General features: G+C 41.8%; 1 protein-coding gene across 2 annotated transcripts; it reads right to left on the bottom strand.

The window, feature by feature from the left end:
• Positions 1-28,301: 28,301 nt before the first annotated feature.
• On the bottom strand, positions 28,302-47,653 carry LOC132870531 (uncharacterized). Of its 2 annotated transcripts, XM_060904204.1 has the most exons (7): positions 47,629-47,653; positions 43,004-43,054; positions 42,038-42,655; positions 37,064-37,672; positions 33,305-34,051; positions 31,735-32,376; positions 28,302-31,432 (listed from the first exon to the last, which is right to left on the bottom strand). In XM_060904204.1, the coding sequence occupies exons 1-7, from the start codon at positions 47,642-47,644 to the stop codon at positions 29,565-29,567; spliced, it is 4,551 nt and encodes a 1,516-aa protein (XP_060760187.1). In that variant the 5' UTR covers positions 47,645-47,653; the 3' UTR covers positions 28,302-29,564. The 2 variants fall into 2 exon arrangements, with proteins under 2 accessions (XP_060760187.1, XP_060760188.1); XM_060904205.1 differs by lacking the exon at positions 33,305-34,051.
• Positions 47,654-72,089: the final 24,436 nt, after the last annotated feature.

Below are 72,089 nucleotides of genomic sequence, written 5' to 3'. Positions count from 1 at the left end.
AGATTTACTGTTTAAGAGCGAGATTCCTCCATCTGTCCTGGATGAGCATTTACTTCTGAACGCTAAATTCATGGTTATTACACTCATTATGGCCATGTTATTTTTGTATTCATGTAAAATGACCTCCTGATGGTATCATCCATCAACTATAGAAAACATGGACGGTGTGGCTCTATTGCCTCCCATTCGATAGAATTGAAGTGAAAGTTCCTCCGCCATGTCGTCACGTTTGGAGCCAGAGTCTGCGCAGTAGAAACGAGAATCAAAGTCAGTGTAACAGTTTCTGATGTGGGTGGAGCACAAAAGCACGGCAGGCGAGAGTTGGTGTTTACACACACTTTATTGAGCTTTCTTTCTTTCTTTCTTTCACTCACTCACACATGCGTTATGGTCAGGGAGAGACCCCTTTTCTCTGCGCTCTCTCCTTTTATGCTCCCTCCCTGTAACACACACACACACACAATAATTGACAGCAGGTGGAATGACTTAGCCACTTACCTTCCCCGACCCCGCCCTCCATTCACAGACTGCTGCTTGGCCACGCCCCCACTACCACATACCCCCACCGACCGACTAAGCCCTCCGTTTGTGGGTGATAGACACTGGTGCAGATAGACTTAATCCCCAGTAACCCATACAGTTCTCGCAGTGTGTGTGACATAAATGTAGTGCCTTGGTCTGCCAGGATTTCTTTCGGAATCCCGACCCGAGAGATAAAGCGGAAGAGCACTTCCGCAATACTGCGTGCTGAGATACTGCGAAGAGGCACTGCTTCCGGATATCGCATTGCATAGTCCGCCAGAACTAAAATAAAGCGATATCCCCGTGCTGACCGATCTAATGGCCCAACAAGATCCATCCCAATTCGCTCAAACGGGGTCTCAATTAGAGGAAGAGGGTGCAACGGCGCTTTTGGAGTGGCCGCGGGATTTACTAACTGGCATTCACGGCATGCCGCACACCACCGACGGACATCCCCATGAATCCCTGGCCAAAAGAACCGGGCCATTATTTGGGCTAGTGTTTTATTCTGCCCCAAGTGTTCAGCCATGGGATTATTAAAGTGAGCGGCATGGAATAAGAGTTCCCTACGGCTCTTTGGGATTAACAACTGGGTTATTCGTTCATTAGTTTGAGTGTCCTGCATCACTCAGTACAATCTATCTTTAATAATAGCAAAATATGGAAAGGTCGGTGCCATGCTTGGCTGAAGAGTTTGACCATTGATTACTCTCACTTGGTCAAACGCATGCCACAGAGTCTCCTCTCGCGATTGCTCTAACGGGAAATCCCCAAAGGAATCCCCAAGAGAGGGAGGAGGAGCGAGCTGCTCCTCACTCTGACATGGTGTTGACGGAGACGGCTCTGTTAAATGTGTTATTACTGTTTGTTTCGCTGCTGGCTTCCGGGGTGTGGTCGGTTTGGTTTGTGACACGGAGGACGGGCGTTGGGCGGGGTGAATGGTCAGGAGTTGCTTGTGGGAAGTGACAGAGTAGGAAGTGTGGGATGGATGAATCTGAGCACGGGTTTGGTGAGGATGGGGGTCCCAAGCATAAAAAATCGAAGGGGATTAATAACAGTATTAATGAGAATATGAATACATCGGTGAGGAAGGAATCGTATAAGGTATTTATTACGTTGGTTAAAGAGGGTGATTCGTTTACGGGTTGGAGTCCTATCCAGTTGACGAGGAAGGTGTATGAGGAGTTAGGAGAAGTTGTATGTGCCATTAAAACAAGGAGTGGGTCACTTCTGGTAGAATGTATGGATGAGGCACAATTAATGAGAACAGTAAAATGACTACATTTGCTGGGCAGAACGTAAAGTGTGTGGTAGGCTGGGATAAAAAACTGATTAGGGGAGTAATAACTGGGATCCCTGTTGAGGATTCAATGGAAGACCTCAGGGCTAGTATTAGAAAGTTCAAAGTAAAAGAGGCTTAGCGCCTAAAAATGAAAAGGGATGGGGTGTTGAGCGACAGTCTGTCGGTTTTGCTTACGTTTGATGAAATCATGCTTCCCCAAAAATAGGCCGTGAGCTGGGGTCGATTATTGTTCAGTTTCGTGGCACCCAACTGGGGACTACAATCTTAAGCATTGTAAATTAAGATTAGCTTTTTCTAAGGTGAAAAATCAATGTTCCCACTTTCAAAGGTGTGGATAGCTATGTAAAAAACACAAGCGAACTCGGTGCATATCTCTCTTCATCCTTACACTCCTAGCTGTGGAAGAATGGCTGACTCTGTTCATCTTGACCAATCAGGGACCGTGATTTGGTCCACGTGATCAGATGGAACTAAAGATGGCTGCGCCCATGCCGACACGGCGTGGGAGCCAAGTTATGTGTATTATCCATGTTTGTAACAAAAATCTAGGGGATCCAAGCCAGTTCACTCAAAAATCATGGACCAGAGTTTGGCAAAAAATGGCTTGAACTCGACGGACCCGAACAACAAGTTGCTGAACAACGTCATGATTTGTTCCAGAACGGTGGGTACCGCTTCTCTCTCACTTTATTTAGATCTAGCTTAGGCAGGCCAAGGCTACTCGACTTCCCACTTGTACCTAATTATTTTTTTTGTCTTGTGGAAGATTTCAAAGATAGGTCATGGTTAGTTTTCATGAGCCTGTCAGGGAAGATTGGTATTGAAAAACAACTGGCCAACATGTCCAAAACCATGGGGGGGTCTAGCTCACTGAATGCCAGACTCACACTGTAACTAGTCTAGTGTAAGTGTAAACAAGACGTTTCAGAGTCGGGCCGGACAGCCCAAGTGCTGGCTGCTGTCACGCCTATCTGGTCTCTGCTGCCCATATCACAGCTTCCAGCCCCCTGTTCCGTTGGCTTTACCATTGTCACACACTCTGCCCCGACCCTTCCCACCTGTCCACTACAATCAGTAGGCATCCTAAAAACCATTTTAAAAATGTCTTGTCTACAAAACAGATGGCACCCAGCCTGTGGGTCCCCTTTTTTGATATGGGAACATTTCAGGGAATCCCAGACGTACAGGCTACCCCCCAGATTGATAAAATCACCAAATTGTTCTAACAACCGTTAAGATGTTTGAAAGTCATTAAAACAAATCTTACAGTATGAGATATGTGTGTGTTTTCAGATGTCAACGACATCGATCCAGCATTTGGGTACCACCGCGTTTGTTATAGTCGTTTTACTGATAAAACCAAAGTGGAACGTGCAATAGCTCGTAAGGAACGATTTGCTAAAACCCATATTCAAGATGTTCAAATGCAAGAAGAAGCAGAGGCTATTCCCTCAACACCATCTCCTAAAAAGCGTCTGCGATCCCACCATGCCTCAGCAGCTGTCAGTCAGGCAGCTGCCAGGTCAAGTAATATTCTGCCAAGGATCTGCATTATTTGCAGAAAAGAAAACCTGCGAGAGGGTCCCCGGTCCAAACCAGTCACTGCAAAGCTGATGCAAGCTGAGACAACTGATGCAGGTAAGGTCTGAAAAGTTTTCTTATACTTCAGGTTGCCTGAATGCCACTTAAAACTAAAAAAAATTGAACATTGATTCCTGTTTATTTAAAAATCCAATAGTGTCTGTTGATTTTATATTTTTTTATTATTCCCTTGAGAGAGTACAGAATATTTCAATTTTAACTTTTATTGACTACTACTGGAACAATAGTGAAAGAGCTCACCAAGGGTGAAATTGGTCAGTTAACAAATACTGATTCAAGAAAAATATATGACAGTCCCAGCCATTAGAAATGTTTGTTAAATATGGCAAAAATACAGATTTCTCAACTTTTTTACCTATTTTGTCATGTTCAGCGGTCAATTTGGCATAGCTATCCACACCTTTGAAAGTGGGAACATTGATTTTCAGATTCAGCATGTCATTTACCATAGAAATCAACAAAGTTCCCATAGTTCCCAGATGGGTGCCACGAAAATCATTTTCTAGCCACATTTTGAGGCTGCAGCTCACGGCCTAAAAGTGTTTATAGGGTTTGAGTTTTGATGTAAGGGCATATATCCCTCCTCCATTGAGATGTTTCAAGTGCCAAAGGTATGGGCATATAGTGGCAGTATGTAAAGGGAAATTAAGATGCAGTAAGTGCGGAGGAGAACATAATTATGGGGACTGTGTGGAAGGGTCAATTCAAAAATGTTGCAATTGTGGTGGTAATCACAGTGCAGCGTATGGAGGCTGTGAGGTGTATAAACGAATGAGAGAAGTTCAGAGAATTAAAGTTGAGCAAGGAAAGTCCTATGCCGAGGCAGTTAAGCAAGTTCCTAAACCAGTTAATGTGGCAAAGAATGATAATGGCAGATCAAAAGGAGAGTGCACGACATGCAAAAAGATTCAAGAAGATTCACTGATTGTTAAGAAACTGGACTTTGTGGTTTTTATGGCTGATGTCATTTAATAAAGCGGCTCAAACAAGTAGCAGAACAGACAGGATTAAAATCATAGTTAAGTCTGCCAGGAAGCTTTTGAACGTGCAAGGGTTGGAATGGACAAGTGTTGTGGATGCTCTTAATGAACAAGATGCTACTGTTGAGGAGTCCTCTCTCTATCAATCATGTTCAGGACCTTTAGTATCATATTAATGGTGTTGCATATCCTTCAATGGAATGCAAGGAGTTTGATTTCCAGTGGCCAGGAATTTAAGAAGTACATTGAGAACCTTGATGTAATGCCTGATATTATTTGCATTCAGGAATCCTGGCTGATACCTAGGCTGGACTTTGTTATTAAAGGGTTTATTTCAGTGAGAAGGGACAGGGACTCTGGTATGGGTGGTGTTGTTGTTACCTTCATTCAGAGGGGGGTACAGTTTAGGGAGGTAAGGAAAGGAGATGACATGGAATATATTATTGTTGAAGTTTGGTGTGATGTTGGTAAAGTTTTAATTGTTAACTTTTATAATCCTTTAGGCAGTTGGAAATGAGATCACTTGAAGAAATTTTTAAGGATATGTCTGGGAAAATAATTTGGTGTAGTGACTTTAATGCACATAGCATTTTATGGGGGGATAGGGATGATGGTAATGGTAATGTCTTGGAGGAGTTCATGGGTGAAGAAGGATTAGTTTGTATAAATGATGGGTCTGCCACTAGGATAGACATTTCCAGAGGGACAGAATCAGCAATAGATTTGACCATAGTTTCCAGGGACATGGCTGATAAGTGTGGGTGGGAGGTGCTTGATAGTAATACAATTGGGAGTGATCACTTCCCTATTAGGGTTCAGGTGGGGGTGGAGGTGCTAAAAGATGGGGTGACAAGAGGGGGCAGATGGATACTAGAAAAAGCTAATTGGGAGAAGTATACAGAGTTGAGTGATGAGTGGCTATCATTCGTGGATGATGATGTGGGTGTGTAAGAGATGTGTAAGGGAATTAGTGCAAGTATAGTGGCTGCGGCAGGGGAGGCTATCCCAAAGACAGAAGCCAGGCCTTTGAGCAGGATTGTACCTTGGTGGTCAAAAGAATGTCAAGATGCAGTGAAGAATAGGAACAGGTTATTCAGGATATTAAAGAAATCTCATAACTTTCAGTCTTTGATTGAGTATAAGAGGGCGCAGGCTCTAGTGAGGAGGGCTGTGAAGAAGGCAAAAAATGAGTATTGGAGGAGGTTTTGTGACTCCTTGGGGTGTACTACCCCCATAGAGAGAGTGTGGGGTACAATTAAGAAAATGAATGGCATTAACAGAAGCTATGACTACCCATTGATTATTGATGGAGAGAATGTTGCAGCTACTAGCAAAGATAAGGCAGAGGTTATAGCTAAAACATTAGCTAGAGTGCATAGCTCTGATAACCTAAGTCTGGTGGAAAGGAAGGGAAGAAACAATCTTAAAATACACTGAGAATGTGAGTGTTGGTCAGGAAGAAAGCAGTTTGAGTGCCCTGTTTACAAGATTAGAGTTAAACAATGTCCTGAGGAAAATAAGGAAGTCTGCTCCAGGGAAGGACTCTATCTGTTATGAAATGTTGAGTAGGCTCACTGATAGGGGAAAAGACAAGCTATTGCTGCTATTCAATAAAATATGGGTAGAGGGGGTGATTCCTAGGGAATGGAAAGAGTCTTTGATTGTACCAATCAGGAAACCTGGTAAAGATCCTCATAACCCAAGTAGTTACCGACCAATAGCTTTGACTTCCCAGGTGGGAAAAACCATGGAAAAGATGGTAAATGATAGGCTGACCTACTGGCTAGAGACTAAGGAACTTCTCCAAAGCTACCAGACTGGCTTTAGGAGAGGTAGAGGTACCATGGATCCAGTAGTGTGTCTAGAAGACTTCATAAGGAGAGCCCAAGTAAATAAAGAATCAGTAGTAGCAATATTTTTTGATATTGAAAAGGCTTATGACATGCTTTGGACAAAAGGTTTGTTAATCAAGCTGCAGCAATTAGGTGTTGGGGGTAGAATGCTCCAGTGGGTGGAGGCTTTCCTGACTGACAGACGGCTAAGGGTTAAAATAAATGGGGACGTAAGCTCCAGCTATGTAGCAGAAAATGGCACTCCTCAGGGAAGTATTGTTAGTCCATTACTGTTTAATATAATGATAGATCAAATATTTAAGAATGTACAGGAGCCTGATGGTGTAGCCTTGTTTGCTGATGATGGAGCCATGTGGAAGAAGGGGAGGAATTTGGGTTTCATTATAAATAAAATGCAGTGTGCAGTTAATGAAGTTCAGCAATGGGCGGTTCAGTGGGGATTTAGGATCTCAGTGGAGAAAACAAAAGTTATGATTTTCTCTAGGGGAAGTATTAGTCCTGAACTTAAAAGTTACCTGGCAGGCAGAGAGCTGGAAAGAGTCAGGTTTTTTAAGTACTTGGGGGTATGGTTTGATAGGAAGTTGACGTGGGCGTTCCCCATCCAGAAAATGGTGGATAGGTGTAAAAAAAAATTCTAAATGTAATGAGGTGCCTGTGTGGGGTTGAATGGGGTGCATCCGGTGCAGCACTGAGATCAATCTATACTGGCCTCATGAGGTCAGTATTAGACTATGGGTGTATAGCCTATGGGTCGGCTTCCAAGTCATTGTTGCACAAACTAGATGTGATACACAACCAAGCTTTGAGAATCTGCTGTGGAGCAGCTAAAACATCACCAGTGGCAGCCATTCAAATTGAGGTTGGGTAAATGCCCTTATATTTAAGAAGACAGCAGCTTGCCCTGGTATACTGGGCTAACCTCAGGGGTCACAATGATGGCCACATTACTCAGCCAGTCCTGAGATATTGCCAAGAGCGACTGTATAAGGGAGGGAAAAGCTTTGGGTGGACAGTCAGGGATTGGGTTATGAATATGGGATTAAGTGGCTTTAATATCTGCCCTACAGTATCATATTCTACAGTTCCCCCTTGGACCTTTGAGGAAGCTAAAGTAGACCTGGGGCTGCTTGAAGAAAGGCAGGAGTGTGAGGTGGACAAGTGGAGAGTTGATGGGTACAGTCATGAACATTACAGCAAGAGTATGTTCATGTATACAGATTAGTCCGGGAGCCAAAGGCCCAAATTTGGCTGAACCTGGCTTCGTCGGTTAAAGTTTTTTTTTTTTTGCTGTTTGTTGTTGTCCAAGGTCTACTCATTAAGATAAGAGAGGGTGCCCGGTGATATCCCTTGGGCAATTCCGGATATTGGCCCTTTATTGTTGGATGTGCTGCAGTCATAGCCTAAATTCTGACATTTTGACATTCTTCACTTTATGTTCACCAAAGTCTATATATCATACTTATTTTTGTGTTTGTTAACATAATAGGATGAGTTTAAGGCCTGGGGGTGGGGTTCCAGCCATGGTTGGGGGTGTGGCCATGCAATTGGGGTCGGGGCTTATACCAAAAAGCCCTTTATTACTCTATTACTTTGGTTGTTAATGTGAGCCTTAAATTATTAGGCATACACTCCATTGTCATCATTTATCGTCAATTGGAAACATTAATGTGCCATTCCAGCAAGTCACTATTGAAGCCACTGACTTTGTCTCAGCGTGTTATGGCATTCGAGGCAGTAACAGCATGTCACACACAAGGTTGGTGGTATGGGGGAAAAAGAATGGAAAAGGTTATTTATCCTCACCAAACCTGGCTGCTCTTCCACCAACAACAGAGGCATTTCTTGAAAATGTGAAAAGAGCACATTTTCAAGCAATATTATGGAGAACTCTGGATAATCGTCCACTTGAACTAAATCCTGAGGAATTTGGATGGACTAAAGACACACAGAACAAAGCACTGATCCCAACAAGTGTACCTGGAAATATCAAACTGGCACCGGATTACATTTTGAAGATGATCAGATGTAGCTGCAAGAGTAAAAATCCCTGCAACTCTAAATGCAGTTGTTCTGTCAATAGTGTGTCTTGCACAATTTTTTGTGCTTGCTTTCAAGTAGGATGCTCCAGAGTAGAGATTTAGCACCACAGAATTTCAGAAAAAGGGTTTAGAGGGTTTTTTTTTTCATCTGAACTCTTAGTTCTTTCCTTAAATAGTTTTTGTGTTTTGTGTGTGTTTGCATACTGTATGTAATTATTTTACATAATTATTGCTCATTAGTGTGTGTGTGTGTGTGTGTATGTGTGTGCGTGTGCATGCATGCATGCACGTACATGCTTTATGTACTGTAGTTCTTGTATCAAAATTGTTAATTTTGCAAATTTATGAAAGGGTCAATTACACGTTTGACTAATTTGAATGACAGTAAAGCGTGAATACTGTACAGCCAATTTGGTTAATTGAAAATCAGTATCTTTTGCTATTCTTGTGTGTGTGTGCGCACATGCTGTATATGCCATTTTGCATGCTTGATATATTGCATACTGTAGTTTTACATAGTGGATCACTGGTGTGAGTGTATATGCATGCTGTATATAGTTCTATTGCATGCTGTATATAGTTCTTTTACATAGTGGATCACTGGTGTGAGTGTATACATGCTGTATATAGTTCGTTTACATAGTGGATCATTGGTGTGAGTGTATGCATGCTGTATATAGTTCTTTTACATAGTTATTGGTCATTAGTGTGTGTGTGTGTGTGTGTGTGTGTGTGTGTGTGCATGCTGTATATAGTTCTTTTGCATGCTGTACAGTTCTTACATAGATATTGATCATTATTTTGTATTAACTGTAGAGTTTATGTAATACTTGTATAAAAATCGCTAATTTTGAAAAGTTATGAAAGGGTTAATTAATCCACATTTGATGTATTTGAATGACAAATATAGAGAAAAATGTGAATACCTATCAGATACAGCCAACTTGGTGCATTTAATATCAGTATTTACACTGATATTATTTTTTTTGTATTTTCTTCCATTATTTGGGCATATAGGGCATTAAAGGGTTAATATATTAAATTGCCCAAGGGATATCACCGGGCACCCTCTTAAATCTTGAAGAGCTACCTCAAATCTATAAGATAAAGCAAAAAAAAAACCTTTAACCAAAAATTCCGGGTCCGACCCCATGGCTCCCGGACTATTAGACTGCTGCCTCCGCGACCCGGTCCCGGATAAAGCGGAAGAAGACGAGACGGGTAGCATTCCCCACAAACTGTATAAATCCCCCCCATTTGAGTCACTGAGGGGGGGAATTCCCCCCCATTCTGAAAAATGAAATTCAGGCCCTGCCTTTCGTGTCCATCTTCGATGTTTTGATTTATAACCAACACCCCCGAGTTTCGAAGCTTCTTATTGGTTGACCGCAAATTACGTCTTCCAATAGCATCGGACCTTACATATAAAATGATCAATTTCCGAGTTGCGCTGATAATGTCGGCAATTCTCACTCATTAGTGAACAAGATTATAGCAAGGTTTGTTTAAAATAAATTATCCGACTTTACGTATGACAGAAACTTATCTAAAAAGTGAGATAACATATTAGAATATTCTGTTAGCTTTCTCAGTTAGGGATAAAAACACGATATAACCATTCTAAAGACGTATTTTCTACATAATATCAACCCTGACAGAACTTTGGAAGAACTCACAGATGAACCAGGATATATCGACCAAGTGTACCTTGTTTTCAGAGCGTTTTGACGCACATGGTTCAAAGTTTTGACTGCAAGTGTTTCATTTGAGAAATTAATGGTGAATATCATTATATTTGGGTTATGAGATTAATTTATAAGAAACAACCATTGATTTTAACTCCCTGAGCTCCCTTCATCCTACAGTTGTGCTCATAAGTTTACATACCCTGGCAGAATTTTTGCTTTCTTGGCCTTTTTTCAGAGAATATGAATGATAACACAAAAACTTTTTTCCCCACTCATGGTTAGTGGTTGGGTGAAGCCATTTATTGATAAACAACTGTGTTTTCTATTTTTAAATCATAATGACAACAAAAAACATCCAAATGACCCTGATCAAAAGTTTACACACCCCAGTTCTTAATACTGTGTATTGCCCCCTCTAACATCAATGACAGCCTGAAGTCTTTTGTGGTAGTTGTGGATGAGGCTCTTTATTTTCTCAGATGGTAAAGCTGCCCATTCTTCTTGGCAAAAAGCTTCCAGTTCCTGTAAATTCCTGGGCTGTCTTGCATGAACTGCACGCTTGAGATCTCCCCAGAGTGGATCAATGATATTGAGGTCAGGAGACTGAGATGGCCACTCCAGAACCTTCACTTTGTTCTGCTGTAGCCAATGACAGGTCGACTTCGCCTTGTGTTTTGGATCGTTGTCATGTTGGAACGTCCAAGTACGTCCCATGCGCAGCTTCCGGGCTGATGAATGCAAATTTGCCTCCAGTATTTGCTGATAACGTGCTGCATTCATCTTTCCTTCAACTTTGACCAAGTTTCCTGTTCCTTTGTAGCTCACACATCCCCAAAACATCAGCGATCCACCTCCGTGCTTTACAGTAGGAATGGTGTTCCTTTCATCATAGGCCTTGTTGACACCTCTCCAAATGTAACGTTTATGGTTGTGGCCAAAAAGTTCAATTTTGGTCTCATCACTCCAAATTACCTTGTTCCAGAAGTTTTGAGGCTCGTCTCTGTGCTGTTTGGCGTACATTTTTGTTGGTCTACCTGACCGTGGTTTGGTTTTAACAGAGACCCTGATTTTCCATTTGTTAATCACAGTTTGAACACTGCTGACTGGCATTATCAATTCCGTGGATATCTTTTTGTATCCCTTTCCTGTTTTATACAGTTCAATTATCTTTTCCTGTAGATCCGTTGACAATTCTTTTGCTTTCCCCATGACTCAGAATCCAGAACCTTCAGTGGCTGGATGAAAGATGCAAGAGTCTGTCTGGATCCCAGAAACTCACTCAGCTTTTATGCACACACACTGATTACAAGCAAACAGATCACAGGTGAGGATGTTACCTTTAGTAGCCATTCAAACCCATTTGTGTCAACTTCTGTGCATGTTATCAGGCCAAAATCACCAGGGTATGTGAACTTTTGATCAGGGTCATTTGGGTAGTTTCTGTTGTCGTTATGATTTAAAAAGAGAAAACACAGTTGTTTGACAATAAATGGTTTCACCCAACCACTAAGCATGAGTGGAAAAGATGTTTTTGTGTTATCATTCATAGTCTCTGAAAAATGGTCAAAGAATCATAGATTCTGCCAGGGTATGTAAACTTATGAGCACAACTGTACCCATAAAGACACCCCCTCCCCCTAAACACACACACACAGATCCCAATTATACACACACATACCCACACGGGCCAGTCAGCATACTACAGAGGGTGACTAAGGGCTAAAAGGTGCATAGATACTAAAGAATGCAAAGCACATCACACCAGATGTTAGATATAATTATAATGAAAAATATGGACTCCGTAAACCAGATTAAGCGGGTTAAATTAAACACACAATTTCATTACATATATACAGTCGATGAAATGATCAAAATAAGAGGATTCAAGAATAAATAAGCATGCTATGAACATAAATCAAGAACATGGAAAGACAAAGGCAGGAAACAAGCTTGCAAACACTATTGAAACACCAACAAACTACAATAACAATTCATTTTTCAATATTATGTCAGTGCAAGAAACATTTAGAAGTATAACATATCTTGCTAAAAAGAAAATTGTTCTTTTAGCATTTCTTGCTAAGCGAAATTGCAAATTGCTAAAGAAAAATTTGAGTCTTTAGCACTTTTCGCTAAAACAATTTGGGTCCTAGAGTGAGCACAGCAGTGGTCTGTGGGGGCACATGCGCGCCGGGTTGGGGTGAGGTTGACGGGGGGGGGTTCCCATGAAATTGTAAGATTGTACTCATTAAATTTTTTCAAGGTTGGCAGATATGCAGTTATATCACAAATATGGATGTGACACCAAAATGGGTCAGTACTAAATATACAGTGTACTTCATAGGGTGCATTTAAATAAAAAATAGGGTGATAAACCCCAAATGACCCCCTATTGGATATATATTGCACTATCTAGGGAGTAGAAGTCATTATTTCATAAACTATGTAGTGTACTTACATAGCGAATAAGCATGTGACTCCCAAATGGCTCTGTATTGGATGCTCAGTGCACTATATAGGGTGTAGAAGTTATTGCATACACCGTCACTTATATTGGGAATATAGAGCTGAACCCCAAAGAGCTCCCCAGTGGATATACGGTATCGGGAATAAAATAGGGAATGGACATCATAATCCAATCCATATTCCAATCCATTTCATACCTTATGAACGTGCACTTGTATAGAAAGTAAGGAGCTGAACACAAATGGCAGCTTGTTGGACATATAGTGCACTACACAGCAGTGTTTCCCACAGAAATTTTGGAGGGGGCAGCCCAGGGGGGGAGCGTGGCGTGCGTGGCGCACGTGTCCAGCTGAATTGCAGGGGTGCGCGGGTGGTTGTTTAGCGCGTGGCGCGCGTGTCCGGTTGAATTGCAGGGGTGCACGGGGGTTGTTTAGCCTACTAATACTACTAAACTAAGACTAACAAAGAACAAATTCGTTGGTATTGGTTATGCACCTTGTATTTTATTTTAGCATGTTGCTACAGAGGGCAGTCCTACAAGAAGAACATATTACAGATAGCAACCAAACCAAAAATCCTACAATACTTCACACCCTGAACTCCTACAAAAAGTCCTACAAAACAAGGACTTCTAGCTCTGCTGTATGTCAAGTGACCCTGACAAATGCCTGCCCTGTTTACAAAGACCACACCCTGCACTTGTGCATTTGATTTTTCTTGGCTTTGAGAAAGAGTTTGAGTGCCCTTTCATAATTTATGTCTTCTGCAGGGATGTGATTTTTCCGCGAATTCGCGGAATTCCGCTTTTTTCACCTCAAAATTAAAAAAAAAAAATTTTTTCCGATTTTTCGCTCAAAAATCCGCATTCATATCCTATTTGTTCCGACTTTCAGTAATTCCGTCATTGAGATGAAACGAGGTACGTGATTGGCCCATCGCTCTGTAACAACCAATGAGCGCGCTTGTTAGATAGCTGTACGTAAGCTCGCTTCAAACAAAGAGTTGAAAGATGGCAGCCTCCGTGATCGAGCGTAAAGATGCACCTGATCATCAGTTTGGTGTGTGTTTTTAAAGTAAATAAACATGGGGAAGAAGAAAAAACAACCCAGCTCATTTCTTTCCCCATAATAAGCCTGTGAGTGGTGATGGTGTCACTGCACGTACGACGGAGTGACGAAGGTTGCCGTGGCAACGGGGCCTCGCACCATCTGTTGCTTCCTGGATGCACATGCGCACGCTATGAAAGCTGTGGCGAAAAGGTTAGCATCGGAGGCTAAACCTTCTGAGGAGAAAAGAAGGGGCGGTTTTTATTTCAGTTTGTTTTAGTTACGTCCGAAGAAACAGCAGTTTAAATCACGGCTCTAGTTTACAAATCAAAATGGTTACTCAGTGAAAACAAAGCAAAAGCTAGAGAGAGGGGGAGTGGTGTAGAGAGAGGGGGAGTGGTGTAGAGCGAGGGGGAGTGGTGTAGAGAGAGGGCGAGTGGTGTAGGGAGAGGGCGAGTGGTGTAGGGAGAGGGGGAGTGGTGTAGAGAGAGGGGGAGTGGTGTAGAGCGAGGGGGAGTGGTGTAGAGAGAGGGGGAGTGGTGGGAGTTTAACCCGGGAAAGTGAGTCTGTGAGGCGGCAGTGATGCTTGACCCCTCCCCCCTCCCGCCTCCTCTCACTTTACCTCAGAGTCTCTGCCAACTTCATCACCGATTATTTCACCTTTTTCACTCCAAGTTAGTTTTAATTTTTGCTCAAAACTTTTCCCACAGCGTGGATGTAAGGTAATTATACACAATTTTGATTTGTTTATTCAATATTAAAATGTTAGTGTAAATAATACATACTTGCCAACTTTTCAAAATTCTCATGAGGGAGAAAAGTGCATGAAAGACATTTTCAGTTGGCCGAGGGTCTGATGTGCGGTTGAAATGATAAAAACAGTGGAGCCCAATTAATTGCAAACACGTTTTTTGTGAATGTTGTTTAGTGAAAAAGTGATTTTTATTCTTGCATATGAAAATCCTCAAGTGAGTGAACACTGTACAGTTCTGTATATGAGTCAATTTCACAGAAAACGTATTTTTTTTGTCCGGACGTGTTTTGTTTACATTTTGAGATTTCTAAAACCTTTTTATGGTCTCATATGATAAAACATTATCAGTTCTACCTTGCATTTCAAAATTTGACTACTTTGGTTCATAAATGTGCATTTTGTAGCAAATTTTGGGGTCGAAAATGAGCAAAAATGGCTGTTCCACTGAAAAGAGACTTTTTTTTTCAGACATGATTCTTAATGTTAGACAAAGGTGGAATTGAAACTTTTTCATGTTCAACGACAAGACTGTGGAAACCACAATGGACATATGATGTCACAAATTGAAAATGCCATTAAGAAAAGATATTTTTCGATGTTTTGTTAATTTGTGTACCTGTCCCAGAGGTTTGTGTCAGTTCTGTTACCGTGATTAATCACATAACAAAAATAAATGCTCCCAAAAGCTATTATTGAAATTATTTGTTGCCAAGGATCTCCATATTCTCACCTTTTATATGGATGGCAGAATGAACTGAATCTGAGAATATTTACTTAAAAATTTCAGTTTTGGTAAGTAGTCTATGCATGACTAATTTTTTTGTGTCAATCCTGTCACCCTGTCTAAACGGGGTGTGCAGTAACTTAATCAAATATTAGAAGTTGCCATACATAAGAAGCAAACCGGGAGACTACCAGGAGCAATAGAGTTTAATAAATAATGGTGGATGAATTCTTATGTTGCATCATGTTTGTTTGAAAAGGCACATTTAGGTATGTTCAACTTCTACAGTAATTGAAAGTATAAATTTTGGTTTTCCTTATACAATTTTCTATTTATTCTAATGCAGATGATTTAATTTAGAATGACATTTTTAGGTTTCATGTTTTGGCTTTTTGTCAGTTAAGAATCATTGAAGTTACTATAGGGGCTCAGAGTTGCATGTTGACCATTAAATTGGCTTGAATTTGTTAATCATGACAAGTTTTTTCTTGTGTGTTTGCTTGCCATTTTAGTACAATTTTTAAGTCAGAAAACCCCAGAACCCAGGAGCTTCGGGGGGCTTCTCCCTCCCTTGTCCCCCCACCAGGGCACTGCCCTGGACCAGCTGGGGGCCTGCGGCCCCCAGACCCCCGGCTAAAATTTTCAGATAATTTCGCCAGCCCCAAATCACATCCCTGCTTCTGGTTGTGGCCCATTAACGGAAATCCTCAAGCAGGCGGCCAGGTGCTCTTCTTGCAGTCTGTTCCGAAGGTCTGCTTTGACCTAAAATGGCAAACAACTTGTTACTACAATGAGTCATGTGATTGTAGAGCTCACTCTGAAATATTTAATTAAGTGAAAGTGAGATTGAACTGAGGTGGGATTTGAGCATAAAAACAATGGGTAAATGTAAATTGAAATTCACATCACTGGTTTGCCTGCAGATGTCCTTACCCTGTTCATTGTGGAAAAGTCTCTTTCACAATTCATGCTTGACACCGGCACAACAAGGGCAATCGCTGCCGAGTGGCTGAGTAATGGGTTTATCTGCCCCCATTCATTGCACTCACTTGCTCAGAGTGTTATACCAATTTGACATCCTGACAAAGACAGCAAGCAGTTGATGTTAGGCCTACCTCAGTCACTACCTCTTCATCCTGAGGTGAATTTCGATCCCTCTTTTTGAAATAATTCAAAATGCTCTTGATCTGAATTAACGAAACAAATTTAGCATCAGTTTAATAAGGATCAGAGATTTTCTGTTCCAGCTGTAGCGTCTACAATAAGGCTGACATCGTCACCTGACATTCAACGCATTGCATTAAGGCCTACGTTAGTGGAGAAACACTCATCAGTAAATTTGAAAACGATCAAATTCTAGTCAAGAAGTTAATTTAATTAAGTAGGTAACTCACATTACATTCCCTTAATTATGTGGCCTAATAGCTTCACCTTTAGAAGGCAGCCTATTAGAAAAGGCTAAAAATAATTTAACGTCTTCCGTCTCACCAGTAACAAATCGCGTTAAGGCTACTAGCACAAATTCTCAAATGTGGCATCGAAGTTCGCTCTCTGTTAGAATAGACTACTTTTCCCTTTTAACATGTACATGCAGACCGAGATTAGTTTATCACTGCTGTCACTTCACATCTCCATCACTTGGATAGACTGCGCACATACAATGTCAAGCGGGAAGCACTTCGCCGGTGAATTTGGAAACGACCTGATCCTGGTAGGATGATAAAGTGAATTTGACGAATTAGATAACTACATAGGGCTAACTAATATTGCCTCAAAATAGCCTACTGTTGCCTTACAGAAAAGGTAGGTTTGCCAGTACGAAATGGACAAAGTAATTTTACTGAAACAATACACTTAACGTCATCCATCAATCAGTCCCCCCAGGATTCCGCGGGCCTTTTTTGTGATTGCTGCGGGCTAAAATGTCTGATGTTGCGGGGGTTTTCCAAAAAAATTGCGAGGAAAGTTGCGGTGTTTTTTAGGGTTTTTTTGCGATTACATTGCGGGAGGAAGTGAAAGTTGCGAGAAATTGCTGCGATTTTCTCTTTTTGTGATTAAAATTGAGTGATATGTTAAATATTAAGTTATTACTGAAAAGCTATTGATTAAAAAAACAGACACTGGGAAATGGTCCTATAAACAACTTTACCAATATAAAAGATTACCAGGACTACAAAAATGCAGAAAAATAGCCTTTACTTATCCAAATGCACCTGTTGTTTCAAAAGTTAAAGTGCAGAGAACCTCACAGCACAACATGAAGTTACCTTAAAATATAATATAAATGCCTCAGCTTTCATGTAAGAAAAAAAAACTATTAATACTAGTACTGTGTGCAGGCAGTCTCTCCTGAAGACTAAATTAAACAATAATTATAAACTAATAAAATAAATGGCTCAGGCTTCATAGAAGAAAAAAACAATTTGAACTGAATCTCACAGTATGATGCTGAAGCTGCCTAAACAATGGAAAATAAAATACCATTTTGGCAAAAATGTTGGCATCCATTAATTTCTTGTATTAAGTAAAAAAAATAATGTAAAGTGCACACAGTCCTTCACTGTAAACATAACACACTTTCAGTAACAGAATTTAAGCCTACATAAACACTGACTCGCACATGCAGTGTTGCCAGATACTGCTGACGTTTTCCAGCCCAAAATATGTTCAAAACCCGCCAAAATGCACTTAAAACTGCCCAATCTGGCAACACTGGAAGTAAGGCGGAAGGTAGTTTGTCGACGTCACCTCAAGATGACACCAACGATTGGTCAAATTTGCGGGAAAGTTGCGGTGATTGGATATAATTGCAACACCGCCCTGAATTTGCAGGGATTGGTTGAATTTGCATTGAAGTTGCAAATCGCAACATCACGAAATCCTGGAGGGTCTGATCAATGCGCTCTCCATACGCCTATAAAACGCAATAGCGTAGCCTAAATGTCACCTTCTCAATTGTGTCAAAGGCTACATAAAGTTGTATAAACTTACCTTAACATGTACCGGTAGATGCAGGCAGGATGTAGCTTATCAGAGTTGTCTCCTCATGCTGTCTCAGATAGGCAACGCACGCAATGTCAGGCTGGGTGCGTCAGTGTCGCTGTGCGGGTGGGCGGGCGCGGACTGAGACTATGGCGGCCCAAATTAGACTATGGCGGGCCGCCATAGTCTCGTCAATGTGTGGGAAACACTGCACAGGGTGTAAAACACATTATATGTATAAAGCTACCTAGGGAAGAGGGATCAGATCCCTGAATAGCTGTTCGCATAGGGTGTAGATCCAATTATTTTGGCCCAATCCCAATCCTTTCCCTGTACTGGTAGCCATGTTGGATGTTACATTGTGTTCAGTTTGCAAAACATTCTGGGAATTTTCTTCTCCCATTCCGTTTGGAGTCTGGATCCAGATATGCCCCATTTGGAGAGTGAGATGCCTACTACCCTTCGATCCTCAAAAGAAATGGGGCACCCTAGCCAAGGCGGTAGCACACAAAATGGAGGGGTCAGGCCAAGTGGTAAGATTAAGGGGGGAATTGGGATTAGGCCTTGATATATTGTGTTGCGCACTTATATACATAAGTAATGAGCTGAACCTCAAAACATTTCCTATTGGACACATAGTGCACTACACATGGTGTAGAAGTCATTATGTCATACCCTTTGTCAAGTAGTGAACCAAATCACTAATGACCCTGTACTGAATATACAGTTTCGAGCACTACATCTACACACTTCTTCTTTGATATAGTGTATACAGTAGTGTAATGATCTGGAGAATAGGAAGCTGAACTGATGGGCACATACATCGTGCACTACATAAGATCAATATCTCATTCCCTATATAGTGCACTTGTGTTCAAATCCCCTCGACAGCACAACTCCACCTGGTGTTCACAGAACAAGATGAGAATGGGATCTGTTTATGAAAAAAATACTAATAACCCCGAACATAATGGAGTTAGACGAACAGCAATCACCCCACATATAACAACAATAATACATGATATTAACTTTGTGCATAAACACTAGTAATGCTTGAGAACACACACAAAGGAACATTTAATCAGTTGATGAGCTTACATAAGCAAACTGTACAAGGAATAACTAGTGTTGCCAGACAAAACAAACCTTACCCGGTAGCACTTATGATGAATATGAAGGAAGATATCGCAAAAAAAGAAAAAAAAATTGACCTTTTTTATGACTTTGACCTTGTGTGTGAACATACTTGGCCAATAAACATGGTTCTGATTCTCATTTGCACACCGTTCTGCTCCCAGCCAGTCAGAACACATCTGAATGAATATGAAGGAAGATATCGTGAAAAAAAAAGATTTTGACCTTTTTGGTGACCTTGACCAGATGGCCCTCAAAATTTGGAGGTTCTATTTGAGACCAATGCCCATCTATCCTGAAAGTTTCATAAAGATTGGTCCAGCTGTTTTCCAACAATATCATTACACACCTGCCAACCTTGAAAAAATTTAATGAGTACAATTTTACAATTTCATGAGTACCCCCCCCCCCCCCATCAACCTCACCCCAACCCGGCGCGCATGCGCCCCCACAGACCACTGCTGTACTCACTCTAGGACCCAAATTGTTTTAGCGAAAAGTGCTAAAGACTCAAATTTTTCTTTAGCAATTTGCAATTTCGCTTAGCAAGAAATGCTAAAAGAACAATTTTCTTTTTAGCAAGATATGTTATACTTCTAAATGTTTCTTGCACTGACATAATATTGAAAAATGAATTGTTATTGTAGTTTGTTGGTGTTTCAATAGTGTTTGCAAGCTTGTTTCCTGCCTTTGTCTTTCCATGTTCTTGATTTATGTTCATAGCATGCTTATTTATTCTTGAATCCTCTTATTTTGATCATTTCATCGACTGTATATATGTAATGAAATTGTGTGTTTAATTTAACCCGCTAAATCTGGTTTACGGAGTCCATATTTTTCATTATAATTATATCTAACATCTGGTGTGATGTGCTTTGCATTCTTTAGTATCTATGCACCTTTGAGCCCTTAGGTTACGTTCACACTGCAGGCTGAAGTGACTCAAATCCGATCTTTTCGCCCATATGTGACCTGTACCCGATCTTTTATTGACAATATGAACGACACAGATACGATTTTTTCAAATCCGACCCAGGCCGTTTGGATATGTGGTCCTAATTCCGATCCCTATCCGCTCTTTTCATATGTGACTTCAGTCTGAACCGCCAGGTCGCATTCATCCGACTTACACCTCATCAACAAGCCACAAACGTCACTATTCTGCGCTGAAGTAGGCGGCGGGTCTCTCAAAAAAAGTTACAACAACATGGCGCATAATCACGGGCACAGATAGAGGGTGGGACTCGTCCCACCCAGATTTAAATTCACCTTGCTCGGTCCCCCCCACTTATAGGGAGGAAAAAACGTCTATGCTGTCTTTCTTTGCATAAGGCAAACCTCACGGAAAAATCAAAAGACTAATTACCATTCGGTTTATTGAGGTGCACAGCAGTGTATACATAGTTGCAACAACTCACATGAAACAAAACAAAGACTGATATTCGGTTGGTTGAGCTGCGCAGACTGCACAGGTTGCGAGCTCGAGCTTGGTTGCTATGGTAACCCACAACAAGTTTGACAGGCATATCGGGGTTGGGGTTGGTTTGCTGGCAGCTTTGTCCCCCCCAGTTCAAAAAACGTATCTGCGCCCCTGCGCATGACATCAATGCGAGGGACGCTTCGGGCTGTGAAGGTTCTGAATCTTCTCAATGGAAGGACGCAGAGGTTAGGGAGCTGATTTCCATTTGGGGGGATGCAGCTATTCAAGCTAGATTGGATGGATCATACCGCAACCGGGCGGTTTTACTTCCGTAAACACTGGCCATGCTCACTGCGTGTGACGTCGTCGTATCCTGCAATGCGCATGCGGAACACTTTTAGGTCGCTTTTCGTTCATACTGAGGATCACATACAAGTCGCATATATTTGTTAATGTGAACGACCTCACAAAAAAATCGGATTTCACAAAAAAATCGGAATTGAGCATTAAGCCTTGCAGTGTGAACGTAGTGTTTGTCACCCTCTGTAGTATGCTGACTGGCCTGTGTGGGTATGTGTGTGTATAATTGGGATCCGGGTGTGTGTGTGTGTTTAGGGGGAGGGGGTGTCTTTATGGGTACAATTGTGCTCATAAGTTTACATACCCTGGCAGAATCTATGATTCTTTGACCATTTTTCAGAGACTATGAATGATAACACAAAAACATCTTTTCCACTCATGCTTAGTGGTTGGGTGAAACCATTTATTGTCAAACGACTGTGTTTTCTCTTTTTAAATCATAATGACAACAGAAACTACCCAAATGACCCTGATCAAAAGTTCACATACCCTGGTGATTTTGGCCTGATAACATGCACAGAAGTTGACACAAATGGGTTTGAATGGCTACTAAAGGTAACATCCTCACCTGTGATCTGTTTGCTTGTAATCAGTGCATAAAAGCTGAGTGAGGTTCTGGGATCCAGACAGACTCTCGCATCTTTCACCCAGCCACTGATGGTTCTGGATTCTGAGTCATGGGGAAAGCAAAAGAATTGTCAACGGATCTACGGGAAAAGGTAGTTGAACTGTATAAAACAGGAAAGGGATACAAAAAGATATCCACGGAATTGATAATGCCAGTCAGCAGTGTTCAAACTGTGATTAACAAATGGAAAATCAGGGTCTCTGTTAAAACCAAACCACGGTCAGGTAGACCAACAAAAATTTACGCCAAACAGCACAGAGACGAGCCTCAAAACTTCTGGAACAAGGTAATTTGGAGTGATGAGAACAAAATTGAACTTTTTGGCCACAACCATAAACGTTACATTTGGAGAGGTGTCAACAAGGCCTATGATGAAAGGAACACCATTCCTACTATAAAGCACGGAGCTGGATCGCTGATGTTTTGGGATGTGTGAGCTACAAAGGAACAGGAAACTTGGTCAAAGTTGAAGGAAAGATGAATGCAGCATGTTATCAGCAAATACTGGAGGCAAATTTGCATTCATCAGCCCGGAAGCTGCGCATGGGACGTACTTGGACGTTCCAACATGACAACGATCCAAAACACAAGGCCAAGTCGACCTGTCATTGGCTACAGCAGAACAAAGTGAAGGTTCTGGAGTGGCCATCTCAGTCTCCTGACCTCAATATCATTGATCCACTCTGGGGAGATCTCAAGCATACAGTTCATGCAAGACAGCCCAGGAATTTACAGGAACTGGAAGCTTTTTGCCAAGAAGAATGGGCAGCTTTACCATCTGAGAAAATAAAGAGCCTCATCCACAACTACCACAAAAGACTTCAGGCTGTCATTGATGTTAGAGGGGGCAATACACGGTATTAAGAACTGGGGTATGTAAACTTTTAATCAGGGTCATTTGGATGTTTTTTGTTGTCATTATGATTTAAAAATAGAAAACACAGTTGTTTATCAATAAATGGCTTCACCCAACCACTAACCATGACTGGGAAAAAAGTTTGTGTGTTATCATTCATATTCTCTGAAAAAAGGCCAAGAAAGCAAAAATTCTGCCAGGATATGTAAACTTATGAGCACAACTGTAGGATGAAGGGAGCTCAGGGAGTTAAAATCAATGGTTGTTTCTTATAAATTAATCTCATAACCCAAATATAATGATATTCACCATTAATTTCTCAAATGAAACACTTGCAGTCAAAACTTTGAACCATGTGCGTCAAAACGCTCTGAAAACAAGGTACACTTGGTCGATATATCCTGGTTCATCTGTGAGTTCTTCCAAAGTTCTGTCAGGGTTGATATTATGTAGAAAATACGTCTTTAGAATGGTTATATCGTGTTTTTATCCCTAACTGAGAAAGCTAACAGAATATTCTAATATGTTATCTCACTTTTTAGATAAGTTTTTGTCATACATAAAGTCGGATAATTTATTTTAAACAAACCTTGCTATAATCTTGTTCACTAATGAGCGAGAATTGCCGACATTATCAGCGCAACTCGAAAATTGATCATTTTATATGTAAGGTCCGATGCTATTGGAAGACGTAATTTGCGGTCAACCAATAAGAAGCTTCGAAACTCGGGGGCGTTGGTTATAAATCAAAACATCGAAGATGGACACGAAAGGCAGGGCCTGAATTTCATTTTTCAGAATGGGGGGGGGGGGAATTCCCCCCCTCAGTGACTCAAATGGGGGGGATTTACACAGTTTGGGGGGGATTTATACAGTTTGTGGGGAACGCTACTTGTGGGCTTAAATAGCTTAGGTCTTACCTTCTGCCGCTACTCAGATTGAAGATCTCTACAGTATGTAACCTTTTGTCACCATTTGAGGGATCCTTTTTAGTAGACTTTTCATTTTGATATCTCCAAATTTGGATAGCATTGTCAGACAAAGGCCGGGTGGATAAATGCAAGTATTATTCCCACCAGCCGTCTTAGATATGGACTGTTCAGTTTCGGGTGGAGGGTAGAAAACCACCACAAAATGAAAGAGATCCTTTACAGCATGACATCACTGACTGACTGTATTATGCCATCAAACACCAATAGCCGTTTTCTAGCAGTGCGAGTAAGGCTCTAGGAAGAGTTTGGAAGGTTGTGTGCCTTTTAGTTAAGCTAATTTTACAACCTCCTTAGTGTTGCTTTGCACAGCTGCTTCTTCCTCATCCTCATGCACTCTTCTTTAAGTGTCACTGCTTTGTTTAATTATAAAAAAAGAAAAAAATCAGTCTGTTCTTAACAGCACTCAATGAATTTATTGACACGAAAAGTCTAACTTAAAATCTAACTTAAACCAGTCTGCTGACTTTTCAGGATTCTCTTAACTGTTTGTGTTATTTGTCTCTTCTTTTAGTGGCCATCTCTTTAATCAGTGACCTTTGCTTTTTCCTTTTATAACATTTTTATATCATCTTTTTTTATCAACTTTTATATCATTTTTCTATTCTCATGTCTGATCTGATCATCCCTGTCCTCTGTTTAATGGCTACAATTAAAATAAGAAAACACTATCAAACTGTTCTTAACACTGAATGAATTTACAAACTTTGTTTCAGTCCACATATAGAACGTTAACATGACAACAGTCTTTGTTGACTTGTCAGGATTCTCTTATACCATATAGCCCTGTCTCCTGCGTCATATGCCATCTTTAATTTAAAAAAAATCAAATTGTTCTCAACACTGAACAATTCATCTTTGCTGAGTGCAGGATTCTTGTACACATGTAGTCTTTCCTACTCTTTCTCCTAGTGGTCCTCCCTTTTGTCAGCATCAGTGTCCTTTTTGCTTTTCCTTGTAAATACTTTTTTTCTTATAGCCATGCTCTGATCTAATCCCCTTCGCAACGTCGACGTTAACGTTAGCTGTCTCGTCCTGTGTATTCTCAACGGTATCACTCACACTGCTATTACCACCATCGGATTCAGGAGTTTTCCTCTTAGCAGGGGAAACTTCTGCCACTGCACTTGTACGTTTTAGCCAGCGGTCCATGTGTTTTACAGCTAAAGTCCGAGAGAGGAAGAGTGCGCGCTGTGTGTGTGTGTGTGTGTGTGTGAACTGTCTGCGTCTGCTGGTTTTTTCTCTGAGTAGGCAATGGGGGGAGATAAGAGGGGGGTCAGTCAGTAAAAGGAGGGTTAAATTCAAGTAACCTTGAGAACAGAAGGTAGTCGCGCATTCACACTGATCCATTATTAGATTGCCGTTGTCAGGCAATGCAGTAATGTGTGCGGGAATCTCTCGCATTAGAATCATTAAAGGTGCGGGAATTTTAAAAAATATGCGCAATACCCGCAATCCCGCGCCCAAATTCAGGCCCTGAAAGGTACTGTTTATCTTGAGAAATTGCAATTGTTTGATGGATTTTGCTTAAACTTTAAATGATTTTCGCATAAAATGCGAATACAGATGATTTTCTTTTCGCAAATTGGAATAAAACTTCGCAATTTGCGGACGTGCGAGTGGCTAGCGTGAGCCCAGACCACCACCAGCAGACCAAAAACACACTTTCAATCCAGTTTTATTGATTGACCTTGGGAACATAGTCCAGTTTTGTAAAACATTCCTATTGATAGACTTTGGGAAACTGTTATTGATGGCTCTTGGGAACTTCCTTCCGTTTTGAAAAGCACAACAAACATTAAATAGTTGGTGAACGAGTATAACGTTCACGAGGGGTTAACAATGTCGGTTTATTGGGCTGACCTAATGTTTTTATTTTACCTTTCCAGTGATCTTTGCAGAATGGATTGTTGACCATCATTGATGAAATCTCTCTTCTCTAACCGATGTTTCAATCCCCGACTCGCTCTCGCCACCTCTGGCTGCACCGCTGCACTCAAGTCAGAGACGCGAAGGAGGAAGGGGAGGGGTGAGGAGGGCGGAGCCACACGCTCTGGAAGAGGGGCGGGGGGATTGGGCAAAGCGTTCCATTCTGGCTTTGAGTTCTCTCACAGATCAGCGCTATCAACTTCAGCGAGAACTTGACTGAAATGCGAGTTCAGACGATATGCGTACTTTTTAATGTGAAAACGTACAGTCATACAATGAGGTAAAAAGTCGTAGCGGCTACGCAAAATGCGTACAGGTTGGCAGGTATGTCATTAACAAAACAAACAACGAAAGCTCACCAAAAGCAATACCTCGCCCCCTGGTGGACTCTGTCCCAGGTGAGGTGGTAATAATAATAATAATAATAATAATAATAATAATTAAAGCCGCAAGCGGCCTTGACGGGCCCTCGCGCCAGCGGCCAGGGGGGGCGGGGGCATGCGTCCCCGCGAAATACCGTAAAGAGTCTGCTTGCCAAGTTTGACCAATCAGAAGCTGCAATATCATTTGTGCCATAACCAGCACCCCCAGGGGTGAAAGTGCACAAAATTTGGCGGATATGTCAGGAGAGCTATGAAGAGTTTGCGTATGAAGTTTGATGACAATTGAGTAAATAGAAGATGAGAGATAGATTTTTGAAGAATAAATTTTTTGGTTTTTCCCATGTCAGAAGGTGGCGCTATGCTGTACATGAGCGATTATGAGTTGGAGAAATAAGTGTCTACAACAGCAATGCACTATCACAAGGTAGTGGTGTGAAGGAAAAGCATTATGGAATTATTTACCAAAAACCCGTTTTGGAGAAATTGCGTCGGCCAAAAACAGCGCCCCCCATGGACGAAAATTCCCAAAATGTGGTGTACATGACATGGGCGGTAGTAAGAGGGTGGCCGTGAAGTTTGACCAAATTTGAGGAAAGATTGGATTGTTTGCCCAAAAATAGCGCCCCCAGTGGCGAAATATCACAGAAAATGGGGAACATGTCAGAAGCCCAATGAGGGATTTGCGTGTGAAGTATGAGCAGTTTTGAGCAATTAGAAGATTTGTTATGAATTTTTAAGCATGTAAAATTTTGCATTAAAAATTGATTGACGTATAACTTCTGAGCGGTTTAAGCTACGTGAAACTTATTTAGTAACTTTTGTCAGCCATGTCTGTAGATGATGTGTATCAATTTTGGTGACATTCCTATGAACAGTCTAGGAGGAGTTGCGCCGTCTTCATGGCCATGCATTTCGCACAAAAGTGAAATTACCTCACTTCCTGTTGGGCGTGGCTAATGCATTGGCATTACATTTTTGTCCGGCTTAGTGAGATACATATGCGTACCAAATGGCATGCCACTCCTACAAACTACATGGCAACCAGGCACCTTAAAGCGGGAGGCCAAAATCACAACGAGTTAGGGGGCGCTATAGAGGCCCTGAGGCCCGGCTGGATCTGGGCTTTTGGTTCTCAGTAGCGGTGGCAGTCTAAGAAAAAGGAGCCAAATTTCGTGCGTTGTCGACCATGGCAAGCGCCCCAATAAGGGTCTTGAAAAGAGTTTGCTTGCCAAGTTTGACAAATCAGAAGCTGCAATATCATTTCCGCCATAACCAGCACCCCCAGGGGCGAAAGTGCACAAAATTTGGCGGACATGTCAGGTGAGCTATGAAGAGTTTGCGTATGAAGTTTGATGACAATTGAGTAAATAGAAGATGAGATATAGATTTTTGAAGAATAAATTTTTTGGTTTTTCCCATGTCAGAAGGTGGCGCTATGCTGTACATGAGCGATTATGAGTTGGAAAAATAAGTGTCTACAACAGGAACGCACTATCACAAGGTAGTGGTGTGAAGGAAAAGCATTATGGAATTATTTACCAAAAACCCGTTTTGGAGCAATTGCGTCGGCCAAAAACAGCGCCCCCCATGGACGAAAATTCCCAAAATGCGGTATACATGACATGGGACGTAGTAAGAGGGTGGCCGTGAAGTTTGACCAAATTTGAGGAAAGATTGGATTTTTTGCCCAAAAATAGCGCCCCCAGTGGCGAAATATCACAGAAATTGGGTAACATGTCAGAAGCCCAATGAGTGATTTGCGTGTGAAGTATGAGCAGTTTTGAGCAATTAGAAGATTTGTTATGAATTTTTTAGCATGTAAAATTTTGAAGTGAAAATTGATTGACGTATAACTTCTGAACGTTTTATCCTACGTGAAACGTATTTAGTAACTTTTGTCAGCCATGTCTGTAGATGATGTGTATCAATTTTGGTGACATTCCCATGAACGGTCTAGGAGGAGTTGCGCCGTCTTCGTGGCCATGCATTTCGCACAAAAGTAAAATTACCTCACTTCCTGTTGGGCGTGGCTATGCATTCATAGAACTTTTTTTGTTCGTCTCAGTAAGATACATATGTGAACCAAATTTCGTTCCTCTACGACAAACTATATGGCAACCAGGAGCCTTCGAAAAAAGGCAAAATTTTCAAGGCGTTAGGGGGCGCTATAGAGGCCCAGAGCCCCGCCCAGATCTGGGGCTTTGGATCTGAGTAGCGTAGGGGATGCCGATAAAATGATCCAAAATATGCGCGTTTTCGTCCACAGGAAGTGCCCCAAAAAAGGCCGAACAGCGACCGCGACTAAGGAATAATAATAATAATAATAAGAATAATAATAATAATAATAAAAAACCGAACAAGATCAATAGGGCCTTCGCCCTATAGGGCTCGGGCCCTAATAAAGTGACTGACAAGCAGTAAAGAGGAAAGCAGAGTGAAAGACAGAAGAAAACAGATGAGTCTTTAAAGACATGCTGGCTGTGTGAAGAAAATTACTGAACACTAAAGCTATGATGGAGAGACAAATGCGGAAAGTGAAGTAGAAGTTGTAGGAGGATGGAGGTCAGAAAAATAGAAGGGAGAAAAATTACTGAGGGCTTTAAGTTGAAGTGAATTTTTTTATTTATTTTTTTTTATAGGGAACCAAAGTTTTGGAATACAGTTATAACGAGATTGTGGCAGTGAGGGCGTGGCTGAGCGTCAGCTGTTAACAGCAAGGAGTCAGGCTGAACCAACAGGGAACATGGAATAAACATGTAACACCTGCATCTAATTACTGGCTCTTTATTAATGTGTCTCTGTGTGTCTTTCAGATGGCCAGGAATTAAATCATTCATAACAACATTTTAAATGTGATGACATTATCAAATTTGGAGATTTGAATATGAATAATTTTAAAATGTATAACAAAAATTATATTTATAATAATAGTAAGCATAGCAATGAAAAAATGCTTATTTCAAAGGTTACAGCACTTTGTTTACATACATAATTTGCAATTATTTTATCTGCGACAAACAAGAACAAGAACCGAGCTGAAAGTACTGTGCGAGTCGACATTTAAGATATTTCAGTATAGAGGGTACCATGAGGATTGGTCCAGCTGTTTTCCTGTAGTATCATTAACAAAAAACAAAGAAACATACAAACAAACCCCACTGAAAACAATGCCTCGCCCCCTGGTGGACTCCGCCCCGGCGAGGTAATAAAACTCTTCCACTGCATTTAAAGGCAGTTTGTTGTTCTATGGACATGGAGCACACTGCAGAGCAACTACACTTCTGTAAATGTTGTATAATAACCAAATAATATTTGTTTATGCATTCAGCTGGTTGCTTTTAAATACAAACATTTCTGCAAATTGCAGTTAAATATCCGTTTTCTCCACTGATATACACGATCAGTGGTAACAATCTGTGTTTCTCTCTGTGCTGTGAATTTCTTGTTAGTGATGTTGGTATCTGTGAATTGGTCTGTTACAGCAGTGAAGAGTGCGTGAACTCCATATTAATGCACACAACAAACACAAATATATTATATTCAGGGACTTTTGTCCATGTCGTGCATCTCTGATTGATTAATGGTCCATTTGGAGGTAAAATAAAGGAATATGGAGGGTAACTGTGTCGTTGTGCTTCAGATTTAAACCCCAGTAGATCAGTAACCGCAGAAACAGAAATAAGATATTTATATTAAAAAATACAGAATCTAATTTTATGTTACAAAAAACCCACAATGTAATTAAAATAGAGGCAAACCGACCTGAAACAAAGCATAATGCTGTTGATATAAATCACATGTTAATCTACTGATAAACTGATATTAACTAAAAAATGTGGATTAAAAAACATCAAGTCTGAATGAATTTCAAACAAGCTTTCATTCAGTTTCCTTTTGTTCTTCATTTTAGTAGAAATAATTAATAAATCCATCGATAGCTCTGCCTGGTGTTGTTCTTTCTGACTCGACGTGTGCACGGCCCTCTGCAAACCCTTTACACTTCGCCTCTTTAACTTCTGCATCAAGTTGAGCTTTAAATTCTTCCTCTGCCTGTTTCCTGGCTGCTGCTTCTGTCTGTGCTTTCTGGGTCTCCAGTTCTTTCTTGTGTTGCTCTGTAATGAAGGCAAGATTTCTCTCCTCCTCCTCCTTGTGTTTTCTTTCTTCTTCTTCTTTCTCCTTTCTGAAATCTTCCTGTTGTTTCCGTAGTTTTTCCTCCATTTCCTTTTTGAGTTCTTCCTCCTTTTCCTTTCTTTCTCTCTCATCTTTTTCTCTTTGTGCCTTTAGCTGTTCCTCCATATTTCTGATCTTTTCATTGAAATCATTTTCTCTTCTTTTCTTTTCTTGTTCTTCTTTCTCTTTTCTTTCCTTCTCTCTTAAATCTCTCTCCTCCATTTCTTTCTGTCTTTCCTGCTCATACTGACTCTCCTTCCTAATCTGATCTGAATGCCATTCATCCTCCATAGCAGCAATTCTTTCCTCCCAGACCTCCTGCTGTTTGTTTCTCTTCTCCTCCTCCTCCCTCATCCTCTGCTCCCACTCTCGTTGCTGAGAAAACTGAAGATCCTGTAGTTCCTTCTTTTTACTTTCCTCTGCATCCTTTATCTTTTCTTCTAAATCCCTTCTTCTCCTGTCTTCTTCTGCTGCCTTCTGTTCATACTCCTGTTGTAGTTTCTTTAATTCTTTTTCTTCATGAATTTTCATCTCTTCTTTTTCTCTTTGAAACTTCTCATTCTCCGCTCTCTGTTTCTCCTTCCACTCTTGTTCTTTCCTCCTCCTTTCCTCCTCCTCCTGATCTCTCTGTTTCTGATCTTCCTGTCTTTTTCTCTCCCACTGTTTCCTGTTCTCCTCTCTCTCTCTGTTTATTTGTTGCATCCATTCCTTCATCTTCATGTCATCGTCTTCTCTTCTCTTCTGAAAGTCCTGTCTTACCTGTTGTTCCCTTTTTTCCATCTCTCTTTTTATTTGCTCTTCTCTCTGTTTAAATTCTTCCTCTTGTCTTCTCTCCTCTGCCTCTTGTCTTTCTTTTTGTTTCTGCATCTCTCTCCTCATGTCCTCCATTTCAGCTTCATGTTTGGTCTTCAGTTCTTCTTTCTCTCTCTCTATCTGCTCCTCTCTCTCTTTCAGTATTCTCTCCTTTTCTTCTTCTAGAGCTTCCTCGACCTCCTGGAACATCTGATTAGTGTAGTAGCCTCTTCCGTTCACCTTCACCATTAAGTCGATTTTATCCAGGAGCTCTGACACCTGAGTGTTGCTGGATTTATCACAGTTGTTGAACACCTGATATCGTTTACCACAGGCTAACAGAAGTTTGTTTAATTCTGGCTCAGCAATTTTCATATACTGTTCAAATGTCTGTTCATTAAGTTGATCACCCCAGGTGAAGAGTACGATGGTGTACGTGTTAGATTTTATACCAAAAGTCTTTTCAATGAATTTCACTACCTCTGTCTCCTCCTGTGTGAAGCGTTGTCCGATTCTCAGCACCAGCAGGAACACGTGAGGACCAGGTGCTGCCATCGATATGCATTTAACAATCTCTCTCTTGGTTTCTTCATTATCAGTATTTGTGTCAAACAGTCCTGGAGTGTCGATCACAGTAATCCGTCTCCCACTGAGCTCTACTGTCTCTTTCTGACACGCAGTGGTAACTGACTGCAGTGACATCATTTCTTTAAATACGTTTTTCCCCAGAATGGTGTTTCCTGATGCGCTCTTCCCAACTCCTGTCTTCCCCAACAGCACAATTCTGAGAGCTTCAGGGCTTTTTGATAAATCTGTACAAATGAAAAAAAAAAACATTGATCTTTAAAAGAGACAAACATGAATAAAGCTGCTCGAGTTATTATAAAATAATGTCATGGGTTTTGTCCTTATTTTATCTCATCTGAACTGTCAAAAAGTAAAATTACATCTGCAAATTTAATTCCTTTTGACATGCTAATGATGATGCTGTACAACAAAATGTTTATTTATAAACAGTTTCTGATAAATGCAAGTAACAGCTGTCCTTTTCCTTCTGAGAAAAGCAAACAGACTGATAAATACTCAGATTATTTTAAATTGATAATCACTTTACCTTCTGTTTGAGTCCTCGTCTTGAATTCAGTCACTTGTTGTTGCAGATTTTCAATTTCTCTTTTGTACCGCAGCTGTGTTTCAACCTGGGCATCATTGTACATGGCCATCGTGTACGGACGATTGTTGTTGTTTTTAAGAAGATCTTTAACACAGATAAACAGATCATCTGCTTTTGTTTTGCTGCTGTAGAATCTAGATCGTCCTCCATGTGTCTTTATCACAGACTGAAGAGTCTGATCTATCTGTTCCTTCTGCGACTGCTGGTTGATGAGGAATATGACATGGTTATTAATGCTGGAGCTGAAGACCCTCTGAATCATCTGTATTTCTGCTTTATCTTCATCACTGAGACCTCCAGGAACCATGATAAAGAAAGCATGGACTCCAGGATCACAGACAGAGACACAGTGTCGAGTCAGACGCATCACTTCCTGTTCTGAGAGCCGAGTGTTGTAGAGAGCGGGCATCTCCACCAGCGTTATCAGGTGTCCACACACTTCTCCCTTCCTTACCACACACTCGGAGCTGGACTCTGACTGGACCAGTGAGGACTTTTTACCCAATAATATTTCAGACACTGAGGCCGTTAATTCTTCCATTCCCAGCAGCACTAGGTTCAAATGTGGAGTCTCTTTTAATTCTACAATTAAACAGACAAACAAACAAATTAGTTGTGTTGACAATTACAATATTACAACAGCATCAGGAGCTGTTCGTTTAGAGACAGAATGATGGAACTGTCAGTGCACGCTCAAAGGGAAACCTGTAGATGGCAGTAATGCAACACTGTGGATGCCAGCTGCCGTAAAACCCAAAAGAAGAAGAAGGTAAACCTGCGCATGCGCACACGGACTTCCTCTGTCTGCTTGACTGCGCCAAGTGAGCGATTTCATGCACATTATTTGCTTTAATCCCCTCAAATTAAATAACTTCCCAGCCACAGAATGGCCTGATATTTTGTGAGATATTACAGAAATAAACAGATATCACAATCACCACATTTCAGACGGAACTAAATTTCACCGATTTTATGAAATTGAAAGGCCGTCTTGCTTTAAAAGTGCTACACAAATAAACTTCATTTGACTTGAATGCTAGAAAGAGAGCAAGCAGAATTCTACAGTCTTAACCTGAGTGCAGAATGTGCTTTAGTTTATAATGAGCTTATAATTTCATTACTCATTTCCTGAGTTTGAAAGACCTGTTTTAAAAAACACAGGTAAAAAGAAAAAGAAGAGCTTTAAAAAGAGCCTTTGATCAGTGATTGGTCAATGGGAACCATGTCGATCAGTGTACTGTTGATCAGCAATTGGTCATTGGGAATACTGGAAATGAGCAATCACTAATCACTAACGTGTGCTCAAAAAGTCATGAGATTTATCACTTGGCCTGATCACCAGGGTCCTCAATTCCTCCACACTGGAGTGTGATCAGTCAGTAATTTGTAAGTTGACTGTATCATAAGCTAAAAGTTTCCTGTTACCATGTTACCTTTTATGAATTTACTGGAAAATACTGGAATACTGAAAAAAAATAGGATAATTTGTAATTGTGTGGTGGGTACTTACCACTGTGCTCCTTCTTTCTCACATTTAATCCACCTTTAAATATATTAAATGCAGATTTAATGCCTGCAGGACCAGACTTTCCTTGCTTTTTTGGTTTAGTATGCTCTCCCAGTCCTACTGTTTCTTGATTTTCCAGTTGACCTCTGAATTGCTCAGATGGTTTTTGGCCTACTGCAGAGTCGGCTTCTTCATATACCTCACAGATAAGGTTTCCTTTATTCACCTTGACCATCTCTTCCATCTTCTTCACAAGAGCATCCTGGCTGCATTCACTGAAATTTAAATGTCTGTAATTACATTCAGCAATGATCTCCTGTAGGACAGTTTCCTGATCTTGAGCTACACTGGTGCCGATTTCTATGTTCTTTGTCGTTAGCACCATGGTGTAATTATGAGCCTCCTCAGACAGATCTGAAAGAATGTGATCCACTCTTCTTTTGTCTGCTTCAGTGAAATCTTCTGGCTGTACAATTAGCATGATCACATGAGGTCCAGGAGCCGACAGAGACACACACTCTTTAAGAGACTGTGTGAGCTGATGATTCGAGAGGCTTTGTTGAAAAAGATGAGGTGCATTGACGATGGTGAGGGATCTTCCCTTCACATGTCCTCTAACTCTCCCACACTGAAATGATACTGAATGTCGAGACCCTTCAGTCTCAAACGCAGTTGTGCCCAGGATGCGGTTTCCCACACTGCCGGTGTCGGCGAGACTTTTTCCCAACAGAATAATTCTCAGATCAGACACTGCAAAAGAAAAAACACATTCAAAGCTACAGTGCATGTACTGGGTGTAATCCAATACCATTATCTTTATCTGTATCTGTTTAGAGCTAAAAATATTCATATTTGGATTTAAACTGATAGTGGGCGTGGTCTGTACCAGAAGGTTTTTATGAGAAGCCCATTACTCTGCCCTGGAAACACTGAAAATCAGTGAGGGGGGGAAAAACAAACAGGACTTCTGGAAGAGGAATCCATTTTAGTCACAAATTATAACAACTTTAAAAAATATATTTATTCAATTTATTATATAATTTAACAGTTTAATTTTTGAACCAGATGTCCTATGGAACTTTCTGGCAAGTTTTATATCTTCTTTCAAATGTCACTGAATAAACTATTATTATTATTATTATTATTATTATTATTAATAATAATAATAATAAACTATTACGGGCGGCACGGTGGTGTAGTGGTTAGCGCTGTCACCTCACAGCAAGAAGGTCCTGGGTTCGAGCCCCGTGGCCAGCGAGGGCCTTTCTGTGTGGAGTTTGCATGTTCTCCCCGTGTCCGCGTGGGTTTCCTCCGGGTGCTCCGGTTTCCCCCACAGTCCAAAGACATGCAGGTTAGGTTAACTGGTGACTCTAAATTGAGCGTAGGTGTGAATGTGAGTGTGAATGGTTGTCTGTGTCTATGTGTCAGCCCTGTGATGACCTGGCGACTTGTCCAGGGTGTACCCCGCCTTTCGCCCGTAGTCAGCTGGGATAGGCTCCAGCTTGCCTGCGACCCTGTAGAACAGGATAAAGCAGCTAGAGATAATGAGATGAGATGAGATAAACTATTACCACATACTGTAACTGTTTCAAAACAACAAAGACTTTCCCAATGAAGAAACTTACAGTTGACAATAATAGCCATCTAATAATATGTTATCAGATTTACATCAGGTTTTTTTTGTTCGTTAGATTCCATAAATACCAGAAATTTCTATGGACATTCTTATCAGACACTTCTATAAATCTGGAGGCACTCTGAGTGTTTCTGGAGTCCTTTAGGCAGTATTTTATCATGACTGCAGCTTCCAGAAAGATTTTTTAAGAATAACAGAGAACAATCATTTAAAAACAAGGAAAAAGATTTGCAATGCGCAGACAAATTTTTATGAATTAAATGAGTATTTGCAGAGAGTCCAGTAGAGCTATGCTGGTGTCCATAGGTGGGGAGAGAGAGAGAGAGAGCATGTGTGACCCAGAGCATAAATTTAAAAAAATAAAGACACAGAAAAGTGTGAGCAAATCTGTAAATAAAATGAAACTATAAAAAAATAAAACCTTGTGTTCCTCATTTCCCAAGAGCCACAGGAGTGTTAAAATAATGTTAAAGATTTTTTATTCCGTTAACAGCGTTGCCAGATTCTGCCTATAATTTCTGTGTGTTGCAGATATACAGTATACTCCTAATCACAAACGCACTCCACTTTTAACTTGTTTCTGTTGTTGGTTTATTGTTTTTTAAATTAAAAATTAATGTCTACTGTCTCTCTGTCCAAACATTCTGGACTAGATTCAATCTTTTTGTGAGGTTTTTGACTTGAAGTTGAGTTCTTCCTGAAACCTGGCAACCTCCCCACGAACATCAGTGACAGATGGCCTTTAAAACTGCACATTTAAATGAAAACTTTTTTTAATTTAAATAATTTTTTTTCGGCGGCACGCTGGTGTAGTGGTTAGCACTGTCGCCTCACAGCAAGAAGGTCCGGGTTCGAGCCCCGTGGCCGGCGAGGGCCTTTCTGTGCGGAGTTTGCATGTTCTCCCCGTGTCCGCGTGGGTTTCCTCCGGGTGCTCCGGTTTCCCCCACAGTCCAAAGACATGCAGGTTAGGTTAACTGGTGACTCTAAATTGAGCGTAGGTGTGAATGTGAGTGTGAATGGTTGTCTGTGTCTATGTGTCAGCCCTGTGATGACCTGGCGACTTGTCCAGGGTGTACCCCGCCTTTCGCCCGTAGTCAGCTGGGATAGGATCCAGCTTGCCTGCGACCCTGTAGAACAGGATAAAGCGGCTAGAGATAATGAGATGAGATGAGATGATTTTTTTCATCCTGCAGGATCTCGATGCATTTTTTAACCCAAAATATACTCCATTGAACGTCCATATCTGTATTCATATCCATTTAGGCTGCATTATCTGTTCACTCCAAATAAAGTCTTTGTTTACTTCCCTAGTATTTAGTGTCACCATAATGTATGAGAGTACAGAGATCTGAACAGAAGATACTCGAACTCCACTGTGATTGTGAGGTGTGCACTTATTTAACACAAATCATCTCTCCTTGGAAACACTGACATGTAATATAGCTGAATAATAATAATTATTATTATTATTATTATTAATTTTTTTTATTATTATTGATTAATTGATTAATTAATTAATATTTTATATAAAGGTGGCTGAGACTCCTTTACCCAAGACATTAGTATCAGTATCAGGGTTTACTCTCGTATAGACCGAAACAGGTGACGGATCATCAGGTCTTTTTGCAGACCTGATCATTTTTTGTATTAAAATGCTTTTTTACGGTGTTAGTGTTCTATCAGAACTACAAAGTTCCCTTTGGACTTACATTTACTGACACTGTAATACACTGCATGTTCTTTACTACATTCTCACAAAGCCTTGAGCTTAATTCCAATTTTCTTCCCCCCACTGCTGAGGGAAAACTCTGAAGTGGAAAAAAATTGTGGATTTATTCAACTTGAATGTTAATTTCTTCCACTGATGTCCTTCTTTGTGAAAGTTTTAAATCAGAGTTTTACTGCCTATTCCAACCTTCTTCCACATTCTGCTGTACGTATTTAATTGTATCGCGATAAAATGCTTTCTTAATTAATTTAGAAGTTGACCCAATCAATAAAGAACATTTCTGAGGAAGCTGCAATAGATAGCATGCACTAAAGTGTGGGAAACTAGCTTTAACTGTAGATTTTACTAGATCTTTAACATCTCATGGTCATGACTGAAAACCATAAATTACACGTACCTTTACTCTCCTCCAGGTTTTCCTTTACTGTTTTTTCACTCAAATGTTCCTGATGTCTTCTCAGTGTTCCTGAGTGTTTCTTCTCTTGTAGCGCACTTCCCCCGGTCTCATTCACCACTGCATATATTTCCCACAAAAGCTGAAGGACCTGATGTTTATTGAATTTAGATACATTCTGAATTCTGTGGTGTCTAAATTCACATTCACTGATGAATCCATGGTCTTCACCTGTAGTTATCACTATTGAGCGTTTCCGAGACAGCGGGCTGTAAGTTTCCAATATGCTTCTGACTCTGTCGTGTTGCTCATGCGTGAATTTTTCTGACTGAAGCACTAACAGAAACACATGAGGTCCAGGATGAGCGAGAGAAATGCACTCCTTTACTCTCTGAGTCAGTTCCTCCTGGGAGAGATGTGGATTATAGAGATGAGGCGTGTTGATGATGATGACGGTTCTTTCCGCCACGTGACCACTGGCTCTCTCACTGTGCAGCTTTACTGAAGGAAAATGAAGTTCAGTCTCAAATGCAGATCTGCCCAGGATGAAGTTTCCCACTCTGTTGGTCAGGAGAACGTTTTCCCCCAGCAGCACAATTCTCACTTCAGACACTGAAACATTATTAGGAAACAAAATATGAATGATCACGATATCAGGCAGGTGGTTTAATGTTATGTCTGATCTGTGTATATATATGTGTGTGTGTGTGTGTGTGTGTGTGTGTGTGTGTGTGTGTGAGAGAGAGAGAGAGAGAGAGAGACACCCTTAAGACAACACAAGGTTAAACTAATTGATTAGGGTTTATGAAATTTGGCAGAGACTATCTTCAGACCAAGAATCACAAACATCATTTGTTGGCTTTTTGATTCGCCAAAGTGTTCTCCCATTACAGCCAATCAAAATCAGCAGTAAAACTATCAAACAGGAAGTGAGCTCATATCCCAGCAATGCTTTGATGTATCAAACCCAAACTGTGTACATGAACTTGGGACCCCATTTTGAAGGAGCAGAAAAATTGTGTCATTTGACTACCAGGAGATGCTGCAATAAATAAAAATGCATTTTGCTTAATAACTGTTGCTGCATTTGCCTTTAAAATAATCCTTGTGTCTGGTAATACTGTAGGGGATCCCAAGGGGAAGAAACAGCAATTTGTCTCGATAGCCTAACTGATGCAGCGCCATATTGGATTGTATCTAAAAGTTTAAAAAAAATTCACAGACCACAAATTTTGTTCAATTGTCACCAAATGTGGCACAGATCATCTTCAGACAAAGGTTCAGTTTTTATTTTCAAAACCATTCATCCATTACAGCTGAACAATTTCAGCAGCAAAGCCACCAAACAGGACGTGAGCTCATATCTCAGCCAAGGTTTGGTCAATTGACCTTGCATTGCATACAGCCTTAACAACATATGTTTCCATGGCAACTATTGCCTGCTGATATGCTTGGTCCCCTCATCACTGCTTTCAGCTATATTCTATTCTAGATCTCAAAGTTCCGTTATTAAAGCATTTAACTGGCAAAAATCACTTGCAGTGGATATAAAAGTATACACACCCCATTAAAATGATTGGTTTTTCTGATGTAAAAAAATTAGACCATGACAAATAATTTCAAAAATTTTCCCACCTTTAATGTGACCTATAACCTGGAGAATTGAAAAACAAACAAATCTGTTGGGGGAAAAACATAAAAAGTAAAAAACGCACAATAAGTTGGTTGCATAAGTGTGCACACCCTTAAACTAATATTTTGTTGAAGCACCTTTTGATTTAATTACAGCATTCAGTCTTTTTAGGTCGGAGTCTATCAGCCTGCCGCATGTAGACTTGGCGATATTTGCCCACTCTTCCTTGCAAAAGCGCTCCAAATCTGTCAGATTGCGAGGGCATCTGTTGTGCACAGCCCTCTTCAGGTCACCCCACAGATTTTCAATTGGGTTTAGGTCTGGGCTCTGGCTGGGCCATTCCAAAACTTTAATTTTCTTCTGGTGAAGCCATTCTTTTGTTGATTTTGATGTATGCTTGTGGTCATTGTCGTGCTGAAAGATGAAATTCCTCTTCATCTTCAGTTTTCTAGCAGACACCTGAAGGTTTTGGGCCAAAATTGACTGGTATTTAGAACTGTTCATATTTCCCATAAAGCCCCTGTTCCACCTGAAGAAAAACAACCCCAAAACATGATGCTGCCACCACCATGCTTCACCGTGGGTATGGGGTTCTTCTGGTGATGCGCAGTGCCAAACATACCTTTTGGAATTGTGGCCAAAAAGTTCAACAGACCATAACACATTTTCCCACATGCTTTTTGGAGAGTTGATGTATTTTTTTTTTTTTACAAAATTTAGCCAGGCCTGGATGTTTTTCTTTGACCCCACCTCATAGTCCAGACATATGGAGAATACAGGAGATTGTTGTCACATGCAGTACACAACCAGTACTTGCCAGAAATTCCTGCAGCTCCTTCAGTGTTGCTGTAGGCCTCTTTGCAGCCTCCCTGACCAGTTTTCATCTTGTCTTTTCATCAATTTTGGAGGGATTGTCCAGTTCTTGGTAATGTCACTGTTGTCCCATATATTCTCCACTTCTTGATGACTGTCTTCACTGTGCTCCATGGTATATCTAATGGCATGGAAATGTTTTTTTACCCGTGCCCTGACTGATACCTTTTCAACAATGAGATGCAGTGAAGTTGTCCTGTACCCTTAGCAGAGAAACAGCCCCAAAGTATAATGTTTCCACCTCCATGTGTGATGGTGGGGATGGTATTCTTGGGATTGTATTCAGCATTTCTCTCCCTCCAAACATAAGGAGTTGAGTTGATGCCAAAGAGTTCAATTTTGGTCTCATCTGACCACATCACCTTCTCCTAAGCCTTCTCTGAATCATTTAGGTGCTCACTGGTAAACTTCAGATGGGGCTGTACATGTGCCTTCTTGAGCAGAGGGACCTTGCGGGCACTGCAGGATTTCAATCCATTATGGCATCGTATGTTACCAATGGTTTTCTTGGTGACTATGGTCCCAGATGCCTTGAGATCATTAACAAGCTCCTCCCATGTAGTTCTGGGCTGATCCCTCATCCTTCTCATGATCATCCTTACCCCACGAGGTGAGATCTTGCATGGAGCTCCAGGCTGAGGGCGATTGGTGGTCATTTTATATTTCTTCCATTTTCTAATAATTGCACCAAGAGTTGTCTCCTTCTCACCAAGGTTCTTGCTGAGGGTCTTGTAGCCCATTCCAGCCTTGTGCAGGTCTACAATCTTGTTCCTGATGTCCTTTGAAAGTTATTTGGTCTTGCCCATTGTGGTGGAGAGGCTGGAAGAGGTTCATTCTGTTGACAGGTGTCTTATAACCATAACGAGTAGAAATTAGGAGTACTTTCTTAAAGTGACAGACTAATCTGTGTGGCTCAAGGGCACAGACAGTAACTGGTCTGTGGTAGCCAGAATTCTTGCTGGTTTGTAGGGGATCAAATATTTATTGCATTCAATCAAATAGAAATATGTCTACTGTCCCTCTGTCCAAACATTCTGGACTATATTCAATCTTTTTGTGAGGTTTTTGATTTGAAGTTAAAGTGGAGTTCTTCCTGAAACCTCCCCACGAACATCAGTGACAGCTGGCCTTTAAAACTGCACATTTAAATGAAAACTTTTTTTAATTTAAATAATTTTTTCATCCTGCAGGATCTCAATGCGGGCGGCATGGTGGTGTAGTGGTTAGCGTCGTCGCCTCACAGCAAGAAGGTCCTGGGTTCATGCCCCGTGGCCGGCAAGGCCCTTTCTGTGTGGAGTTTGCATGTTCTCCCCGTGTCCGCGTGGGTTTCCTCCGGGTGCTCTGGTTTCCCCCACAGTCCAAAGACATGCAGGTTAGGTTAACTGGTGACTCTAAATTGACCGTAGGTGTGAATGTGAGTGTGAATGGTTGTCTGTGTCTATGCGTCAGCCCTGTGATGACCTGGCGACTTGTCCAGGGTGTACCCCGCCTTTCGCCCGTAGTCAGCTGGGATAGGCTCCAGCTCGCCTGTGACCCTGTAGAACAGGATAAAGCGGCTAGAGATAATGAGATGAGATGAGGATCTCGATGCATTTTTTAACCCAAAATATACTCCATTGAACGTCCATATCTGTATTCATATCCATGTAGGCTGCATTATCTGTTCACTCCAAATAAAGTCTTTGTTTACTTCCCTAGTATTTAGTGTCGCCATAATGTATGAGAGTACAGAGATCTGAACAGAAGATACTCGAACTCCACTGTGATTGTGAGGTGTGCACTTATTTAACACAAATCATCTCTCCTTGGAAACACCGACATGTAATATAGCTGAATTATTTATTTATTTATTTATTCATAAATATTTTATATAAAGGTGGCTGAGACTGCTTTACACAAGACATTAGTATCAGTATCAGGGTTTACTCTTGTATAGACCGAAACAGGTGACGGATCATCAGGTCTTTTTGCAGACCTGATCATTTTTTTAATTAAAATGCTTTTTTACGGTGTTAGTGTTCTATCAGAACTACAAAGTTCCCTTTGGACTTACATTTACTGACACTGTAATACACTGCATGTTCTTTACTACATTCTCACAAAGCCTTGAGCTTAATTCCAATTTTCTTCCCCCCACTGTTGAGGGAAAACTCTGAAGTGGAAAGAAATTGTAGATTTATTCAACTTGAATGTTAATTTCTTCCACTGATGTCCTTCTTTGTGAAAGTTTTAAATCAGAGTTTTTACTGCCTATTCCAACCTTCTTCCACATTCTGCTGTACGTATTTAATTGTATCGCGATAAAATGCTTTCATAATTAATATAGAAGTTGACCCAATCAATAAAGAACATTTTTGAGGAAGCTGCAAGAGATAGCATGCACTGAAGTGTGGGAAACTAACTTTAACTGTAGATTTTACTCGAGCTTTAACATCTCATGGTCATGACTGAAAACCATAAATTACACGTACCTTTACTCTCCTCCAGTTGTTCCTTTACTGTTTTTGCTGTTTTTTCACTTAAATGTTCCTGATGTCTTCTCGGTGTTCCTGAGTGTTTCTTCTCTTGTAGTGCACTTCCCCCGGTCTCCTTCACCACTGCATCTATTTTCCACAAAAGCTGAAGGACCTGATGTTTATTGAATTTAGATACATTCTGAATTCTGTGGTGTCTAAATTCACATTCACTGATGAATCCATGGTCTTCACCTGTAGTTATCACTATTGAGCGTTTCCGAGACAGTGGGCTGTAAGTTTCCAATATGCTTCTGACTCTGTCGTGTTGCTCATGTGTGAATTTTTCTGACTGAAGCACTAACAGAAACACATGAGGTCCAGGATGAGCGAGAGAAATGCACTCCTTTACTCTCTGAGCCAGTTCCTCCTGGGAGAGATGTGGATTATAGAGATGAGGCGTGTTGATGATGATGACGGTTCTTCCCTCCACGTGACCACTGGCTCTCTCACTGTGCAGCTTTACTGAAGGAAGATGAAGTTCAGTCTCAAATGCAGATCTGCCCAGGATGAAGTTTCCCACTCTACTGGTCAGGAGAACATTTTCCCCCAGCAGCACAATTCTCACTTCAGACACTGAAACATTATTAGGAAACAAAATATGAATGATCACGATATCAGGCAGGTGGTTTAATGTTATGTCTGATCTGTGTATATATATGTGTGTGTGTGTGTGTGTGTGTGTGTGTGTGTGTGTGTGTGTGTGAGAGAGAGAGAGAGAGAGACCCAATTGATTAGGGTTTAAGCTGCTTTCAGGGACAACACTGACTTGGTATTGTGACAATGCAACAACTAAGGCACATTTTTAACAACATTGTTCAAATATAGTTCTGTAAAACATAACATTTATTCATTCATAGAATTATAAATCATCAGACAAATGACAGTATCATCTCTGGATGTTGTGAAGTCAATGATACTCACTTGTGGGTGGAGATATCGGCATGCTTTTACATCTCTTAGGGCATAAAAACCCTGTGAGGGAGAAAAATTCTATCAAGTTGGGTTCAACACACACCATTACATCAATTTCCACCATATGGAATTTTCTACTATTTTGGATTTTATCAAAAATGATTAAGTTTCCACAAGTTACAAATTTTGTCCGATCTTTATGAAATTTGGCAGAGACTATCTTCAGACCAAGAATCAAAACCATCATCTGTTGACTTTTTGATTCGCCAAAGTGTTCACCCATTGCAGCCAATAAAAATCAGCGGTCAAGCCATCAAACAGGAAGTGAGCTCCCTCTTGAGCAGAGGGACCTTGCGGGCACTGCAGGATTTTAATCCATTATGGCATCGTATGTTACCAATGGTTTTCTTGGTGACTATGGTCCCAGCTGCCTTGAGATCATTAACAAGCTCCTCCCGTGTAGTTCTGGGCTGATCCCTCATCCTTCTCATGATCATCCTTACCCCACGAGGTGAGATCTTGCATGGAGCTCCAGGCTGAGGGCGATTGATGGTCATTTTATATTTCTTCCATTTTCTAATAATTGCGCCAAGAGTTGTCTCCTTCTCACCGATGTTCTTGCTGAGGGTCTTGTAGCCCATTCCAGCCTTGTGCAGGTCTACAATCTTGTTCCTGATGTCCTTTGAAAGTTATTTGGTCTTGCCCATTGTGGTGGAGAGGCTGGAAGAGGTTCATTCTGTTGACAGGTGTTTTATAACCATAACGAGTAGAAATTAGGAGTACTTTCTTAAAGTGACAGACTAATCTGTGTGGCTCATGGGCACAGACAGTAACTGGTCTGTGGTAGCCAGAATTCTTGCTGGTTTGTAGGGGATCAAATATTTATTGCATTCAATCAAATACAAATGAATTTATAACCTTTATATGTGTTTTTTTTCTGGACGTTTTGTCGATATTCTGTCTCTATTTGTGAAAATAAAAGTACCATAAAATTATAGACTGCTCATTTCTTTGTAACCAGGCAAACTTATGAAATCAGCAGGGGATCAAATAATTATTTTCCCCACTGTAGGAATGGAGTCCATCCGTCTGTTTCAATCTGGACAAGTTTTCTCAGAAACTACATGAGCTGCATCAATGAAACTTTACATGCTTAGATTTAAGTTGTGTTTGAAAATCATTTACAAGAAATTATTATTATTTTCAGAGTTATGGCCTTTGATTTTCATTACTGGACTTTGTACAATTGGACTCAATCTAGATACGTTTTCTCAGAAATTACATAAAGCTACATCAATGTAACTCTGTGTGCTCATCCTACTGAAAAAAGCTGGGTAGCGTTTTATGAAGGTGTCATAGCATTTATGACATAAATCAATATTAAAGCAATGGGCTTATAATGTTCTAAGTATTAAGAGGTTCAAAATTAAAAATATATGACTTCTACATCGATCAATGCTGCAAGCCAATGTCCTTTTACATTACTTTTATAGATGACAGCTTTATCTGGAGCCCTACTGAATTGTTTAAGCCATGACTGGACAGTACCATCTAAAATGCTGGGTTCTTCATAAAATCCTTGTGGCTGGGGATAGTGATGACCATGGCTTCTTGTTTTAACTCATTCTGGGTTGTTTTCTATAACCCAGCAACTGGGTAAATTTAACTCACTTATTATATTATTTGAGCTACATAAGTTAAAAAATGGTGGCACGGTGGTGTAGTGGTTAGCGCTGTCGCCTCACAGCAAGAGGGTCCGGGTTCGAGCCCCGTGGCCGGCGAGGGCCTTTCTGTGTGGAGTTTGCATGTTCTCCCCGTGTCCGCGTGGGTTTCCTCCGGGTGCTCCGGTTTCCCCCACAGTCCAAAGACATGCAGGTTAGGTTAACTGGTGACTCTAAATTGACCGTAGGTGTGAATGTGAGTGTGAATGGTTGTCTGTGTCTATGGCCGAATCCCATTTCACCCCTTGGACCAACCCCTTGGCCCTTCCCCTCCATTTTGCGCATTCATGTGAAGAGGTAGGGGTATCCCAATCCCAGTTAATGCGGAGGGGGAGGGGAAGGGGTAGGGCTTCTGTACCCCTCCAAACGGAGATTTTCCTGGAGCAGACTCCGAACGAAGGGGTTTGAGTGATTTCCCACAATGCCATGCGGATTTCAGCGAGATTTCATGCGGATTTCAGAAAGATGGCGGTTCCCGCGGCGAAAGATTGTCATAAATGTATTTTCTCCATTATTTACGTGTTTTAAGTTGTTATCCAGAGGAAACACGCCGCTTGATTCGCTTTCGAGCTGAGAATGAGCAGCGATTTCTGAAATCCAAGCTGCTGCTAAAAAGCTTTGGGAGTGAGTATTGTTTTCGGTTGCTTTATTGCGTATGTTTTGTTCTGTTATTCTCGCTTTTATTGTTTACATGAGTGTTCTGACACCTCATTCTGTCGGATGTGGTGCACGAAGCGCCAAAGATATCCCATTCAGTGGTGTTAGTTAACAAATCACACCCTGCCAGCAGAGATTTCTGCCTCTGACTGTAGCGGCTGGTCGCAGCCAATGACGCGTCGCGTTTTGCTAACGTAAACGCTGACGGAGGTACGCGATGACGTATGCGATCGTTGAAGGGCTATCCCAATACGTAAGGGTTGAATTTCAAGCCCTATCCCTTGTAGCTCAGTTTCAAGGGGAAGGGCCAAGGGGAAGGTGGAGGGGAAGGCGGAGGGGAAGGGGTAGAAATTAGAATTGGGATTGGGCCTATGTGTCAGCCCTGTGATGACCTGGAGACTTGTCCAGGGTGTACCCCGCCTTTCACCCGTAGTCAGCTGGGATAGGCTCCAGCTTGCCTGCGACCCTGTAGAAGGATAAAGCGGCTAGAGATAATGAGATGAGATGAGATAAACACAGTGGCGGGCGGCACGGTGGTGTAGTGGTTAGTGCTGTCGCCTCACAGCAAGAAGGTCCGGGTTCGAGCCCCATGGCCGGCGAGGGCCTTTCTGTGCGGAGTTTGCATGTTCTCCCCGTGTCCGCATGGGTTTCCTCCGGGTGCTCCGGTTTCCCCCACAGTCCAAAGACATGCAGGTTAGGTTAACTGGTGACTCTAAATTGAGCGTAGGTGTGAATGTGAGTGTGAATGGTTGTCTGTGTCTATGTGTCAGCCCTGTGATGACCTGGCGACTTGTCCAGGGTGCACCCCGCCTTTCACCCGTAGTCAGCTGGGATAGGCTCCAGCTTGCCTGCGACCCTGTAGAACAGGATAAAGCGGCTACAGATAATGAGATGAAGTTAAAAAAAAATAAACCAGTTATTCTTCCAACCGTCCTGTCCAGCAGTTTTCAAAATGCACTGGAAAAGGGCTGATTTTGGGGTGAAATAAACAAAGTGGTTTGGGCGGATCAGTAGTGCAGTGATCACAGCAGCAGCACAGCGATGTGTTAGCAGCACTGCGTGTTTTATGTAGGTGTCGTGCTGTCATAGTAGCCAGAGACGACTTTGTAGTAACCGACTGAAACAGTATAGTATAATAGTACAGTATAGTATAATAGTACAGTATCGCCCCATTGCATTTTCCAAAAACCAGTCACACTTGAGTCTCTTGCAAAAAAAAGTCTTACCACTTTTAACTTTTATAAAGTACACACACACACTAATAGATAGATAGATAGATAGATAGTGATGACCCCATGACCCCTTCTTTGCTGTTTGGTTTTCCTTGTTTGTTGTTCCCTCCTCTTCCTCTTCAGGAGGTGGTCCTGTTGTGTTCAGGAGACTGGGAGTTACACCTGCAGCTACTCAGTTCCTGATTACTATATAAGAGGACTGATGCAGTTAATTCTCTCTCTCTCCTTCCATCAGGCTGGACATTGGGATAGGTTTTGTTTTGGGTGTGGTTAGTCTTTTCTTTATTTAAAGTACTCATTTACAATATTTTTCTTTTCATTTACACACTCACTATACTACTGACCTCCTTGATTTACATCATTTTAATTGTTTTTGTTTTAATATTCGTTAAATACATTTAGTTTATATGTTAATTTTGATTATTTTTGTGGTCTCCCTGATTTTTGTCTTGAATTTGAGCCGGTTCATGACTATATATTATATATGAGAGGGAGTTAAAATTAACTGCAAAAAGAGACAATTCCGTCCCTCAGTATCAGATCAGTTCCAGTCCAGCGCTCCTCTAATTTGACACATTACCTGCTTTAACTCTGGTTTCTAAATGCTCCTTGAACCTCGGCCTGTTTTTTCATTCTGCTCTCACTTGTTAGACGCATGATCACAAGGCTCCTCTTGCCACTCTGTCCTCCTGACTCAAAGGACATCAGATCAGAGGGTTTTTCCCAGTACGAGGTGACAGCTGCATAATTATTTTTCTTGTTTTAAATCCCGGACACAGGCCTCCGGACTAAGATTCCCGGACGACTCTTCTGAGTTCAGTGAAAAACAGGAACCGGTTCAGTAACTTTCTCAGAGGAGTCTGGAGAAAAATACTGACATGGCTGATCTTATAAAATAGTCCTATAAAACCCGTATATGGCTGAAGAGTGAAACGAGTTTTAACAAATGATGAAAACTTTTAACATTTTAAACCTTTAAAGCGTGTGATATAGTACTCTGAATAAAAGATGTGTTGCTGCTTACCTTTACTCGACGCCATTTCGTAACAGCACTGAAATGGAAAATGAAAGCAACTTTACCTGTCCGGGGCTAACGTCACACTTCTGGTTGATTAAATCATCTTATGAATTTCGTGAGTAAAACCTGGCTGCTCATTACTCTCTGAATGATTGTGTACTTATCTTTTCCCACCTGTTTTCTGAATGCTGGTGAAAAGTTGAAGCCCTTATAAGGTCAAGGTTTTTTATTTGTCATTTGTGCATAACCCAACAGTTCAGACACATTGGAATTTTTGTGCAGGGCTCTCAGAGTCAACAGTTTAGGAAATAGAACACTATAATAAAAAATATGAAATATATAAACACTATACAATACAATGTTAGGAAATGGAACACTATAATAAAAAATATAAAATATAAAGCACTATACAAAAAGGTGGTAATATGTACAAAATTTTAAATACAAGTATTAAACAGAAGGAGAGGGCAAATGTTAAATAACAGTAATAAAATAAAAGGCTAGTCCTGAGTGCTGTTCCTGGATTATGAAAAGAGGGGAAAGTTGTATGGAAATATTGCACATTTTGGGAGGGGGATGAGTTATGTGGGGATATTGCACAGTTAGAATATTGCACATTTATCAGAGGGTATATAACACATAATCCTATTTCACAGATAATAATATATCACATTGCATATGACAAGTGAAGTGAGGTAGTAATGGGTTATTGTTGCACTTATTCAATAGTTTTGTTTTGCCATCAGTCTGACTGTGGCAGGGAAGAAGCTGTTGAAGAACCGTGTTCTATGAGTGATGATGCTGTCTGCTCTGCTGTGTCTCAGGTTGTAGTGTTTGTGTCTGAGCAGAGAGTGAGCTGGGTGGAGTGAGTCTCTGATGATTCCCTCTGCTCTTTTCTGACAGCGCTGCACATACATAGAGTCCATGGAAGGAAGTTTTGTCCCTATGATCCTCTCCGCAGTCTTTATGACTCTTTGCAGAGCTTGGGGTGGTTCTCCACTAGAGTTGCAAATTGGGATATGGACCTTGAGCAAACTGATAAGTTCATAAGGCAGAATTCTGGTAGCCAATTTTGGAGTTTTATCAAAGTATCTTATTGCTTGATATGGCAAAATTCAAGGTCATTTCAAGGTCAAGGTTGCCCTCGTCTCTGTCAGTACACAAACAGGTCTCTGAAATGCCTAATAAATCCATAATCTCTGACAAAAATCAAAATGTAATTGACCCCAATTACAAATCTGGGCCTTATTATAAATAATTCTATTTGAAAATATATATTTATCATCACAATAGAACAATAAATATATGTATTAAAAGGGTGCAGCGTTTGTGTACTGACAGCATGTTTGTGTACTGACATGTTCAAAAATAAGACAACGAAGTTGATTATTTGAGCAGAACAGTAATAGATTTAATTTTTGAACCTCAAAAATGGTAGTAAAAAGCTGGAAGTAAAATTAAGTTTGTAAAAGGTGAGTGGGGGGGAGAGGCAAATTCAAATTTAAGTCAGTACACAGACACTCTCAGAAATTGACTAGGCCTAATCAGAAAACCTTTAAAGATATCCTGGTAGGATACATGTACTAGGTATAGGCCTACATACTAGTAGGTTGACAAAAGGGATTGAGAGACATCAAACTGTCATCCTATCAGATTGGTCAGTACACTAACACAATAGTCAGTACACAAACAGACCCCGGTGTGAGTGTATGGACTGTTAGTGTATGGACAAATAGTTCATCATCTGGTCACCAGGGTGCAGATGTGTATATGATGCCTGTGCATTGTAGTCTAGTTGAAAGGTCTTCTAACTCACATTCATGGCACAAACATGTTTTCATGACAAAGCTGGGCCTACATCATTCTAGAAGTGTTAGTGTATTGACTGCTATTATAAATTCTGTTAAAAATTGCCATACAAACCTGAACAATGCTGGAAAACTACCACAATATGAAATTCAATGTTTCCCTCCCTTGAACTTGTGGGATTCCCACAATGCACTGCAGTCATCTCATTAGAATAGTTCTGTCCATTTTCCCCAGGTGTCTCTAGTTAGTACTGTTATGCCGCTTTTCCACTACCAACACGGCTGAGCCGTGCTGTGCTGAGTCGAGCCGAGTGGGGCTGTTGGAGTTGCATTTCGACTACAACCGCGCTGAACCGTGCTGGCTGGAAGTGGGTGGACACATTGGGTGGAGTTAGCGAAAGTGGGTGGACGTCAGGTGATGTCGTTTGGCGGCGCAAACAGTGACATCAGTGAGCAGTGTCTCCTCATGCCCCTAGCCTCACTCAGCTCGGTTTGGCTCGCTTCAGCCCCACTCCAAAACCGTGCGAGTTTTGGGGGCTAAGCAGGGCTGAAGCGAGCTGAGTCGTGCTGTTTTTGGATAGTCGAAACGCGAGCCGTGTCGGGCTGAAGTGAGCTGAAGCAAGCTGAAGTGAGCTGAAAAAGGGTAGTGGAAAAGGGCCATTAGTGTACTGACTTAATTACTTGGGACACCAAAAATCAATTTCTTGGCGGGAAAATTTCTGACTAGTATTGGAAATATTTTCAAAATGTGCTTTTCTTCATGCTGCATGGACAATATTGATCATATTTAAATGGGTGACACAAAATAATAACACCAATAAATATTTTTCAGCAAGGGTTTATTTTCCTTCTGGGATGTATGAGACACGCATTTTGGACCCCCTTGGGTACTTCCAATGAAAAATTCTACCAACACTATTATATTTGAGTGGATAAAATTTATTATCAATTAATTTTTATAATCAATAGGAAGGCATATGAACACAGACACCCTGATTTTATTTAAAGGCCTGGTCTCAGAATACTTAAGTGAGGTGACACCAGTTTGCAACTATAGTGGAGAACCACCCCTTTCCTCTCTGCCTGTGTGGTGTTACCATACCAAACAGTGATGCCTGCGGTTGTAGGTATCATGCTGCCATTTTGTCTCTAAGAACTACAACTCCCAGTCCTCTTCCGCGTGACCTACGGCACGCGTGGGCGGGATCATCTACGTCAGTCCGCCATGCGCGCATAAGTCCAGGCGGAAGCTCCGCTCTTTGTCTCTCGTGTCCGGATTCCAAGGAATCTAGACGCACAAAAGAGATGTTCTCAAACCCGAAAACACTTCCTTCTTGCAAGATTCACCATCCAGCGCGTTCTGTGCCTAACCACTGGCCAAGGTAAAAGTCCAGAATAGCGCGATCTTTAAACTCAACCTGAGTTACAACCGGTTTATTCGTATTAGAAGTGACGTCACGACTGCAGCTCAAACGCAGTTTTAATTTGTAATTAGGAGTGACCAGAATTCCTCCTGATTGAAGTTCTGTGCACATTAATCAAAGACTTTCCTTTCATCACGAACGACGCGTCGGATCAAGAGAAGTTCTCTGTCCATGGAATCGACTCACGGAATCGACTCACGTGCTTCATGAACAGCGAAGCTCTGCAACGGCAAACATCTTCTCAGAACTTTGCTAGAGGCAAGATATTGAGTAAAATATATTTGGGCATAATAATTAAGCTAGTTTTAGGAAGTTGCTTTATTGAAAGTGTGAATTTAAACCCAGGTTTATTCATTACACTATTAGACACGCAGTGTGTCAAATTGAATTGTTCTGTTTGTTTAATCTCATTTGTTTTAATAGGCTTTGCATGTCTCTCTCTTTCTCTTATTCTTCTTACTAACATAATTCTCTTAACACACATTTTGACCTTATTAAGATTTCAGTGAGTTTGGCAATGTTATGAGTGTGGAATCCTTTTGTTACTGAGAAAACACGTGCTCAACAGGCCTGACCAGGCCTGATACACTTTAGATAGCTTCCCTTTTGTCTTAGCTTAGCAACACGAAGCTAATCTGGGCCTACCTCATGCTCAAACACATTTTGGTTAGCTATACAGAACTAGCCTTTTGTCTAAACACATGGTCAAGCCCCTCCTCCACACTCAACATACCAAAACATCAGATAAGAACATTCCAAATTTTATAGCTCCCTCATACACACACACCTTGGCTCAGGCCTAGGGGCCTAACACACACACACATATATATATATATATATATATATATATATATATATATATATATATACACACCTCACTGCTTGTATATATTGATTTATTATTTTTATCTTTGTATAATAAATTCATTTATTATCAAAGCTGTGTATATTCATCTTGTTGGTGTGAACAATATCTGAAGTCCCCAGTCGCAAAGAATTCAAAAAGGTGCAGATTTATGTAATATAGGAAGTGATCAATAATAATTTGGAAATATACCATAATCTACCTGTTTGGTAATTTATCCAGGATTAATGGTATGATTCACTAAATGATTCATTGAACGATTCACTAAATGATTCACTTCAAATGAGACTGATTCTATGGTATGATTCAATTCAAATGAGTCAAAGTAAACAATTCAATGGGATTGATTCATTTTAATTATTAACCTTCAAATTTAATGAGACTGATTTAATGAGATTGATCACTTAATTTCAATAATTAACTGATTGCACCCACAGTAATTGGTGCCCTGTGTGAGGCGATTGGTTTGTTGACTTCTTGAATATTGTTGCAACAACAAATAAACTATCAGTTTAATTCAATATCCCCAGGTGTGTTAAAACGGTTAACAGTAGCGTGATAACCATATCACAAATACTCATAACCTATTCAACTTAGGATAAGAGAGCATTTCCAAACCAATAAACCTTATTAATTAAAAGTTAATGTTAATGAATAACGATTAATTAATAATTAACTCATTGATTAATTATCTAGTATCCAGCCTAAGTAAAATGGCATCCCCTCGTGTCTCAAAAATGGAAGACACCGCTCAAGACGTGTCTCTCCTGGAGGTCATCGCAGATCTCATTCACTGCTCTGCCTCCGGGAAGGCAAACATTAAGAGCACGAGTGAGAGTGAATGCCAAAACAACATAGACAATTCAAACAAACATGAGAGAGATCCAAAAAGAACAACTTTTAGTGTCCAAGTGGCACTAGGTAAGCTATTCCTATCATACTTCCAAGATGCTGATTCAGAAATCAGAAGCCTCCGCGGAGAGGTTGAAAGGCTGACTACCAGCAACGCCGAGCTGACAGCCGATAATAATGATTTACATAGGGAGCGTTAGCTCTTGAAGACCTCCCTTGATGATTGCACCGAATGGCTAGAGAAAGCCGAAATGGTTGCTAAGAGGGCTGCCCAGGAGCAGACCCCCCAAGAGCAGCGCGAGGGGCGTGAAAGACCCCCAACAATGTGCCAAAGCTCAGAGCGGGAAGAGGCGTCTGAACCGGACACCGTAAATGATCTGGTCAAGGACCAGACACCCCACCAAACTCCATCAACTCACTACTCGACTCCGTCGTTTAGCCAAGATGGAGCCATCCTGCGCTCATCCGGAGCCCAGGACCCTAGTACACCCAGGTCAGTGTGCTACAGTACCCCTGATCAATCTTCAGATGAATCAGACTATGAATCTAGTGCGAAACGGGAACAACACCAGAGTAGCTTAGATAGTGAGTGCTCAGAAGAGCCAAGAAGGTCGCACAAGGATGTGCACCAAACCCTTCGCTTACGGCAAATTGACTTACTTGCCAAAGATGTCAAACAATTCGATCCCGACAATCAAAGAACTAATGTAAATGACTATTTACAAGAAATTGATCGATGCCTGATGGACCTGCCGAACGCCACAACATGTGAAAAACTTAGACTAATCTGGAAGACCTCCAGTAGTAGCGTTCGTGCCTTTTTAGAGACACTACCCCCAAACATTCGCGATAGTTATTCGAAACTTCGCAATTACATGAGGGAAGAATATGCGCCATACATGGACGAAACCTCCGCGACATTGTGTGCATTACAAATCAAACAAAAACAGTCTGAGGCGCCTCGTGAATATTACAGACGGCTACGTACTGCCTATTTCCAAGGTAGTAGCGCACCAGGGTTGGAAGAAGATAGAGGTTTCATATCTCTCTTCTTACATAACCTCCACCCAAGCGTGTGGACCCATGTCACACTGACGTGTCGACGAGGTCGCTATTCGATGAGGGGAAACTAGACGACTAGCCCAAATGACCTGGGAGACCATTGTCAAAACCGCAAACGGAAATGATGATGAACCCAGAGTCCTTAGGCTCCAGGATGCAAATGGGCCCCCGCTAACCTTAGAAGGAGGCGAAGCTCCAAAAGGGGGACCCCCCTGGAGAAATCCCGGTCCGAACCGCCCCTTGCCGAACCATCACAAAGGTGAGTGAAAAATTGACAAGGTAAGGCCAGGAGGGACCGAGGGCAAGTCCACAGTGACTATGGCAATCGCCCATCACATGAAAAGGGTCGTAGGGAACAAAACGGTTGGCAGCAAAAACGTCATCCCCGCTCTGACCAGAAACGGCAGAAGCGTTCCGACCGTAGCTCTAAACGTAAGGGTAGAGATGACCAACACAGTGACTCAGACCAACCTGGTGAGTTCCCCTCAGAGTTGGACTCTTTAAAAGCCCAGTTGGCTGAAATTAAAGAACTGTTACAGGAGAGGTCAGACCCCTCAACAGATAAAACAAAAGAGCCCAAGAAAAATGACAAAAAGCTATTCGCTGGCATGACTAGGCCAGGAACCACGGGTATATCTTGTGAAAGGGGGAGGAGATCCCTCCGAAACAGCAGGCGAGGGTCAGGATGTAGGGCCCCCCTGGTGGCGAAGGCAAACACACAAAACGCACCTCTCATGTGCGCTAAAGTCTTCACCACCATTTCTCAGACACACGGCTCTCACAAGGCGACCCAATCCCAACCAAGCCCTGTGACATAAACTTAGTCAGCTTCACACAAAACAAAACCCCACAGTCATTGGATCCCACAAAATATGCACAAAACCGTTGCGACGAGATTAGTGCGAACACCGATCAACCGAGCGCCACGCGAGATCAAATTTCCGATGAACTTCAGTTCATGTCTTTGTACACCGAGTCCGGTGTCAAAACACCCGACATCGCGATTCCCCCTAGTGGCCACAATTCTTTGAAAAACCTCCCTCTATCCATCGACTCAGACACAGACACCCATTTCACTGCTGGTGTAATGGCTGTGTTGTGGAACATGTTAGGCGTCGAGGCGAAATTCCATATCGCGTGCCACCCTCAATTCTCTGGTCAGGCTGAACGAGCCATTCAAACCATTGTGAGCATGCTGCGAAAGTATATCACAAACCATGGTAAAATTTGGGACGTGAAACTTCCCTTGGTGCTAAGGGCCATTCGGTCCACCCCTCATTGCGCCACTGAAGTCACACCCTTTGGGATGATGACTGGGCGAGAGTCGGTTCTTTCCCCGCATCTCCTATACAAACCAGAGGCCATGAGTGTCGCGATTGCATACACCGCACATCAACATGTCGCCGACCTACGACGCCACCTACAGTCAACCTTTTACAGGTGCCCAAAAGAATCTCGATTCGAGAGTAGAAGGACACAAAGCCTACTATGCCCGAATCTCAGAGAAGTTCCTACCACCCTGGTCGAGACCTTTCGATCGTGGGAAAACCGTTCCCCGTCGCGTATCACATTAGGACATCTAGGCCTAATCAAATGCTTTCATATCGATTTCCATGATAATCGAATCAAACCTTGTTGAACAGTCCTCACTCCAAAAGGGGGTGGACGACAGCTAGGCCCATCCTATCCACCTAACTTGTACGCATCACTCAACCATAAGCGTACACTAACATTCCCGGTCAGACTTCACCAACCCAATGAAGTAATAACCCTTCAGTATAGCATGGTAGATAAAATACTAAAATCCGCTATTATTACTAGTGTGTATTCATCGCAAATACACCTGGCATATAGTCTTGGCAGTGCTATCCTCATTTTTGTGAATCCACAAGACTTAGAGATATGCACCCCCACTAAAGACATCCACTGGGTCTGCCCAGGCAACCCATACATAATACATGCCAAGTTAGATAAGATGGTCTGTGTCCCTGACAGCTTTAGCTGCAGTAGTGCACGCTCTCTGGCCAGACCACCCACTGCTATTACCAAACACAGAAGATTTCTAGAAGATTAGGTTTGCCAACCCAAACACTAATATTTCTTTCCTTCCTTCATTTCTTCTCTTTTCTTGTTTTTTTTTATGCATAAGAAATTGAACACTACATGTTTCATGTTCAATGTTTAATATTTTTTTTGATGTGGTTTTGATCTAGTTAGTTAGATAGTGATTATATGCCCCAAATGCCCATAGTGATTATATGCCCAAAATTCCTCTGTCTCTAACTGTCTTACTGGAACTCACAAGTTTACACAGTCTTCACAGGACACCATGAACTGTGCAGAACAAGTCTACCTCAAGGACTATGGACACGGCGATGATACGATACGGTGCTCTCAGTGCTACGACTCCGTCATACCCCTGAGACCAAAAGGGGGACTGTAGGTATCATGCCGCCATTTTGTCTCTAAGAACTACAACTCCCAGTCCTCTTCCGCGTGACCTACGTCACGTGTGGGCGGGATCATCTACGTCAGTCTGCCATGCGCGCATAAGTCCAGGCGGAAGCTTCGCTCTTTGTCTCTCGTGTCCGGATTCCAAGGAATCTAGATGCACAAAAGAGATGTTCTCAAACCCGAAAACACTTCCTTCTTGCAAGATTCACCATCCAGCGCGTTCTGTGCCTAACCACTGGCCAAGGTAAAAGTCCAGAATAGCGCGATCTTTAAACTCAACCGGAGTTACAACCGGTTTATTCGTATTAGAAGTGACGTCACTACTGCAGCTCAAACGCAGTTTTAATTTGTAATTAGGAGCGACCAGAATTCCTCCTGATTGAAGTTCTGTGCACATTAATCAGAGACTTTCCTTTCATCACGAACGACGCGTCGGATCAAGAGAAGTTCTCTGTCCACGGAATCGACTCACGGAATCGACTCACGTGCTTCATGAACAGCGAAGCTCTGCAACGGCGAACATCTTCTCAGAACTTTGCTAGAGGCAAGATATTGAGTAAAATATATTTGGGCATAATAATTAAGCTAGTTTTAGGAAGTTGCTTTATTGAAAGTGTGAATTTAAACCCAGGTTTATTCATTACACTATTAGACACGCAGCGTGTTGAATTGAATTGTTCTGTTTGTTTAATCTCATTTGTTTTAATAGGCTGTGCATGTCTCTCTCTTTCTCTTATTCTTCTTACTAACATAATTCTCTTAACACACATTTTGACCTTATTAAGATTTCAGTGAGTTTGGCAATGTTATGAGTGTGGAATCCTTTTGTTACTGAGAAAACACGTGCTCAACAGGCCTGACCAGGCCTGATACACTTTAGATAGCTTCCCTTTTGTCTTAGCTTAGCAACACGAAGCTAATCTGGGCCTACCTCATGCTCAAACACATTTTGGTTAGCTATACAGAACTAGCCTTTTGTCTAAACACATGGTCAAGCCCCTCCTCCACACTCAACATACCAAAACATCAGATAAGAACATTCCAAATTTTATAGCTCCCTCATACACACACACCTTGGCTCAGGCCTAGGGGCCTAACACACACACACATATATATATATATATATATATATACACACCTCACTGCTTGTATATATTGATTTATTATTTTTATCTTTGTATAATAAATTCATTTATTATCAAAGCTGTGTATATTCATCTTGTTGGTGTGAACAATATCTGAAGTCCCCAATCGCAAAGAATTCAAAAAGGTGCAGATTTATGTAATATAGTAAGTGATCAATAATAATTTGGAAATATACCATAATCTAGCTGTTTGGTAATTTATCCAGGATTAATGGTATGATTCACTAAATGATTCATTGAATGATTCACTAAATGATTCACTGAATGATTCACTTCAAATGAGACTGATTCTATGGTATGATTCAATTAAAATGAGTCAAAGTAAACGATTCAATGGGATTGATTCATTTTAATTATTAACCTTCAAATTTAATGAGACTGATTTAATGAGACTGATCACTTAATTTCAATAATTAACTGATTGCACCCACACGGTGAGGATGCTCTCTCTCAGTCCTCTGTAGACCAGGGTGAGAGGGCGATGGTTCAGACCAGCTTTCCTGAGCAGACTGATGAAATAAAGCCTTTGCTGGGCTTTTTTCACTGTGGCTGTGGTGTTAAGAGTCCAGCTCAAGTCAGATGTAACCTGCAGTCCCAGGAATCTGTAGCTGCCGGCCCTCTCCACCTCAGTCCCTTTGATGATGAGAGGCTGTAGAGGGGGAGGATTCTTCCTAAAGTCCAGTATTATTTCTTTGGTCTTGTCTGCGTTCAGGATGAGGTCGTTCTCTCCATAGACAAGAATGTTATTTACCAGGGTCCTGTACCCTGACTCGTCTCCCTCCTTGATGAGCCCCAGGATAGTGGTGTCATCAGCATATTTGATGATGATGGTGTTGTCCTGGGTGGAGACACAGTCATGGGTATACAGGGTGAAGAGTTTGGGGCTAAGGCAGCAGCCCTGTGGGGATCCTGTGCTGACTGTGAGCTCAGCAGTCATCTGTCCTCCCATTCTCATCACCTGTGGTCTTTCTGTCAGGAAGTCCAGAATCCAGTTGCAGGTGGGAGTTGGGATACTAAGGTCTGTCAGCTTCTCGGTCAGCTTGCCCAGGCAAATGGTGTTGAAGGCAGAACTGTAGTCCAGGAAGAGCATCCTGGCATACATTCTGCTGCTTTCCAGGTGTTGCAGAGTGTGGTGTAGGGCTATTGCTACCGCGTCGTCCACTGATCGATTGGGATGGTAGACAAACTGAAGGGGGTCGACAGTGTCCGGGACTGTGTGGTTGATGTGTGTGAGGACTAGTTTTTCTAGGCACTTCATGGTGACTGATGTGAGTGCCACTGGCCTGAAGTCATTTAGGGTGGATGTGTCTGGTCTTTTGGGGACTGGTATGATGGTGAAAGATTTGAAAATACGGGGGACTACAGCCTGGGATAATGACAAGTTGAAGATGTCAGCATACACACCAGCTAGTTGTTCCCCACAGGCCTTCAGAATTTTGGGAGGGATTCCGTTGGGTCCCACGGCCTTGTGGGGGTTCATCTTCAGAGCCTTCAGGACCTGTGTGTGTGTGTGTCACCTGAAAGGCAGTGTCCGTAGGGTCACAGGGAGCTTTTGAGGGTGTATTCGTATTCAGCCTGTCGAACCTGGCATAGAAAGTGTTAAGGCTATCTGGCAGGGTGGCATCTCGGGGGTCTGCGGTTGCTGTGGTTCTACTATAGTTTGTGACAGACTGGATTCCTGCCACATACTGCGTGTGTTGTGGTTGAGGTAGTAGCTTTCAAGTTTATGGGAGTGAGCCCTTTTTGCTGCTCTGATGGATTTCTGCACCTCGTACCGGGCTCTCTTATACTCCGCTTGATCTCCTGACTTGAAGGCCTCCCGCCGCTTCCAGATTTTCTGTTTTATGTCCCCATTAAACCAGGGTTTTTGGTTGGGGAACATACGCACAATCCTGGGAGGTGCACATATGGACGTGCACCAGCTGATGTAGTCGCTCACAGTCTCTGTGTATTCGTGGATGTCATTAGTGGGTTCTTTGAAAGTTCTCCAGGCTGTGGCCTCTAAGCAGCTCTGCAGGCTAGCCTGTGCACCTTCAGTCCAGGTGCTAACGGTTCTGACTGTGACTGGTTTTGTCTTGAGCCTTTTGTTGTAAACTGGTTTGAGCCAGATTGCCAGGTGGTCAGACTTTCCAAAATGGGGTTTTGGTTCAGCTGAGAAGGTGTTTCTGATGTTGCTGGAGCAATGATCCAGTGTTTTATTTCCCCTGGTGGGGAAAGTCACAAACAGATGCAGTTTAGGCATGTTTTTCCAGAGATTGCAATGGTTAAAATCTCCCAGAATTATGACGGCAGCATCAGGATACGTGTTTTCATGCTCACTGATCATGTCATGTAGCTCCTTCAGTGCAGCCTTCTCCTTGGCAGAGGGGAGGATATCCACGACACTCACAATGATGCATTGCAGTTCTCTGGGCAGATAAAATGGTCTTAGCTTCAAAGTCAGATATTCCACATTTTCAGAACAAGATTTTGAGATGATCTTACAGTCGGTGTACCAGGACTGTTTGACGAGGGCGGCCATTCCTCCTCCGCAAGTCTTGCCGCTTTCCACAGCGCTTCAGTCCTCTCTGAAGACCGTGTAGCCATCTGGTGTTATTGCCTCATCGGGTGTCCTCTCCCCCAGCCAGGTTTCACAGAAACACAATATGGAGCAATCCTGAATGTCCTTCTGCGTGGAAATCCAAGCGTGGAGTTCGTCCATTTTATTTTCCAGAGACTGAATGTTTGCAAACAATATGACCGGGAGGGTTAGCCTTCCATTGCTAACCAAGCGCCAAAGCCTTCGGTCAGCTCCTCCCCGTCTGCCGCACCTCCGCTTCGGCCTGTTGTTCTCAGGGGAGCTCCCTGTCGGGGGCCGGCCTAGCATCAAGTCAGCATAGCATGTTAGCTCAGGGTAGGATTCCAGCATGCTCTGGTCAAAAAGTCTGAAATGACTCCGCTGTCTCAGCTGTAATAAGATCACCCAATCATAAAAAACGTTAGCAGAGTGTGTCTTAACTCGGCACAAAAAAGTAAGAAGGAAAAGAAGACAAAGAAGTAACTTGACTCGGAGAGCTCCGCGACATCACTCTCTGGGGAGCGCCATCTTAAATAAAAATCTAGAATTGAAGTGTGTACTTTCTTTCCCATTATATATATATATATGTGCATCTCAAAATGTGTCAAAATATCTCAAAAATGTCCAGAAGATGATCATCGACACTCTCCACAAGGAGGATAAGCCACAGAAGGTCATTGCTGAAAAGGCTGGCTGGAAAAGGTACACAAGCAAAAGGGATGAGCACAGCCTTGAGAGGATCATCAAGAAAAGTTGATTCAAGAACTTGGGAGAGCTTCATAAGGAGTGGACTGCGGCTGGGGTCAGTGCACCAAGAGCCACCACGCACAGACGTCTTCAGGAAAGGGGCTACAACTGTCACATTCCTAATACCAAGCCCCTCCTGAACCAGAGACAATGTCAGAAGCGTCTTACCTGGGCAAGGGAGAGAAAAAGCTGCACTGTTGCTCAGTGGTCCAATGTCCTCTTTTTAGATGATTCTGAATTTTGTATTTCACTTGAAACATTTTGCATTTCATTTGAAACATCATACTGGACTTCAAGCACCTTGGATTCTGTGCCTCTCCGTTCTTCCTCCAGATTACAGGACCTTGAGTTCCAAATTAAATGCAAAATTTACTTTCATGTGAAAAGAGGACTTTGGACCACTGCGCAACAGTCCAGTTCTTTCTCTCCTTAGCCCAGGTAAGACGCTTCTGATGTTGTCTCTGGGTCAGCAGCAGCCTGATATTAGGAATGTGACAGTTGTTATACAGTGCTGGAGTTGAATTTGAACTGGAAGCATGAATCTGAACACTTTCTGAAAACAGAATTCAAAATGGCAGGGGACAAAAACGAAGTTACTCAACTTGTAGAAGCCCTCGGAAGGAAAAGCAGATGGAGTCTCGAAACGGGTGCATTCACATTTATTTCGTCGTTCTTTCAGCACCGTGAAACTAAAATTTAATAACAAAATGTACATCTTTCACAAACAAGAAGACTAGTCCAGTAATAAAGATAAGAGTCCATGTACAAGCACAATTCCTACACCTTACACCTTCACAATTCACATCACCATAATTACACGTTTACCAATAAGCACAGCCTACACACATTACAAAACATTCATAGTGACATGTCCTCAATAGCGACACTCACGGTTCACACATTTCACTAATTATCTTAACAACAAACAAAAAAGAAAAAAAAAACAGAGACATTGCATACCTCGCTCCACTTTCCAAGGGTGCAAACTAGCAGTCCATTCGGCAATCCATTAACACTCCGTGTTGCCACTTGTAAACACTTCAACTCAGAATTCCAACTTTGTTGAGACATAAAAAAAAAAACTTCTAAAACTTAGACAAAGGTGGATTCACGCCATGTGTGTGTGCTGTGCTGTATGTTCAAAGTCAGACCAAAAACGTCAATATACTTTTATAAAATGTCTACCATATTGGAGCTGTTGTCTGCGCATGCGCATCATCACCAAGGGATTTCAAAATAAAAGTTGCAGAACATAAGCGGTCACTTACACTCCCACCAAATCATGTTATGATGAATGAAGTGCAAACGAATATGAATCACCCATGATTTCTAGGCATAGAGCACATCTTAAATTCTTACATACAAGAAAAAAATAAAATAAAAATGTATAATGCATGTGGTGTGGGTGGAAACTGTTTACTAAGCTTCAAGTAGTAAGACTAATTTTTGGATAGGCCGTTCAACAACTGAGGTTTTAAACGTGTAGGGTCCTTTCTTTATCAGATTTCGATCTCCAACTTGCACCTTGACACGACGAACCAGCCCATCAGCTCCTTCTGTGACATCAATCACACGTCCAAGATGCCACTCATTCCTAGGGAGCATATCCTCCTTAATAATGACCAGGTCATTTATCCTTAGATTCCTCCGGGGTGCATGCCACTTCTGTCTCAAGGAAACATTCTGGAGATATTCTCTCCTCCACCTACTCCAGAACTGCTCAACAAGGTATTGTACCCTGCGCCACCTTTTTGCAACATACAAGTCCTCCCTCACAAACTTTCCAGGTGGTGGCGAGGCAATTTTGGACTTCATCAAGACAAGGTGATTTGGAGTCAAAGGCTCCAATGAATGGGGGTTGTTAATTCCCTCGACACTTAAAGGTCGACTGTTTACAATAGCCATTGCTTCGTAGAACAGTGTTCTGAGAGATGAGTCATCTAATCTCCCTGAGCATTGAGCAACAGTAACATTTAACACATTCTGGATTGTACGGATTTGGCGCTCCCAAATGCCCCCTGCATGACTAGCAGAAGGAGCACTGAATATGAATTCGCATTGCTTATCTGCCAGAAAAACTTCTAGTGCCTTTATATCGCATTGCTTAAGGGCTTCTTTGAGCTCATTTTTAGCGCCAACAAAATTTGTGCCTTGGTCACAGCGTAGCTGACTGACAGCTCCTCTCAGACTAACAAAACATCTTAAGGCATTGATAAGACAGTCCATAGACATGTCTTCCAACATTTCAATATGGACTGCACGTGAATACAAACATGTAAGAATGAGCTCATATCGCTTGTACTTCTTTCGACCCCTTTTAACTATAAATGGGCCAAAGCAGTCCATCCCACAAAATGTGAAGGGGGCTGAAACTTGGCAGCGTTCTTTGGGGAGATCTGCCATCTTTTGTTCCTCTACAGGTCGTCTAAGCTTTCGACATTTTACACATTTGTGAATGTGGCAGCGGGGGCGTGGTCAAGCACCGGTCTGTGACAGGAGGGCGGAGTTGGGGAAGGTAAGTGGCAGAATCGCTTCACCTGAGTGTCATTAACCTGTGTTTTGTGTGTTCTCCCCAGTAAACCGCCCTATTTAAGGAGGGAGAGCGAGAGCAGAGGAGATGATCCCCGGACGAGACGCTGTGTGTGTGTGTGTGTGTGTGTGTGTGTGTGTGTGTGTGTGTGTGTCTCTCGCTATTTGAACATTATTGTAAACCTGAAAAGTGTGGCAATAAAGCCGATAGCTAAACCTGATCTCTGTCCTGCCGTCCTCTGTGCTCCACCCACACACGATCTTCGCTACAGTGGGGTGAAGTGATTCTGCCACTTACCTTCCCCAACTCCGCCCTCCTGTCACAGACCGGTGCTTGACCACGCCCCCGCTGCCACAGTGAACAAAGTTGGCTACAGTCTTACTCCCACCTTGAACCCAAAAGCCATTATTTCGCAGCTCCATCAATGTTTGATGACGCCCCTGGTGGCAGATCTGGGTATGATAATAAGCTATTATCAACTCTGTAATATGGCTGCCCTTTGGGAGAATGATGGGGTGCTTTAGCTCTTGACTCAGTGCTGCCTCTTTCAGTCTCCCACCAACACGAAGTAGACCTGCTTCTAGAAAGGGGTCCAGGCAAAACAGAGAACTTGAACTTGGAAGACTTGTGCCATTGCAACTCGTTTGGAGGACCTTCATCTCTGATGCGAAGGCTTGTTGTTGGGCCATTTCAATCACGATCTCTGCAGCTCTCTTCCGTTCTTCAACAGACACACAGTCAGCATATGATGAAGTTTCTTTGGATCCCATTCTCTTAATCCTTGCAATCACCTTGATGAGCTTTGTCCAGGAGGAAAACCGATCCAAATGTCTTAAGATATCACTTGTTTTACTAACTTGAGTAGCAAATACCTGGACTGCTCTAACCTCTGGATCTCCGACAAGCAATTCAATTGAGGCCTTAGGGGGTAGCATCACATCCTTTCCCCACAGGAATTTGGGTCCACATAGCCAGTTAGATGACATGATTTCCTCTGCGCTGACACCCCTTGAGGCAAGGTCGGCCGGATTTTGTGTTGTATCAACATAGTGCCATTGATTTGGATCTGTAGTACTCCTTATCAATTGCATGCGGTTGGCCACAAATACATGAAACCGCCGTGCTTCATTAAAAATATACTCCAACACCACCTGAGAGTCAGTTCAAAAGAATTCTTCATCAATTTTCATTTGCAATTCAGTTCTTAACATGATACTCATTCTAGCAGCAGTAACAGCCACTGACAACTCCAATCTTGGAATACTTATAATTTTCACTGGGGCAACTCTTGCCTTTGCCATTACAAAGCTACAATGGATCTCTCCCTTGTTGTCCATGTATCTTAGGTAGGAACACGCCCCATATCCTGTACTGCTAGCATCCGCAAAGTGGTGCAGCTCAATCCTGACAATTTTCCCAAGGTTGTGCGAGGCATTACATCGGGGTATAGTGATGTCCTTCAACTTTCTTAGTCCATTCTTCCACTCCTCCCACCGTGATTGCAAACTTACAGGAATGGGATCATCCCACCCAACGCCTCGGTGACATAGCTCCTGCAGGATACATTTTCCTTTCATGGTAAATGGAGCTACAAACCCAAGTGGGTCATACAGAGAAGCGACAGCTGACAGGATACCACGGCAAGTTGGAGGGTAGTCTTTGACGTCCATACTGAAAGTGAATGTGTCTGTTTCCATGGACCACTGAATCCCAAGTATATGTCCTTCTGATACAATACCTGGATTAAGACTGAGAGGATCAGTAGTTTCTGCTCTTTCTGATGCAGCTACACACTTGTCTTCGGTTTGAATTGAACTTATGCAAACACAAACCTGCACTCCTACAAAGTTGCTGTGCCCCGACAATCAATTATTTAGCCTCTTCCTCTGTTGGAACACTAATCAACCCGTCATCCACATAGAAATTGTTCTCTATAAAGGCTGATGCTAGAGGATATTCCATCTTATGTTGTTGTGCCAGATACCGGAGTCCATAATTAGCACACCCAGGCAAGGAGGCGGCACCAAAAAGGTGGACTGTCATTCTATTTTCCTGAGGCTCTGCATTCAATTGACCTCCCTCCATTCAGGCACAACAGAGAATTGATGAAACATTTTCTCAATGTCGCAAATCACAGCAATAGCCTCTTTTCTAAATCATAAAAGTACTCCCACCAAGGAGTTGGTCAAATCAGGGCCTGTTAGCAGTGTGTCATTCAATGATATTCCATTAAACTTAGCAGAGCAATCAAACACAACTCTAAGTTTATCTGGCTTTTTGGGGTGGTATACCCCATGATGTGGGATATACCACACAATTTCTTTCTCGGAAGCTGCCGGGGCCAATTCTGCATCACCTCTATCCATTATGTCTTTCATAAAGGCTGTGTACTGATCATAATACTGCTTGTTTGCCTTCAACCTTTTCTTCAGGTGTTGTAGCCTAATGGTAGCCAGCTTCTTATTATTTGGAATAATTGGTGCATCAGTGCCCTTAAAGGGAAGTGGCATCTCATAATGCCCATTGTCCTTCTGCTTAATATTGGCACTCAAGAACTGGATAAACTGAACATCCTCCTGGGACACATATTTATCTTCGTGGGTCTTTTCATTAAAGTCAAACTCCAACACCTTTATTACTTCTGGGGCAGAGGGCACTGGGATTTCCCTTGCTGAAATTCGATGAACAAAGCTTTGGTTTCCTTGCCTGTCTAAATGGGGATTCACTGACCCAATGATACTCCAACCTAATGCAGTTCTTTGAGCAAAGGGTTCATTTTCACTGCCTGCGATGACCTCAAGGGGGGCTAATGCTGACTGGCAGTCATAACCAATTAGTAGTCCCACTTCACAATCTTGCAAAGGTGACATTTTGCCCTTTAGATGTTTCAAATATGACCACTGGAGTGCAGTGCTGTTAGTGGGAATGTGTGACTTATCGACTGGAATGAAATCCCGAGTATAGGCTTGCTTCACATACAATTCAGAGTTCAGCCCTCTAACCTGTAGACTGCTAACAACCTTACTTGCTATTACTATATTGGCAGCAGTCATGGTGCTCAACTTAAGTTGTACTGGAAGTCCGGGCACACCGAGTTCAGAAGCTAAATCATCTAATATGAAAGTAGAGTCACTTTGTGTATCAAGTAATGCATAAGTGAGAACTTCCTTCCCTGATACTGCTATTGAAGACACAAGAACAGGGACAATGCTAGATGTAGCTAAAGCATGTTGTGTCAAGGCATGTGAATTAACAATATGTGTTTCCTCAGTTGTGCGTTCCCCCATGGCCCCAGGGTCAGCTGGCGTGATTTCATTTGGAGTTACTCTTCCTTCTATGTGCAGACATGTTGGATGACGTCGACCACACGTGTTGCAAGTATGACGCCTTTTACAGTCTTTAGTAATGTGTCCTTTCCTTAAGCAGCCAAAACAAAGGTGATGTTCATAAATGAACGCTCTTTTAGCATCTATAGATTTTACAGCAAAGGTTGGACATCTAGCAACACCATGAGCTGCATCTTGGCAACATAAGCAAGGTGGCCATGCTTTTGACTGTTCTGTCTCTATAGAAGAGTCCTTCGCTTCAGTGACTGTGCTTAAGGTTTTAACTCGCTGTGAAATCCTCTCATCCATTGTTTTGATATTCAGCAGAAATGGTGAAGCAATGGGGTTACATGCTATTCGTGCTTCCTTTGCCATGAACTCAGCAAAATGCACAAAGCTTGGATAATTTCCACTTTCATCTAATTTTTCTACGACAATACGACTCCACCTGCGCACTAACCAATCAGGGAGCTTTTTAAGAAGTTTGTGGTTCTTCTCACAATCATCCAGAATGCTTAGTCCCTTTACATGTGGAATGGCCTCGGCACATCCTCTAAGAAAATCAGCAAACTCTCTAAGAGCAATTGGGTCATTGGCAGCAATCTTTGGCCACTTTACAAGCTCGTCTCTGAAGGCCTTTTGGATAATGAATGGACTCCCATATCTATCTTGAAGCACTGCCCAAGTGCCCTGATAGGCATCCTCTGCGTTTCGGTAGAAAAATCCTTCCACCACCTTGTGTGCTTCTCCTGCAAGATAACTCTTTAAATAAAGCATTTTTTCGGCAACAGGAAGTGGCCTCTGATCGATTAAGGCGTTAAAGGACAATTGCCAATCTATGAATTTCAAGGGATCACCGGTGAATGTCGTAGGTTCTGGAACAGGTAGACGACTTAGAGTAAATGAACTAGCAATTTCTCGTGCTAAATTGACTGATGGATTTGTCAAGGTTCCTTGTAATGCATAATGTGACTGAAAGAGTGTGGCTTGGGCATTTAATGGAAGTTTTGAAGTGTTTTGGTGGTCCTCTGGGGTTTGAAGTTGTTCACTGCCACGAATGAGGCCTACATTCTCATTGTAGGCTTTAACACGTGCTGCTGCTACCTTTACATCACTGTCAGCTTGTAGCTGTTGAAGCTTTATTTTTTCCTTTTGCATTTTTAATTTAATTTCAGCTTCCTTTGCTTTCCATTCCTGCTCCATTTCATCAAGCTTCGATTGTTGAGCATGCAGCTCTTGCATAGCCTTTGCCTGTTCCACCTTGGCAGCAAATTCCGCCTCAGCATTGGCACGTTTGCTGGACGCCGCAGAGTTGGCGTTGGAGACTTTATCCGATTCCTTAGACAGCCCAGAGACCACAGTTTCTGTGTTTGTTCTACCAAAGACTGATCCATACTCCTGTTTATTCAATATCTGTCTCACTCTTTCCTTTTCAAGTTGGTCATTAAATTCATGTGTGCTCTTTAGTCGTCTAGCGACAAGTTCACAAATATCTGATGTTATAGATCCACATGCATCCATTCGTTTTACAATGTCTGGAGTTGTACTACGGTTTCGCTGCATGGCCTGATAATGTTCAGCAATCACCTTGTGTTTAGACTCAATATTGACTTGGTATAATTCAAGCTCCTCATGCGAGCAACAGGACTTTAATTGTGTTCTTATATCCTTCGCTGACTTTCTCCACAATTCATAAGCCTTATTAAATGCTTTCTCATTTTTTTTGCGGCCTGTTCATGTAAGGCTTGCCCCTTCTCTGTTAACTTTCGCTCGCGGGGGCTGGACCGAATAACTTGTTTGATTTGCTTCTCCAAAGATCTCCAACATCTCTGCTTCTTCAGTCTGTTTGGATATATTATTTATCTATGTGTCTATATTGAGTAAGTAAGTGTAGTAGGTATGTGCTCAACTCTGGTAATTACATTCAGTTTGCACATTTAAAACGATTTTATAAAATTACCCAACGGTCTGATAAACACACAACCCCAGTGAATAGGCTATTTCCATTTCGCAACCTTCAATGTCTGTGTTAAATGTCACTGAATTTCACTTGTAGGTTACTAAGTCTGAAAAAGTCTCTGGTGGTGGACTTATCTGTAGACCATGGATGGAAATTCGTGCACATTCAGCAAGCTGGTCCTGGTGGATGGTCCTGGTGGAGCATGGTGGTTGACTCAAGCCTAGTGACGAGTTTCACTGTAGCAGCCCTCGGAAGGAAAAGCAGATGGAGTCTTGAAATGGGTGCATTCACATTTATTTCGTCGTTCCTTCAGCACCGTGAAACTAAAATTTAATAACAAAATGTACATCTTTCACAAACAAGAAGACTAGTCCAGTAATAAAGATAAGAGTCCATGTACAAGCACAATTCCTACACCTTACACCTTCACAATTCACGTCACCATAATTACACGTTTACCAATAAGCACAGCCTACACACATTACAAAACATTCATAGTCACATGTCCTCAATAGCGACACTCACGGTTCACACATTTCACTAATTATCTTAACAACAAACAAAAAAGAAAAAAAAACAGACATTGCATACCTCACTCCACTTTCCAAGGGTGCAAACTAGCAGTCCATTCGGCAATCCATTAACACTCCGTGTTGCCACTTGTAAACACTTCAACTCAGAATTCCAACTTTGTTGAGACAAAAAAAAAACTTCTAAAACTTAGACAAAGGTGGATTCACGCCATGTGTGTGTGCTGTGCTGTATGTTCAAAGTCAGACCGAAAATGCCAAAATACTTTTATAAAATGTCTACCATATAGAGATCTTGCAGTCACGTGACCGGAAAGTACACAGACGCCATCTTGTCGGGCAACAACACCGCTGAATACTGCTGCACTCTTGTACAGAATGGATCACTTTCAACCGACGGACTACACGGCTCATTTTTCTAATGCACAGATAATTAGATACATGTCTAAAATAAACGGTCTACAGATTTGTGACCCTTATGGCTTACCGGACGGAGTTTTCACGACCACGACATAAAAAAAAACAGAGAGCCATCATAGAATACCTTTACGATACATCCACAATTCTAACAAAAACATATATGTTTGTGTGGATTTACATATAAAAGGCATATACATTTTAAACTGTAAAATATAATTTAAAACTACAAACATTCCATGAAGCATACAAAGACGGTGTAATTCATCATACACATTATCTGTAAAAACCATGCACAATGTTCACTTCATACATACTAGATTTTCATAAATTTGTATGAGGAAAATGCAAAAAGTGCCACTTTCAGGAGTAAATCATACATGGCATATATATTTATTTATAAGTCCTTATAAGGATTGATCCTTATATTTATAAGGATTTACTACTAAGACAGTGGTAAACTCTTATAAGTTCTTTACTGTTCTTTTTCATACCACACCGCTAAAGACCCAATTCACCCTGCCCCAACCCTCTTTTCTCAGGCTCCCACTTCCCGGAATTTTTTTATTAGAGCAAGTCATAAACTTATGCTGCAAATAACCACATGGATATACTGAAATAAATACATGACGAACCGGAGATGAAATGGTCACTGCACAGGCGCCAGTGATCGCTCCTTCCAGTCGGTACCCATGCCTTGTTCTTGTTGTTTGGATCAGATAATTAGATACATGTCTAAAATAAACGGTCTACAGATTTGTGACCCTTATGGCTTACCGGACGGAGTTTTCACGACCGCGACATAAAAAAAAAACAGAGAGCCATCATAGAATACCTTTACGATACATCCACAATTCTAACAAAAACATATATGTTTGTGTGGATTTACATATAAATCCACACAAACTTCCGATAGCAGCAATCCATTTTGCGCGCCTGTCAGGGTCCCGTGGCAGCCTATGAAACTTTCTTCCTGTTTTCTGACCTCTCCTGTTGTGGCATTTATATGCCATGCAAGTATCCGGCATTGTGGCACGGTAATTTTTGAATATTTCGGCAAAAAAAAAATGAAAGTCAGCGTCGGAAAGGCGGCAGAAAGATGGCGCTTGACCGCCAAGATGGCGCTTGACCGCCAAGATGGCGCTTGTCTACAATCTGGAGCGGATGTGACGTCACATGCTTCTTCTTCTTCTTCTTTTGGGTTTACTGGCGGGTTACGCTTGGTTTGCGCATACCTCCACCTACTGGTTCCTGGGAGACTCTGCTACCCTCTACTACTTAAATGCGGGCATATAGAGATCTTGCATGTGACGTCACAGCCGATCCAGGTTGTGACAGACGCCATCGTGTCGGTCAAACGCCATATTCCGCCTTCTACTTCTGGTTCTACTTCTGCTTTTACTTCTACCTTTTCTTCTGGAAAACCCTACTATATACAATTCTACTACAACGGCTGTGGCTCCAAGCTCTCCCTACCTGTGCACGTTTTTTATGTTTTTTGTGTGTATTTTTGCGTGTTGTTCGTCTGTACCAGACTTCAATATCCACTACAACCGTATGGACTTACTGGACATTGGTTTCCAGCAGAAAATGACGGTTTGTAGCGATTTCCATCGCATGCACAACATTCCGGACGAGAAAAAAAAAAAACATTCCGGACGAGATAGCGGGGTCTCCGTGGATTGTTATCGGAAGCAAAGCGAAGGAGGTGGCGCCGGGAGCAAAAGCGAGGCTGCAGGCAGAGCGGCCTGTTGACTAAACTCAGAAAACAGCTACTCAAACCTCCACTGCCAAGCCTCTACCTCTCCCACGCCAGATCCATGTAAACAACACGGACGATTTGGAATTACCTTATTCTATTCTATAATCGGCTGGTCAGTGCTATACTCAATACTTAAGTGACTTACCCATCCAATGAGGATTGTTATTTTCTTGTTACAAGATGCCACATCTGAGTCGCTGACAAATCCTGAATTTCTGTAGAGATAACTGTGCAGAGATTTATAAGCACGCAGTGCTTCACCACTGAAAAGCGAGAGAAAGTTGATGAGGTAATCATACACGTCCGGGTATTCCGCTGGCAGTTCAAAATCCGGTCGTGAAAACTCCGTCCGGAAAGCCATAAGGGTCACAAATCTGTAGATCGTTTATTTTAGATATATATCTAGTTATCTGTTCATTAGAAAAATGAGCCGTGTAGTCCGTCGGTTGAAATTGATCCATTCTGTACACGAGTGCAGCAGTATTCAGCTGTGTTGTTGCCCGACACGATGGCGGTTGTGTACTTTCCGGTCACTTGACTGCAAGATCTCTATAGCCCTGTTGTTGTTAAATATCTCAGAATTGCCCGTATATTGGCCTCCCTTCCCAGTACTGCGGCCTGATTAAAGTCAGCTCTACCCTCCCTAAGAAGTTCATCTTTCCAATATTTCCTTTCCTGCTCATATGCTAGGCATTCAAACAAAACATGTTGGACTGTTTCCTCCTCCAAGGTACAGCCTTCACACTGCCCTGATGCCACTCTTTCAAATCTGAACTGAGTGCTGTTCAGTAATGAGTGGCCTATCCGTAATCTAGTTATCACCACCTCATCTCTCCTGCTACCACTCACCTTAACTCCTTTCCCCACCTCCCTTTGGATATTGTACAAGTGCCTTCCCTTACTCTCCCTGTCCCATATCATCTGCCACTGCTTCATCACTGCCCTCTTAATTAGCACTTTCATTTCCCCCCGGCCCAAGTGGACTGTTATGTCGGGTTCTGGTCTCTCTAGCGCTTCTTTGGCCATGT

The sequence above is a fragment of the Neoarius graeffei genome, chromosome 22 (genome assembly GCF_027579695.1).
Source record: "Neoarius graeffei isolate fNeoGra1 chromosome 22, fNeoGra1.pri, whole genome shotgun sequence".
Classification (NCBI taxonomy): Eukaryota; Metazoa; Chordata; class Actinopteri; order Siluriformes; family Ariidae; genus Neoarius; species Neoarius graeffei.
Note: the sequence above shows the minus strand (reverse complement) of the source record. Positions and strands in the feature narration are given on the sequence as shown.

Coding starts and splice junctions, on each gene's coding strand:
- LOC132870531 (XM_060904204.1), bottom strand. Junction 34,052..37,063: donor AAACCTGGAGGAGAGTAAAG/GTACGTGTAATT, acceptor TTTCTTTTGCAG/TGTCTGATCTGAGAATTATT. Junction 31,433..31,734: donor GACGAGGACTCAAACAGAAG/GTAAAGTGATTA, acceptor TCATTTGTACAG/ATTTATCAAAAAGCCCTGAA.